The sequence below is a fragment of the Medicago sativa genome, chromosome 4 (genome assembly GCF_051527215.1).
Source record: "Medicago sativa cultivar Bolivia chromosome 4, Bolivia_mono, whole genome shotgun sequence".
Taxonomy (NCBI): domain Eukaryota; kingdom Viridiplantae; phylum Streptophyta; class Magnoliopsida; order Fabales; family Fabaceae; genus Medicago; species Medicago sativa.
Window position 1 is genome coordinate 62,752,253 of NC_140752.1, and position 72,089 is coordinate 62,824,341.

Below are 72,089 nucleotides of genomic sequence, written 5' to 3' on the forward strand. Positions count from 1 at the left end.
TGTAACATAACTGGTTTTGATGTTATATAACATTGGCAAATAAGGGTGTGCCACGTGGCACACCCTTTTTAAAAATAAAAAAATCAAATACACGTGAGAGAGAGAAGAAAGAACGCTTAACCATTTTCTTCTTCTTCCTTTCACTTCAAAACAAAGCTCACCACTACCTTCATCAATTTTTCTGAGATTTTTTCACAACAGATTTTTTCAGTTTCTTTCATTATAGCAGATTAATAACAACAATTCTCTGCAGATTTTTTTTCACTATTGCAGATTTTTCACTGACTAATAACAACAATTTCATTATAACAATTTTTTCATTAGTTTGTCACAATTCAAAAAATCCAAATCAACCTACTGATCTCAAGAGATATGTGAAAGAGGAAGAATATTTGTTGTTGTTATAGTCCACTGATCTCTACAATAACAACCTTCAATGAATCCCAAAATTCATTCCAAATACATATAACAGGTTGCAGCACTTTTGTTTTTTGTGTATTAAATCATAGTTTTATTCTTTAATTATCTCATACACACTCCTTCTTTATCTCAAAATCTCCACATTTGTTAATTGTTATACATAGCAGCAATTTCATAGATTTTCAGCATTCTAATAGCAGCAAAATAACTCAGTTTTCATAAGATGCTCAGTTTTCATAACAGATGCTCAATTGTTAATAGTAGCAATTTCACAGATTTTCAATTTCTCTGCAACATCATTGTAACCCTTTTTCACTATTTTAGTCACAATTCAAAAAATCCTAAATCAACCCATCACTCAAGAGACAACTGAAAGTGTTGTTATTACTTATTAGTCTACTGATCTCAACAATAAAAACCCTCAATGAATCAGCTTTAATTGATTTTCCTCAATGAATCTCAAAATCCATTCCAAATCAAATTCATCAAATTTGAAACAGAGATTGTCGCAAGGGAGAAAAAGAAGGGGAAAGGTGGTCGATGGCGGAGAGGAGGACGGCGGCGGAGGGAAGTGTCGGCGGTGGAGGAGGATAGTTGAAGGTGGGTGGTGAGTTCTGATTTCGCAGAGGAGAAGGAGAAGAGGAGCGCATTTTTGCGTTTTCTCAGTTTCTACTCTCTCACGTGTTTCTTTCCAATCAGCTTTAACTGATTTTTTTATTTTTTAAAAAAAGGTGTGCCACGTGGCACACTCTGATTGGCCAATGTTATATAACATAAAATACCCAATGTTACACAAGTGGAACCCCTCTAAAGAGAGGGACGAGGAGAAGAGAGAGAAAGGTAGGGAAAGAGAGAAAAGAGATGTGTAAGGTGGTGACGTAAAAGATATATCTTTTCAAAAATTTGTGTTCGAAATTCCAATAGCATTTCTAAGGCTAAGACGATATAGAAGATGGTATATGCAACAAATAAATTTGGGATTAGTGAGTTGCATGATCTTCCTATTATAACGTGTATTTTTGTGGGTCCCACAATTCAATTTCCCTCTAAAATCTTGCATGGATAAAAATCTTCAGTTGTGAAAAGTTGAAAATTGTTTTCTCCCGATTCTATTTTAAGATGCCTACTTACTGCAGTTGGTTAAACTAAGAATAGTAAAATGCAAATAGTTGAAGCATAGTAAAAAAAGATGATTTGAAGAATAAAAAACCCTCAAATTCTTGCTTCCTAAATTTGTCCAAAACTCTCTCTCTCTCTCTCTCTCTCTCTCTCTCTCTCTCTCTCTCTCTCTCTCAATACTTTTGAGTTACTATCTAAATTCTTCCAAAACTTAATGCCAAATACTTGTAAGCAGAGCAAATTTTATTTGAGATGTTTAATTGTGAAATTGATATTTTTTACGAAAATCATTTGAAGGAAACCGAAGAGTTTTTCTTTTTTCAGCACATCCACTTCTCTTGTGCCAACTGCATACCGTACGTTTGTTTTTTTTTTCCTTTCTAAAATAAACAGTAATTTGAATATAAAAGACACTCACATAGTCTTTAAATGTTCAAAATTGTAAATACATTCTAGTGCCTTTTATTTAGTAACTCTATAGATTAAATTGACCAAAACAAATACATTCGAGTGTAAATTGACTAACTAAAAACATATGAAAGAACCAAAACTTGTCAAAAAAAAAAAATGAAAGAACCAAAATGATTATTAAAAGAATATATGTGTATGTGTTTGTAATATTTTTTTTGTTAGAAAAAAACAATATTTTTCTTTTGGTTAATAATACAAGTACTTGTAACTAGAAGAATATTATACCACTACCAAAAAAGAAGAATATTATAAATAATTTCTCAAAAAAGAAAATGATAAATAATGTACTAGTAATTGAATAAAAAAAAAACTAGTAATATTTCAAAATTCTTGCGTTTCATGTGTTCGATTCTAAACAACAACAGTCCTCAAAATATACACCCTCCGGTCACTATTATAAGCAAAAAATTACATTTTAGATTTATTCATTAAATGATGTATGTGGTTCATAATAAAGACCACATACATCATTTAATGAATGAATCTAAAATGTAGTTTTTTGCTTATAATAATGACCGGAGGGTAAATACTTCAAGCAATTTGTTTCCACTTAGGTTGCCTTTGAGTTGGTGTTTTTTGTGACTTTGTTATAATTTCACTCCTATTAATCATTCTCTCTCATCAAAATAGTTTATCTATCAAAATAATTCATCTATCAACTAAATAGACTAAGTCATCAAAATCAAAGACACTCAAATATTTTCCAAATTTTTTCGGTGAAATCCAAGCAAACTTTTACCATCCATTAAAAGAGAGTAGGCGAAATCAAACGTAAGATTTAGCATGAATGAGATCTTATTACCTTTCTCTAATACGGTTCAAATAATATATTCACATTTATTTATACTTTGTAATAGGGTGAACAAAAAGGTTGAGATATGACTCAGACATAGCTTGGATATTCAAGAATCAAGAAAAGATAATCTTATTGCATGTTATAATTTTTTAACAAATAGGTGTCACTCTACGATTGATTTTTTTTTTTTTTGATATATATACTCCTATTGCAGTGCTCACCCTGCGATTGTGAGCATCTTCTCCTCACGGCACCCCACAGCTTTACTTCCTAAACCGTCCACACCAATTCCTCCCGCCGCCAATTTCAAATTTCTGATAGCCGCATGTTCCAATTTCAATTCCTTTCCGTCCTTAAGCTCTCGTGGCTTCTCTCTTTCGTTATTGCATCCGTTTTTTTTTAATAAAAAATACATTACATAGTGGCTTGCCGCTGAGACGGTGGGAACTTGTTAAGTACTCATCCATTCTCCTTGTATACATATTTTTATTTTATTTTGTGTTAATATTATTCTGATTTTATTATAAAATTATATATGCCTCTAATAAATTTCAATTATAACATTTTAGTTAGTATTTACGGCTCCCCATAACATTTTGAGCAAAAGATCCAGCACTGGCCATGAAAACTGGCCATGAACACGTTTGGGATAGGCCCATACATAAAAGTGCACCATTTATTTTTACTAATATTGACATAGAGTAGATATTTAGAGGGACACTAAATGATTATAAAAAAAGAAGGACGTTAATTTGTTTTTTTTAATAACAGTGTATATTAATAGTTAGAGGGGTGATGATTTTTGGTGTTCATTCATTTGCAAAAGTGTATTTTTCTATGCATTTGTGCAAAAAAGAAGAATTTAAAAAAGAATAGATGAAAACAAATGAGAGACCAAATACATAAGGATCATGCTAACTTGTGTCATAAGGGCACATAAATAGAAGTTTTTTTTTTTTATAAAATTTGTGTATTCAATTAATGAAAAGTAAAAAAATAAATTCAAATGCATTAATTACAACCAACTATTTCTATTTTTACTCATTAACTTGTGCCTTAAGGCACAAGTTAACATTTTCCAATACATAATTAAGGTTGATGTTACTCAAAAATTCAAAGCAATAAATGTTACAAAATTTAATCCAATTATTTATATAAAAAATCAATTATTTGATAGATAATAGATACTACCTCCGTCCCTAAATATAAGACCCTTTTAACAAAATCACGGGAATTAAGAAAGTTGGAAATATTATTAAATTTGTTTATAATTACTATTGTTTTTACAATTTTATCCTTAAGGGAGAGAGTAGTGTATGTTTTCAACTAAATATTTATTGTTGATTGAAGAAAAAGATGCAAAATAAATAGGGTTATGGAGGTAAAGAAATAATTAATATAATTGGAAATAGCAAAGGAGTCTTATAAAAAGGGACAAACAAATTTCTCAAAAGGGTCTTATAATTAGGAACGGAGGTAGTACATAATACTATCTCCATCCCTAATTATAAGACCCTTTTGAGAAAAATTTTTGTCCCTTTTTATAAGACTCTTTTGGTATTTCCAAGTACATTAATTATTTCTTTACCAATATACCCTTATTTATTTTGCATCTTTTTCTTCAATCAACAATAAATATTATGTTGAAAACATAAATTAACTCTCTCTCTTAAGGATAAAATTGCAAAAACAATAGTAATTATATACAAATTTAATACTACAACCAACTTTCTTAGTCTCCGTAATTTTTGCAAAAGACTCCTATATTTAGGGACGAAAGTAGTACATGAATGCGATAAATTTTACAATCACCATTTATTTTTAACATATATAATATTTATTATCACAAGACATGCATGACTTAATGAATCATATTTAATATATGAAGAATAATGGAAAAATCAATTCTTTACAAGTCATATTTAATACATGAAGAATGTGAGAGATATGTCTTTTTGGTGAGATGTATTAGTGGTTTGTGCATGTGATTAATAGTGTTTTTTGTGAATGAAATGCATGACTTTAAGGGTTGTGTTTAATGCATGAGAATCACAAAAGATCAATTGTATATTATTTATTTAGTATTCAAAATTGTTTTTTTAATTTAAAGTTGATGATATATTTATCCTTTTTTTTTCCCTCAAAAAAAAATATTTATCCTTTTTTTGATTAATAAAGCAATGATTCATCAAAGTTCGGTAGATTTCTAATATGCATATCTTTTTAAATTTATTCAAGCATATTATGAATCAATTCGCAATAAAACTAAATGTTGTAATGACTAGTTTTTAAGCGGAGTTTAAGTTGTTTACTTTTCAGATGATTGTTGACGAAATACTATCTTGTATTGTTTCTTTTGATATTTTATTTGTAGGGTTAAATATGTTTTTAGTCCCTATAAATATACCAATTTTTTGCTTTAGTCCCTCTAAAATTTTTCTTCGACTTTTAGTCTCTCAAAAGTTTTGCATTTTCACTTTTGCCTCCTCCTTTAAAGCATACTCATGTAAAATTCATATTTTTGAATAAAATTTAGCAGAAAAATTTATAAAATACTATAAGAATATCTAAAAAAAAAGATTTTTTTAACACAATATGAATTAAATATGAATTTTTATATTTTTGGAGGTTAAAAATTCATATTTAATTGATGTTTTGTTAAAAAAAATCTATTTTTTTGAGAGATTTTTACAATATTCTACATATTTTTGCACAATTTTATTAAAAAATACATGAGTTTACTTAAGAATAGGGACCAAAAGTGGTGATTGAAAATTTTATAGGGACTAAAAATCAAACGAAAATTTTAGAGGGACTAAAATGAAAATATGATATATTTATAAGGATAAAAAACATATTTAACCCTTATTTTATTTGTATTGTATTTGATAAGGTGAGAGTGAGATGTGTTTCTTTATGATTAACTTGAGTTCGATATTCAATTGTACTGAAAAATATTTGTTAACTTATTAGCTACAACTAATTAACTGACCAACACAACAATGATTTAGGATTAAGTATTGTTAAAAGAAAGTGTCAAGCCATGCAAATACTGCAACTGGGTTAAATATGTTTTTTGTCCCTATAAAATTGTGACCTTTTAAGTTTAGTCCTTACTTAATTTTAATAGTTCTTTTAGTCCCTAAACAAAATATCTGCATTCAGTATTAGTCCCTCCTCAATTCAAATTTGTTTAATTTATGCTTAAACTCTTGAGTTTTTGAACAATTTTTTGCAGACGTGTTAAGAACATCACTAAAAGTTCCTCTGCAAAAAATTGTCGCAAAATTTGATTTCTACGTCAAGATTTTGTTAATTTTATCTGTAACTTTTGCCGTTTTAAAAAATTCATATTTAATTCGTTTCATATTAAACAATTCTAAATTTTAGTAAATGAACCTATCATAGTGTGATAAACTTGTCTCAAAAAAATGGTTAAAAATTTAAGAGTTTAAGGATAATTAAACAAACTTTGCTCTAACAAGGACTAAAATTAGAATTAATATTTTTTGTAGTGACTAAAAAACCTATTAAAATTAAGTAATGACTAAACTTAGAAATTTCCAATTTTATAGGGAACAAAAACATATTTAACCCTATTTAAAATCATAAGAATGTATAAATTGTCCAAATGTAACTTCTTAAGGTACGAAGAAAATCATTAAAATTAATTAATCAAGTGCTTTTGATATAAAGTTTCTACCGCGATAGAATCAAGGATCGAACCTATTTGTGGGTTTATATTTATTGAAGCAGAGAGAAAAAGGAAATTTGGAAACTCATTATTACATTCATATTGAAAGGTTACAGTGATCTGAAGCCTTTATATAGGTAGCTTTCCATCTTACAAAATAACCAAAATGAGCTTAACAAACTCAAATTCTAACAACTTCTAACAACCTATCTAAATGAAAATTATCAAGGTCTTTAACAAATGAAAATTATCAAGGTCTTTAACAAGTGTGATAATCTTTCGGGAACTTCTTCGGTACACCTCATAAATTGAGGTGTACCGGTACTCTTGCTCTATAAATTTGTAGACTAATGATTATTTTATGAAATAAAAAGCTATTTGTCAATATTTATATTTTAGAAAACATCATTTCAAAAGAAAAAACATCATTTTATTGTTTATAAGAAACATATAAAATTTTTAACATTTTTTCATAAAAAATAAATAATATTCTTTATTATGTGTAATAAAAATTCAAAAAAAGTAAATTTTATTTCATTGAAGCTTTTGGTAAATAAGATTTTATTATTATAATTGTCAATGACAGAAAATAATTCTTTTTCTTTAAAAAAACAACTCATTTAATCATTAATTTAACGATTTGGTGTACCGGTACACTCAAATTTTCAAGTGTACTATAGAATTTGCCTAATCTTAATAGTAACTCCAATAATTAAGCTCTGATACATGTGATATTTTTTTCTTACAAATTTTGTATTGACTTAGTTACATGTGAAATTTATTTTGGTTAAGCATCGAATTTGAACATTGTTGTAGTGATTCGAAGCATATGGAAAAAAGTGTAGAAGACATGGTTTTAATAAAATAAAGTCACTCGAAAGGCGTAAATTCAAAGCTCAAGAGAAAAATGTGCTTGAGAATCATCATCAAAAGCAGTGTTCGAGGAGGGAATCATGAAACTTGCAATACAAGTTTTAAGTTAGTTAGTTATTTCAATGATTGGGAGGGACACTTGGCCCTCGTGCTTCGTAAAAGGTTGTCGATTTTCATTTCTAAAATTGGTCATATAGATTCACATCCGACCATATAGGATAAATCATCATACTAGCTATAGAGGATTTGATTTATAACTTTTTAAATCTTTCTTCTTTGAGTGATTAAACTTTCTTATTTCCTTTTTTTGCTGTTGCAAGAATCACATTGAATATTCAGTATTCACACATTCGAAGTGCTTTGAGCATACACTTTGCATTTTCTTAAATATGTAAAATTAAAGTCTACACAGTAAACATCTTAACTCAGAACCCTTAGGACCTAATCTAATTCTGAGATTGATCTTTAGACTAATTTGTTTGAAGTGATAAATTTACTGTCATAAGTCACTTGTACCACTTGCCTAACACAAAATCTATGAAATGTGATAAATAAATTTTAACCAAAATCTCTTGCTTTGCCTTCAGAACCGAGTAGATGCAATTCACAATGGCCGCTAACATATAAGAAATATGCAACATTGAGGCAAACGATAACCAATACATCAAAAGCGTTCTTTCCGTTTCGGACCCGTGTACTTGGTATCTAGAGGAACAACATTTTTTCCTCTTCTCCGCTATTCCTTCTTCCTTTTTATCCATTCCATTCCCTTTCCGCTCTTTTTATACTTCTGTTTTAACACCTCACCAATCATGTAACTCAGAAGTGATGCTTTTCTCAACAAGATGATATTGTGTATGCATGTAACTCCTAGCTTTCTCAGAACCGGGCTGCTCGAGCCACTTGTCATATAACCCTTTAATAATGGGATTGTCGAATGGTTCTATTGCCAAAACCTATCATATACAGAAACATAATCATTTCTGGTTTAAGATTATAAACCTCTGAAAAGAGGAAAAAAAAAACAACTTGCAATATTAGCTTACAATAAAACTCACGTTTTCCATGTAAACTGATTCTAATAACCGACTCAGATCTTTAGCAGATTGACCTGAAATTGGTTTTATTTGACCTCCCCCATTTAAGCAACCTGCTTCAATGAACATTGTAAAAAAGATAATATCGAAAACACTAAAAAACACCAATGAATTAATGCAACTCCAGAGAATTGAGAAATATGGTACCTGAAGGGCATGCCATGATTTCCAGGAAATGATAATCAGATTTCCCTGTTTTCATTTTTGGCATAATTTTTTGCAAGTTCGAGAAACCATAACAGAGAGCAAATTTCAACACTGTTTCTCCATCAACCTGCACAGACAATGATTTAGAACAGTATCCAAGAAGAGTAATACTCGACTCCCTGAAATAGGGAGTAAAACACTCTTTGAAGAAAATAAAATATGTACACACACATACGCGTGTGTGTGTGTGTGTGTGTGTGTGTAAACAAGGTGTCTCGACTATTTATTATGACCCAACATAGCCAAACAAACCAATAAGGTGTAATATTCTAAGCTGGAATAGGATAATCCATAATAGGACGAACTCTCAAATCTCAATAATAAATAATAAGAATTAACCCCAGTGTAAAAACCCTGATTTTGGAATCAAAATCCTAAATAAAATACCAAACTAATAGAGCAATCTGAACAATAATATGGCATGACATAGTTGAAATATAATAGAACATATATCCTTATATTTATCTTCATTACGACAAGCACAGATTGTAGGTGAGAGGAATAATCATGGACTAGTACTTGGGTCAGAATAATAAATCAAAAGAAATATACTTTAAAACAGATTTCCCCAGTAAAATGTGCCGAAATTTTAAGTCATTATGAAATGTTTTTTCATAGGTTGATAAAACCTTTATATAGTTAGATACACCCTTACTAAAGTGGATAGCAACCTTAATAACATGCATGGTTCTTCAAATGGCCCTTGAATTTATTATTATGCATAGCATAAATACAACATCTTTATATAATTTCAAATGTCCTAGGATCTGGTCGATCTGATAACAACCTTCCTCACAAGAATTTTTATATATATATATATATATATATATATATATATATATATATATATATATATATATATATATATATATATGGGTTATGATAGAAGACACCTTTTGTGAAGGTGTCTTTTATCAAGTTACTCTATGAGCATTTGCGAAAAGACACCAACTTACTTTTATGAAGGTGTCTTTTAGCAAAGTTATAACTAAAAAGTGAAAATCACACCTTAAGGTGTGACTTGATAAAAGACACCACCAAAGGGTGGCTTGTAACTTGCCTCCAGGGTAACTTCTTGAAAATCTGAATTTTTAATGTTTCTAAAGTTCAAAGGCCCGTCAATATGTCTTCCAAACAGTGTTTTAGCAGCATATCGGAATATTGTTTCTGCGTAACCTCCAGAACTTCCACGGACCCCATAGAGGTGTCCTTCTTCATTAATATTAGATAGTCTGCAAGCACCTCAGTTCATGAGCACATCGTTGTTTGACTTTGACAATCACAAGAACTTAAGCACAGGAAGCAATTGAAAGTTTCTTACAGTTTATCCAAAGGAGCCTCTTCTAAGCTTTTAAAATCAACTTCTTTTGACTGAAAGATTGAACCCAAACATGACTTAATATACACATCAGCAAGTAAAAGAGTATGATAAAAATGAAGGTATGCATACAAATTTCTGACCTGAATCAATTCCAAAATCTCTCCAGTTGTCAATACAGAATCTACCTCCGAAATCATGTTAGCTTCACCTTCACGCCCTTCGTCAAAATGGGACTCTAGTTGGAAAACAAAGTCGTCCCTAGAAGCTTCCAGCTTTTTATCATAACAAGGCATCACAGTGACATGGTATACTTCTTCTGGCCTGTTGAAGCAATTACTCAAGCACATCACTCTAGGAATTGCAGCATGCCAAATCTAACATAGGTTATAAGATATCATCAAAAGATTACGTTACACCCACAACTTCAGGGTAAATGCATGTGATTTCCGTTTCCCCCCCTCTCAAGTTATTAAATCCAAACCTGAGCTCCATATCTTGGCATAGATAGCGCTTTATGATAGTTCCAATTGTTTGTTGAGGACTCTTCACTGATGAAATGTAAGGTAGAAGAACGGATCCATGACTCTTTTCAGCATAGCAGATCAAACCTGCATATAGATTTTCACACCAATAACCTACAGGTTAGTATATTTCCTCATCTTCTCAGGACTCATCACTAAAGCCTATATTTTTGCGTATTTAAAAGTAATCATCCTCCTTCATCCCATATTTCTAACTCAAAAATGAAATTGCACAAATGAATCACAATAGAAAGGAGGAGCCATGTCTGTGAAAAGCATAGATCACAGTAAATACAATGTCCTGAATTCTAGTTTGATTTCCTAGTTCTAAATTCAGAATAATATATGTACGATCAGTGATCACCCAATATATCTTTATACCTTCACTCACGTTCAAACACATGTCAAATATAACCCTTAGACATGTATTTGCTGATAAGCTAATACCTTACGTAATTAGTAATACACTACAGTGTTTTGTTCTTACATTTTTTATATTGCTGACTCATAATGCATGTGCCAAGTCATGTTTTGCATTCAAAGACACAATTTTTCAAAACTGTGATAAGTTGAATTTCCATACCTGGACATGCTGATGCAACCATTGGCAGGCTTGACTTACTCCTCTCATCATCTACCAATTGATTTTGTCTATACCTTGCGATGAATTCCACACAAGATTCAACAAGGGTCAAGTCTCTACTGCAACTTGTATCAAAAACAGCCCTCACACCCAAGGATTTGAAAAATCTTGTCAGCTTTTTGAAAACCTGAAATTCTTAGAAGTTTGAAAACCTTGCGTTCAAAATTTGTTTCAACGAAGAAGCTTATATGAAAAAGTGCAAAAGAAATTTATGAGCGAGCAAGAGAAAAGTGTAACCTGAAGAGGAGAAATGCGAAAATGGGCTGCAATAGAAGCCCTTGACTGTGGAGAAACAGACACAATCACTATCTTTCCTTCATTAATATTGGACAGAAACTCATCCAAACCTTGCTTATTCAGCAATACTGTCTCTGCTGATGTCACACATCCACTGCATTACAAAATAAACTTAGAAACTACGGTTTTTACATTATCAACTACATCATAGACTAATTTTTTTATTTTTTTTTAAACTCAGTATCTAACTGAAGACCTACTAATCTAGGGAACCAATCCGACCGTCCACTAACAGGGGCCTAATTGATGGCAGAACAAAGCTCTGTATGGATTAGCCCCACCGAACATATTTAGTTGTTAACGGAAAAAAAGAACTAACTCGACCGAAGGATAACAAAATAAAAGTGGAAGGGGGGTAACCTGCATGCCAAGCAATCCTTGAGCGAAACTTTAACAGGTTCTGATTTCACTTGTCTGTCAGCGACTGTGACCTTCAAATAACAAACAAGTTTCTCTGGGATTCACAAAGCATGGAGTAAAGTAAATTGATTTTGTTAAGTAACTATATACAAATACCTCGACTTTATCGGGCTTTTTCGACTTTCCCTTGAGGGATACTATGCATGCTTGTGAAGGCGCAATGAAATCGTTGACATCTCCAATTCGAATAGCTGGAGAGAATTTCTCAGACATCTCTGAAAAGTGGTAAACAATTTTTTTTTTACTTAATTTAACAATTAACAACACTGGAAAAGTAACTAGAAGAGTTCATGGTATGGTGTGACAATTTTGTCAATGTTAATATCATTTTATGAACTAAAGAAATCTACATTCAAAATTCAGCAATATAATTAAAAATCAACATTTACCTAATAACAGAGAAAGAAAATAGAGGATCAAATTGAGAGAGAGAGAGAGAGGTGGAAAGAACAAAAATCAATGCTTACCTAAAAAAGAGAGAAGGGAAGGGACAGAGAATATCTTCGGAGAACCAGAGGGAAGGTCGGCGTTGGTGCTGGCACGGTGCTCGGAGACGGATAGGAGAGAAGCGTCGATCGTTAGAGAGGAGGGTTTAAGAGGGCTTCCAGTAAATATTATCTATAAGCATGGGTAGTTACACAATTTCACCTATACAATTGTTTTTAATTGTTTTTGGGTGGAACCGTGGCCTAACAAAGATCTGCGTTGGCAAGGACAAATGCATAATATATGTAAGATCCAGGTTCAAACGTCTGCCACCATAAAAATAAAATAAAAAATCCGCGTTGGCTAGAGCCGTTAGTAGGATGTTCAAATTCAAATCGATCTCATCTAAATTCACTTATGAACTCGTAAAATCGAAAATCGTAAAAAAAAAAATCAAATATTAATGAAATGTTTAGATGTTGTTTGTATCTATTTGGATTTCGATTCACTTTTTCAAAATCAAAATAAGCTGAACCAAATTGTTAAAGTAAATTTTAATACTAATTTATTCTTTTATTAGGATTATATATTGTATTAATTTATTTCTTTTTGGTTTTTAACCTTAGATATTGTATTGATTTAATCTATATTGTTACTGCATCATATGTTTCATTTTGTAATGTTAAATTTTTAACATATTTTATGTTAAATTTTACATCAAATCTATTATTTTACATGTTGCATTTTGAATTTCCAAAAACTTGTCTAAATTAAAACGCATATATTTGGATCAGATTAGAACATAATTTTTTAGAATAATCATCGACACTAAACAAAACTACATGTGATTTTTATGTTGGATCATATGACTTTTTGCATTAATATCAATCCAAACCACATCATGAACACTCTTAAGGGTCAAGACGAGTCTTAAGGCTCAAAGAAAGATTAATGAAAGATCATCCATCAAAGAGATCATTTCGAATGAGTAAAACTTCTTACAAACTGAGTCAATTCTCGCTGATTTATAATAATACCTTACAAACTGAGTCAATTCTCGCTGATTTATAATAATACCTTTTATGTAACTTATAAAATTGAGCTATTAATAAAAAAAGTAAATTAATCATTCATATATTATGCATAATTGAACAAGTTAGAAAAACCAATCTATTGCTTACAGTAACAACTTTATTATTTGTACAAAAAAAAAAACTACTTTATTATTTTGCTAGCTCCCAATCATTTTTAATGTTTTCAATTTCAACTTTGTAATGGAAATGTTTCAATTAAATCCTCTAAATTTATTTTGTTTCAACTGTTTTTATATGAACTACACTTTTTTTTTTAGAACTATATAAACTACACTTGGCAATTGTTAATTATTTAATAAGTGACAACAACTCATTGGTTTATCATTTGAAATGGACTGAACATTGAATGTGTAAATAAAAGTTGAAATAAATTGTATAGTGCACATTACAACATAAAACTCCAAGTCTCTAGCTATTCTTTTGGCAAAGAACTGAAGAAGTCTCTAACAATCTAGGTATATGGGAAGAAAAATAAAAGAAATGTGGCATGAGGCTATGTTCTTTGCCTTGTCCACGGCTCCGGTCAAAACTATTAGGGTCATATTATTTATATTTACGCACACAAGTCAATAGTGTTGAGTGTGAGAGGTGTGTTAAGAGTCTCAAATCAAAATGTGTTTATAAGTAATTGACATCCCTCATATTTGTTGGGAGCGAATTTCATTTGCTAAAACAAATGGATTCAATGATCAAATGTAGGACTTGAATCAGATCCTTTGGGTTCTTAGTTTGATAGCTTTACCGAGTAATTTGTTTAAAAGGTTCTGAGAATCGTTTATCACTCAAGTAGTAATCCACCAAATAATGGCTTCTTAATATACTCAAGAACAAACGTTTGAAAAGATGCAACTTGCAAAGAAATTAGACGAAGAAAACGTTAAAACAAAAGGGAAAAGAATGTAAAATTAAAAATGATTTGAAAGGGAAATTGACAAGTAAAAGTAAAATGTACAAAAGGTAAGAGCTCTATCCTAATTGTGTGTATGGATATGTTGTCTAGTAGACATATATGTGAACATGAATGAACTTCCTAAAAAAATATTCCAAGTTCCCTATTTATAGAAAAACTATGGAAAGTTTGGCTACGTTGCATGTGTGACATGTGTCCTTCAAACGTAAGTAACTGCCAAAACTACTGTTTAAAATCTCTAATGAGAAATTCTAATATGGTCACCTGACCAAATAAAAAGTGTTTAGTCACACACACATAAAGAAATATTTTTTTAATAGTAAAGAAGAAATTGATAAAAAAAATGATTGAATATTTTAAGGACCATCTTTTTATGTGTGTCCAAACACTATTGATTTGGTCTTGTGACCATGGAAGAATACCTCATCTCTAATACAGTTCGAATCTTACGTCATCGAGTGGGTCATTTCGAATTCAAAGGTCTTTTGTTGGTTCTTTAGAAAACTTCTTCGAAATCCAGCTAATGAATTGAATGATGTTACATTCAAAACTCTAGTTTCTAATGTTCTTTATTTTTTTTTTTCTACTTCAACACTATATTTGATAAAAAAAAATTCCAAATACAGTATCAAGATTATCCGAATTGGCTAAAAGTTAATCAAAACCATGTAATTAAATCTTGCATATAACAAATGCCCCAAAAATATCAATTTGTGGGAGGAATCTTAGCAATTGGCTTTTTTTGAACAAATGTAAAATTCTGGATGTTTCGAATCAAACATTTAACTTTCACGCCAAAATTATGAGATTTTGTGAGTATTCAAGAAAGAGCTTAGTATTCAAATGATGACTAGATATTTAACAATGAGTGCGCACATTTCCTTAAAGCAAGTATTGGCAACTGCATAGTTATCCATTACATACTACTCTCCTGTCTCGTTTTTATTGTCTCTTAGGCTTGTGTCCGATTTTTAAAGAAACAATTAGCTGAAATGATTTTAATGGTAAAATTAGTATCATTTACTAAATCTCCTTTTATTAATTGTAGTTAGTCAAGTGAAATTCAATAAATAAGGGTAGAAACTCTCCCTAAGTATGATTTTACGGTCGAAGCAAACCTTTTTGTTTGATTTTCCAATAGTAAAGAAATCTATATTTTTTTTTGTTACAAGTAAAGAAATCTATTTGAGAACATGTCAATGCACTCTTGTATGTGATAAAATGCTCTTCTCTTTTCCTAAAACATGTATTAGCTATAGTAAGATAAAAAAAATGGACGAAAAATCTAGAAAGAATTTACCCTCAAACATTTACCTCCGGCAACTTATAGCCACATGCAAGCCCTCAAAAACAGAAGTTTGATCCTCTCAAGACCTTCCTAATTCCATATTACAATGAAGGGATTTGGTTGAGACCTTCCCATATGAAATCTCTGCGGTTACGGTCAATATCATCACAAATAAAAAAGGGGAGATATAACATTTTGCAACGGTTTGAACCACACCGATTTAGCCATAGTTAACCTGCACGCTTGGGATAAATTAGAAGCTTTCCAATTACTCAAACGACTGTTTAGCCTCAACCACACGTGTTTATATTTCAACAGAACTTATAAAAAAGACCAATGGTGCAAACGTAACAAATTAAAGGACATGAAAAAAACCTTAATATTAATCCAATACAAACACATAACTAAAAAGGACGATACATGCAATTTTGCCTTGTTGTTACTATTATAAACTCAACCGACAGATGCAATTTTGCTTTATTTTATAAACTCAACATTCTGTTGGCAAAAATTCAAATTTTTAAAAAATCCTGATAATTTATTGCTAATTTGACAATTTTGGTTAAAAGACAAATTTAATGGAGCGAAAAATAAATAAAAAAACTTTTTTTTTTCAGCGTAATGTATAGTTTATACAAGTTGTATACTAAACTAACATAAAATTCGTCCATGCTAGCAAAATACAACAGAGCATCATTCAGGCCGTAGATTTGACTTGAAAAATATTTAGGACTGCGAGGTAGTCAAAACCAAGCTTTTGAGAGCCGGCATTTTGCTCTCCAGAAGCTCTCTTGTACTCAGAACTCTGTCAGATGCACAACTGTCTTCCTGCACAACGGAAAAAGAGGAATAGTTTACAATCTATGCCTACCCAATTATTTGAAATAATCTTCTAACTATTGAATTGAACGAATTATCACACCCCATTAACCTCAAATATATCATATATCACGTTATTTTTTTTTTTTTTATTTCTTTTTAAAAAGCTAATGCAAAAGAGTTCACATGAAATTGGAATTTTTTTATCTAGCTATTCAATGAAGACATTGGAAAAATTGCTCGAGAAATTTCAATATTATATGAATGCATTTGCCAATTGATGTACGAAATGGTAGAAAAGAATCCCAGTCATTTTTTTATAGTTGCACATCTAGAACTTAACAGAAAACAATTTAAAACATAGCTTGCGTTACTTTAATATTTCAGAGAGGAGTGATCAAACTTCTGCTGGATCAAAATTGATGACATGTACATATGAATAATGCATGAATAAAAATTACTCACATCATCAGGAGCAGCTGATAATAATGCCAATAGAGTCACAGTAGCAGTTTGATAATCAGCTAAAGTCTTGCATGCTGACTCGTCTAGCTTATCCTGACAAATAAAATGTGAAATCAAAATACGAAAAAAGTTAACAAAAATGTTTTTGTACAATATTTTATGGAAATAAGACTTGGGCTTCGTTAACCCCTTTAGATGCCCAAAGATATTCAGCTAAAAGTTAAATATATTATTGCTAGTTTTTCAGTCCTAATTATTCATTGTTCTTGCTGGAATCCCAGAGAATTAAATTTTCTTGGTTTTCATGTCACATGAATGTTAGTGCATAAATGGGTCTAAAATATTCATATTGCACGTGATGTATAGCAGTATAGGTGTTACAAGTTAAGAAAGACGTTAGTGTTTACCACTAAAACATAAAAATGTGTTGAATTTGAAAATGTGAAATCCTAGATGGTTAAATGCAACATAGAAGAGTCGTGAATACTAGCTTTACATTATCCAACCATTCAAGTGTAATATGGGAAAGATTGAGCTCAGATAAAGGATCTATGCTCTGTCTGTGAGATATTTGAACACCAACCACCTCATATCTTAGTCAGATATCAACAGCAGATCATATTTCAATTACAATGGATATATACTTGGCATCACTGTTTATTTCTTGCTTCAACATAATTTTTTAAAACTTACTGTCAACAGGAAAAATTAATAGACAATGGATAACCTATGTATTTGGTGACCATGTCAGTAGTAATACTTGGTTTGGTTTGTGTAATTACTATTATTTCAGTTATATTATATCATGATGCATAACTGAACCATTGGACATATAGAACATACCTGCAAGTGAGAAATAGCAACAGAAATGGCCCTTCCAGGAGCTTGGAGAGCTTTATGGTAAACCTATTAATACAAATATCACTTTTTAAAATGAGGATAAAAGTTTTTTTTTTTTTGTTTTTGTTTGATGGGGGTGGAGTAGCACTCAAGTTACCTGGACATAGAGTAAAGACACAACTTTTGGTAGAAGTGATACAGGGTCAGTCTCAGCGGATACTTGAGACGTCAATTCCTGATAATAACAATGATAGAAGACAAAAAGTTTAAGATCATCCGAATTGCAGAGTAACATTGCAAAAACAACCAAAAGTTTCGTGTGGAGTTGGCTTGCTGCTAATATTCAGGAGAATTACAATTTAAGAAATCTTGACAAATATCTGATATTAGAACTAAATGAAACTGAAAAGAATACCAAATAAATGTTTAAATATGTTTAACGGTAAAGCAAACACTAGCTTGATTATTTTACCATAAACTCCCACTTAGTAGTTTCCCGTGTTAGATTGTTCTTATAACTAACTGGTCAGATTGTTAACTGATAGCTAACCAATCAGAACGTGTAATTAATAACTTACCGATCAGATTGTTCTTATAACTCTTTAAGTTAGTATAGAAGTGGGGAAAAGGTTATAGACGAGCAGCAAGATTAGAGGAATACTAGAAAAGTCATTGGCTGGGGAAAAGGGCTGACAGTGTGTCTGGTATCAAGCCAATTGTTCATTTGTATTGTTGCGGTATGGTCTTTTGTGTCTATTTTATTAGCATTGCTTTTTCGCAGAACAGATTCGGTGAAAGGAGCTGGGCTCCATCACTATTTGAGTTGAGTGGAAATGGTTCTATCTTACAATTGTTGTAAAAGAACAAATTCAGTCACATATCTTACTGTTATTTTATAGTTTTACCAAACAGATAATCTCAGTGCCAGAACCAGCATCATCTAACAATGTCTCTGTGAATCTAACCTCAAATAAGTTCTTGTAAATTTTAACAGAAATTCAAGCATAAATACCTTCCGATATGAATGTAAAATTGTTCTTTCTAGTTTCTTGTCAAGCTTTTTCAAAGGCAACCCACTGGAAAAATTAATCACATGAGGTTTCACGTCAGGGCTATGTCAAAAGCAACGCTATCAAGTTATACTAACAAAAGAAAACACATTATTACCTCTCTTCTGTCACGCTTCTGAATGCAGACATGAATGTTTCCACACTCTATAAAATATTGAATATTCAAATATTAGTTTACAGCATTCAAGAGTCAAACGGAAATATTAAATTTCGAGCTACAACAAGATATTTCAACTCAACCAGTTGGAATGGTGAATTGAGTAAAACCTATACAATAAGCCTTAACCATAATCTGAGCAACCCTTATCAAAGAATTGTTTCAGAAATAAAAATGCTAACCTTTCCTTCCAATGCTTCTACAACAGCAAGAGCCTTATTTGCAAGAGCTCTGGGAAAACTCTTGGACTGCAAAAAAAAGTATTTTAAGTCATTTTATGTGCTCCTCACAAAAGAAGATAGACTGCAAATATGAGACTGGTCTATGGTTTGATACACTAAAAACATAAGAACATAAAGCATAACTTTCCAAATAATGCACTATTCTTACTGTTGGAAACATAATGTAATTATTGTTCCACATTCTAAGTAGCATTAAACTTCGTTGCATCATAGGATTCATTGCATCTTACTAAATTATGTTAGTTTTAATTACACTTCTGTAAATTGTAATTATTTTGATTATAAATATCACACTGCTGAGTATTCTCGTTTCATATTTTCCTCTCAAGTCTTACAATTGCAGCTCTTTCTCCAGGACCAAACGAAATAGACTCGGACTTTGGAGATTCCTGCACGTCAACTCCGTTCTTTAATTTGTTGTGCTCATCCTGCAAAGGTTGAATCCATATCGTTTTTAGACCTTTACTAAACCTCGAGAAACATCAACAGAAAACTCGCTGTATATAATACCAAGTCATGAAGAAGCATATCAACCATAGGAGCTGCTACTGTCCTTAGTAAATGCCTATGCAAAACAACCTGGGCATCAAAAACACATTAATTTACTCATATTTCATCAATGAAAATAACATCTTCAAATTTCAATTAACTTGACTTACAGAAGTTGATTGATCATCTTCAAACAATTCTAAGGCTTTTTCATACAGCTGCATGTTTAAGAAAGACTGCCAAAAAAACAAATCAACACAAGGACATGTTCAGATGAGTATCTTTTAAGGAAAGAATAAGAGTTATATACATGGACACAACGGATGTAGAAAATACAGAAGATACTACATAGCAGTCAAACCTCATCAAGTTTCTTTTGCAAACTATCAAGCAATTGTTTCATTCTTTCTGCATTGTCTTTAAACAATGCCTTCTTTTTCTCCATCCAAGTACCGATTATTGTAGGCCTTAATTTGTTAGCCAAAGGCCTAAGAATCGTTTCGGGATCATCAATACCTGTCAATTTATAGCACACAGTTCAAGAACTTAGATAAAATCATATGCAGGAAGAATAGACCCAAAGTCATTCATAGCAGACCTTGTTCTTCAAAATCAGGAATCAATGCTGTAATCTTCTCCATGATCCATTCTTCTGAGGGATTACTGAGATTATCCTCTTTCATTTTAAGTGATTCTTTCCTAGAACCTGGCTTTGAATCTGATGTTTGTGAAGATGTATCCTTACCCCTTCTCTGGCCTTTCTTAGATTTTGTGGAAGTATGTTCTTGGTTATCAGGACCACTTTCAGATGGATTTGCTAATGTATTTCCAGTGGCTTTCCCTTTTTTCTTCTTTGGCCCTTTATCAGCATGCTTGTTTGAACCACCATCACTCGCCATATCACTGGACTCACTCAACCTGCTTGAATCATACCCTGCTTTTACTTCATTGGCAATTGGTAAATCACCAGGTTTTGCAGTGCCTAAAGACCTTGAAACAGCTAATGTCTCTAATTCTTTCACCATGCGATCACAAATGTCCTGGTAGAAGGGGGGCAGAGAACCATACATGCATTAGGAAACCAATGGTAAAAAGAATAGTTGCAGGTAGACATTTTTTACCCAACGGTAACTTAATTCTTGGCAGTTGGATCTTAAGTAATAAAGAAAAGAAGATAAAGAAACCAAAAGCTGGATGTAGTGAGGAAATAAATAATAGGAAAGGAAGATAAACCCCAGCAGGATGCATGCATATTAATGAAGGATCTAATACAACAGTTCTGCATATTACATGACACTGCAGTCAATTTATATCATCACTTTTCTTTTGAGTTGTCAATGTAGCTATGGAATGCTTAGTTGATGACCATGGCAGTAATTTGATGTACTATTGATTTAGCACTTCTGAATCTATTATGAGCAAAACTCATAATATAAATAGCATAATTTTTTTGTTCACGATGACTACACTACCGTACAAATCATGTTTATTAACTGAATCTTCTAAACAAATATTCAAACCGAGCCTTAGTAGCACCATTTGCACCACAAAATCAGTAATATGGCTTGTAGAATTAATTCATTTATCTTGAGGTCTATATGGCTACAATAAATTCAACAACAAACCTTCATAAAGCTGCTGCTCAGCACATAAAAGTCCCCAAATATGTGTGCTTTGTTAGACTGCAAAAAATGGGAAGTTTATCAACATGTGAATCAACTGTGCGAAGCATAAATTAATGAGGTGATTAGTTTCACCTTAAGTGCCAATTGTACAGATTGACAGAGGGACAACATTTTAGATGCATCTTGAGGTGTAAAAGATGAGGGCAATAAGGAAAGAGAATCACTCCTGCAACATTATTAAATTATATCAGCAAGGATATGATGCATTGAAAAACATCCAACATATAACTAACAACAACTTCTGTAAATAATGTCAAGAGATCCCTTGCACAGCATTAGGGGGTGGGGGTTATGCTAATGCCCTTACCAGCTTCCACGTTCTAGAGCATCCTCAGTAGCAGCATCTAGCATCTCAATCATTGATGGGTGAACAAATGTTGTAACAAGAGGTTTGCCTTCAGGATATCTGGACTAAATTGGATTGTGCAAACTTAGGCTTCATTATGAAAACTAGTACAAAATATTTATTTCACATATATCTACATATGATCCAAATGGTTATCATTTGGAAATAGAATCAACATAAGAACAACTTAGTTACCTGCAAGAATTGAATGGGCTGGGGAATTCCAAGTTTTTGCAGAACGTCGTAGCTGATAAAAGAATTCTAAAGCACACAAACACAGCAGTTTAGTATGCATGTCCTTTTAAACTTATAATGGCAGTTACCGAGCTCAAAGCAGTTGATCATAAGCTAGAACTAGGCGAAATGTTTGGCATCTTAAGCAAAAGTGAAATGAATCCACGAAATGGAAGAGAGAGTTCATACTTGTGAAAAGAATGAATCCACGGATTCCTTTTGAGCAACAGCAAATACCTATCATGTGACATAAAAAACACAATAAACAACTTCTGACAATTGCTATGAAGTAAGCCACTCCAGAGGCCTAACTCAAATATGAAAACCATAAAATTTAGGCATCAATTTAACAATATCAAATCTATGCCGTATCATGTCACTCACAGCTGGTGTCCAATGTACTCCAGCGCGAACGGACCCTAAAATCTCGCCTCCCTTCACAAGTCCATTAAACAAAGACTGGAAGAAAGATCCATCAACAGCCACACCACTAGCTCCATCCATTTCTTGTAGTAAATTCTGCAATGAGCTCCATAACACTGTCAAGTTCGTCGGAACCGTAATACCCCTTGCAGCACCTCGAACCATGGCACTAACACGAGCAACATAAGCAGGAGTATACAATTGTCCACCTTCCAGCCTTCCTTTCACCTATTTTCAAAACCATCACATATGAAATCACAGTTTTCATTTATCATTCCAAAAACACATCCAAACCAACACAAAAAAAAAAAAAACTCACTATAGTTCCAAGGCGCGGCTCCAAAATAGATGCAATCAAATCCAAACCAACATTCAACTGCGCCGCAAGTTCCGTCAAAGCAATCTGACTACATTCTTGAAGCCTCTCATTAATCTCTTCAGCAATGGAATCCCAGTAAGACTCCGTAATAATTTCCCCTTGATTCAACATCAATTCTGCGTGATCCGTTACAATACTCTGAGCCAACTTCTCAACATAGTACAAGTCAACTCCAGTAACATCAGCAAGATCGATCACAGAAATTCGCCCTAACTTCTTCACCTCAGCAACCATCTCATTTCTCAGTTGATCCTAACAGCACAATCAATCACATATACAAACACTTAATTAAGATCACTTATAACACAGTAATTAAGCAAAAAGAAACAAAACAAAATCGATTATCAATTATCAAATCTGTTAAAAACTCAAGCGACTAAACAAACACTTGATTAAGATCAATTATAACACAGTGAATTAAGTAAAAAGCAAGAGAATATAACTGATTGTCAATTATAAGTTTATAACACAGTGAATGAAGTAAAAAGCACAAAAACATAATTGATTATCCAATCTTTTAATTACATCCTAATTTCTTCACCTCGGCAACATCTCAGTTGATCCTAACAGTATAATCCATCGTGTAAACAAGCACTTACTTAAAATCAATGAAGACACAGTAAATTACGTCAAACGTAAGAAAATATAATCGATCATCCATTAAATTCGGCCTAATTTCTTCACCTCAGTCACAAATTAATAATCATGATCGCGTAAACAAAACAAAATTAAGATAAATTATAACACAGTGAATCAACTAAAAAAAGCAACCAAACAAAACCGATTATCAACAATCAATTATCAAATTGGTTAAAACTTCAAACTACAAAACCTAATAAAAAAAAAGACGAAAATGAAGCATAGAGCGTTACGAGAGTGATGTATTCTTTGCCAGAAGCAGTATGAAGAAGCTCAAAATCAATGAATTGAAGTTGTTGCAATTTTTGAACTAATTCAACGACGTTTCGATCGGATAATCGAATACTGGATTTTGCTTGTTGAGCGAACTCGAATTGTCGCTGCAATTCGAGCAATTCGTCGTCCATGTTGAGATCGATTGATCTTCACGAACGCAAAGAAATTTGCAATGCGTTGAGATTTTGAAATACGGTTAAGGGTTTTGATGATCGATGAAAATGAAATGTTGATCTTCCGTTTTTCTTAGCGGTGCGTTTTTCAGCAGTTTCTGTACTCTTTGATTGTTTGTTGTTGGACGAAATTGGATATTCTAACAAATGATGTACATTTTCATAAATTAAAGGGATTAAATTGATATATTTTTATATCAAGGGATAAAACTGAATTTTAAAATAAATTAAACGATCAAATTGATGGATTTTAAAGTTAAAAAGGAACTAAACTTTTAAAATAAATTAAAAGAATAAAATAGTTATTTAAGACTTTTTTCTCTTCTTTTGTTGGTAACTTTACGAACTAAATTGACTAATAAAAATACATTTAAAAACTTAAATAATTATCAAAACTTCAAAAGACATATTTGAGAACCAAAATAACTAATTAAAAAAAAGATTTGATTACGTCTTTACAAATATTTAACACATTCAAGTATCAAAATGGTTGTTTATCTCATTTAAAAAGAAAACGGAACATGTTTTATATTTATTTGCGAGAACGAAGATAATTTTATAGAAAAACTATTAAAAATAATTTTTCATTTCAAAGAATTTTAATTTTCTTTTCTTCAAATTTCTACTTTTTAAAAATTTAGACAAATATAATAAAAACTTCTAAAAGTGATTATTTTATTTTTAAAAAATAATTTGTTTTCACATCATTATTTATTATGACATGTCGTAAAAAATAATCCTAAAATAAAATTGTGGAAACTAAAAGTACAATTAAACTATTTTTAATATATTATATTTTTCTTTTTGCAATCACTTAATTATTTTCTATTACGTTTCACCCAAAAAAAAATTATATTATAACATTAAAATTTATTTTTATCCATCGCTTAATTATCCTATCAAAATCAATCACTTCAATATTTTCTATTACGTTATAACAAAAAAATTGCAACGTATTATGTTATTGTTTTCAAATTAAAAAGGTATTTTGAAATAACTACCTCATCTACTTTTCTTTTTCTTCCTCAAGCTAACTTCCTCGAGCTAAATTTTAAACTAAAGACAACTAGATCAAAGATAATCTTTCAACTAAGTGGTTTGTCTGAGAACACGCAACATACTGGAATCGTACTTAACTATAAACGTGAGCCTTTCATCTCATATGTTAACTACAATTATATATTCGAAGATCTTCGATTGTATATAGATTATATTATTTTTTTTCTATGTGAATAAATTGCACAATGGAAAAGAGTGGAAGTGAAAGATTTATTATAATAATTTCTAAATTTCTAAATAGCATACATTTTATTACGCTCATTGTTTAATATCTCAGAATCAGACATAACAACTGAAACTGAAAAAGACCTTGACCTACTTCCCATTGAAGATTTTCTTATACTCCTCAAATTGATTCTATGCCTAATAACCCAATAACTCATAGTACCCAATGTTGTAGCCATTATGGTAGTCCCAATAATAGTTACCCCAATTGCAAGCCACCTTTGTTTTTTCCCCACAACTAAAAAAGACAAAGCCAAAAATGACACAGAAATAAGCACACAAGCTAACCACATTAGTTTGTTAATAATAGCCATCATTTGCTTCTTTGCTTTGCTTTCAACAACAACTATTGATGTTTGAACCACCACAACCGCGAGGGAGATGAAAAGCGCGACCGAATCAAACACGATGAATACTAGAAACGCGGGTTCTGAAGCTATTTTTGCTTCGCCAAGGGATTTTCCTGGAGGTATGTGTTTTGGATCGTCCACGAATTGGCCTGGGACGGTGAAGATGGCTGCGAAAGCAACCGTTGCTATGAGGACCGCGACGACTGTTGTGGAGTTTATCGCATTGTTGAGTCCTTCTGTGTGCATTTTGTTGAGACGTTTTGCTATTCCTTGAACGCTTCTTCGTGTTTGACGAGTGTGTTCTAGTTGGTGATGGACTTCATGCTTTATGTCACTGACTGTTTGTTTTAATTCTCTTGTTGCAGCTGTTTTCGGTTGAGATTTTATGGATTTGCTGCTTTGAACACCGTGTTCTGTAAGAATGCTTTTTACTTCAGAGTTTCCTGTTTTCTCCGCTGTGTCTAATGCTGTTTCGCCACTTTTGTTTACTGCCATGCCATTTGTTTCACTTTGTCCAAGTATCAACTTGATAATCTGCATTTCCAAAAGTTGATAGAGGTTAATTATTTAGTCTCTATCCTGAATAATCCAGCACTTAATCCAAATAGGTAGATACAATTCAATTATGCATAAGGAATATCATATCATGCTCTATGCTCTATGTTATTACTTATTAGAATTATATTCATGTTCTTCATCCCCAAGAATTAGCAGCTATGAAGTACAAACACTTACGGAATTAGGTGTGTCTTCGTGTTTGACACGTGTCTGTCTGAACTCGTATGATACCTATTGGTGCCGGTGTCCTATGTTCTTTACATTAACAGTGTCGACAAGTTTGTGTCTGTGTCAATGTCGTATATGTGTCGGAGTCAGTGCTTTGTAGGATAATAGCGGGGAAAAACTAAGTCTTGCATTGAAAAGAGATAAAATCTGAACAGAGTTTATAAAGGATACTCATCACGTTATAAACCAATTTTTTAGGATTGAATTAAGCACAACCCAAGTTCTAGGATAGTACCAAGCCTGTTCATCAAGCCATCTAACACATTATTCACATACCAAGCCCAATTTTGGTATGTGTAAGGGGTATATAGGGACCCAAGTCACACTTTGAACAAAGATAAAGAAGGGCACCTCTCACATCTCACAAACTGTGTTTGTAGGATTGAGTTAAGCTCATCCGAAATTTTAAGTGACGACATGTTTATCAACAAAGATGGTGATCTAAATGACAAACCACTTCTTGTGAACACTATCTTATATATGAAGTAATTGTTTGAGTAAATGTTAGCAGAATTATGTTAGCCATAGTCAAATTTACCTGAGTTCTTCCCTTCCTGGTTGCTATATGCAACGCTGTATTACCCTTACTATCAACCATGTTTATTGTTGATGGATCTGCTTTTATCAACTCCTCTACTACCACAAGACTCTGCCCCTTCACAGCCATGTGAAGCGCCGTCTGTCCCTTTTTATCAGTCCGCGTTACAACACCTGGCTCCTTCTCAAGAATCGCTTTCACAACCTCCAAATGTCCATTTCTTGCAGCAGAATGCAAAGCTGTTTTACCATTACTTCTAGCAATTGTTGCCAAGCTACTACCTGCTTCTAATAGATATTTCACTATCTCAGTATGTCCTTGTGTTGCAGCAGTGTGCAAGGCTGTTGTGTTGGACGGATCCACAGTCATTGACAATTCAGAATGAGCTTCCATTAAGATCTTTACAATATCTACAACAAAGAAACTGTTAGAACAAAACCCTGGTTCAAAATAAAATAGATACGAAGATGCAAAAAAAAGAAAAAACCAAACAAGATTTGATCAATGTTCGGCTAATTGTGCCTTGCAACACATTTCTATTATTCAAGTTTAGGATTACAAATTGCAACTTGTGTTTATTTACTACGGTTTAGTTTACAAGGCGAGAGCAACCTATTCACTTATCAGTAAGGCATATCCAATAACAACAGAACTGAGATTTCATTTGAAAATCACACACATAAAAAAAGCACAAAATGAGCAACTTGGTGTCATAAAAATCCACTCAAGGTTTTCTTTTAAAAAATTCTATGACTGCAATTTGGATTGCAACATCAAGATTTTCGATGTCTTCGCAATCATAATTGAGGCTGTATCAGCAACTTTTGACTATGATTCTCTACAATATCAAAGACCGCAACATGACTTCAACCGCAATTTAAAATATCAAGATTCCACTCATTACTCCTTTCACAAAACACAAAAGAACAAGCAATTGAAAAACTACGTACATAAAAGCCATAATACCTAAATCCCCTTGTTTAGCAGCAATATGAAGTGCATCAAAACCATTTCTTGCTTTAATTCCAGCATCAGCAAGATCATAATACTGAATCATCTCCCTAACCATATCAACATAACCATACTCAGCAGCAACATAAAGTGCTGTTTCTCCACCTTGATTCTGCTTTGCAAATATTTCGCGCAGTTTACCCTCTTCAGCACCATCAACTGTATCCTTCAAAGAAGCCATGTTCCCTGCTCTTGCTGCCGAATGTAAAGGCGTATCATCGCGTTTCCCCGTCAATTGTTTCGTCATTTTCTTCCTTTGAGCCCTTACTGGTGCAGCCTGAGGCTGCACAGTTTCAGTTTCCGTGTCCATTGAATACAATTCACCAAACTAATGAACTCCTTTTGTTCTTATTACTTCAATTAGCTTATCAGAATCAGAATCTTCTTTTTCTTCATTCCAACAAAAACAAAAATACAAAATCAACATCAGCATCTTTCATCACAAATAATTGTCATCTCCTTGAAACAAATCAAAGAAGATAATCATCAAAATAAAATAAAAAAATAAAAATATTACATATTAGTTCTCCTTGTGATAACTCTGCCTTTCTCCAAAATCATTGCTCTGATAAAAAATAAAAAAAATAAAAACTGGATTAAAATTATTGCATTTTCTTCATCTTTAAGTTAAGAGAAAAAAACCAATGATGGATTCAAAACCTTTGAGCATTCATCATAATAATTCAGTGAAAAAATAAATAAAAGGTAGAAAGAAGAATCTCACCTTACTTGTGTGTTCCACTAAAAAAGCATTGAGATTTAAGGATAGCTTTTAGGGAACTAATATGTGATGTTGGTGTAGGACACCCTGTAACAAAAAAAAAAAATAATATTAATATATTAAATATACTCCTATATGGTGCAAAAAGAAAGTGATATAAGAAAGAAAGAAAACCAATATAGTAAAAATATTTAGAAGAAAGGAAAATGACAAGAAGAAAAAGAACAAAAGAGGCTAGTGATAAAGAGTTAAGACATTAAACTCACATGTCAATAACAACTTTATGTATGTTATGTGAATCTAAATCAGAATCAGAACACTATAGTAGTATAGTAGAATTATACAACATAGTTCAATGCTCAGATATACATGCACCAACAGGAAACAAAAGGTAGTGATGATGAAATCAGAAAGTGTTGCAAAAAAGTATTTTACAGAATGAAAGAGAAAATGAACAGAACAAAAGAAGAAGCAAGTGTTGTGAAGTAGTGGGGGCTAATGCAATGGATTAATTATGAAAAAACACGATGAGAGGGTCCCATGTAAGACATGGAAACTGAATTAACAGAACCACACGCGGTTGTGAGAGAGTGTTTTTGGTTTAAGGAATAGTTTTCATAAGTTGACTATTCCTCTATCGTTGGTTTCAGTCCACGTTATCCACACTTTTTTATCACCTCATGTTGATAATATCATTTGCTAATAGAACTTTTTTTTGACAAATTTGCTAATATAATTACATTTTTTTGGTCAAGTGCTAATAGAATTATTTTTCACTTTGAGTAAAGAAATTCTAGTTATTGTATCAAAAAATAAAGAAAAAGAAATTCTAATTAATATTTTTTTTAATGAAGAAAAGGAGACTAAGCCCAAAAAAAAAATATATCAGAAAAGGAAAGGAAAATATAAAAACTAAAAGTCCTTTAGAAAAGGAGAAATAAACTTTATATCTACTATCTACTCCCTCCGTCCCGGAATAACTGACCCATTTTCTAAAAAAAAGTGTCCCAAAATAACTGACCCATTTCAATTTTCAATACAACTTTCATCATTCCCAATACAATATAACACTAAATAATACTACTTTTATCATTCCCAATACAATATATTCCACTTTCCCCTTTATTTATACATTTTTCTTAATCTGTGTGAAATGAGCCAAGAGGTCAAATAAATTGGGACGGAGGGAGTATCTATTATATACAGTTTTTTGTTTTCATTTTGAAAACTTACCTTTATACAAAGATTTCTTAGAGGTACCTATATGCTGTAACATTATTTCAATTTCATCTTTTACTTCAATTATTTTATTAATTATAATTTCATCATTTTCTAAAAATCATATAAATTTTCATAAAGTTGTTCTACTTAATCTAATATTTAATAAAATTTAATACAGAATTGTTTTTTTTTTTTTACGTTTAATACAAAATCAATAGTATATATATCAAGTAAGGTTTTTTATGCCACATGTCATTTCCACATTCATTCTCAATATTTTTATTATTTTTTCTATTTTTAAATACCAATATTTTATTTAACATAAATATCTCAACAAACTTTTGATCTTATGCACTCATATTTTTTTTTAATTTTATTGAATTTCTAATATTTTATGTAGTAGAAATATCTCAACAAATTACACATCAATCAATCAATCAATCAATAGTATATATATAAGTAAGGTTTTTTATGCCACATGTCACTTCCACATTCATTCTCAATATTTTTATTATTTTTTCTATTTTTAAATAACAATATTTTATTTAACATAGATATCTCAACAAACTTTTGATCTTATGCACTCAGTATTTTTTTTAATTTTTATTGAATTTCTAATATTTTATGTTGTAGAAATATCTCAACAAACTACACATCAATCAATCAATCAATAGTCTATCTATTCTATTCTCTAATTATAAAACTTAATGTCTACCAAAAATACAATCTTACCATTTCTTAATTTTTTGACACGTCATCAAAATTATATCCTTTTGTGTCTTTTGCTTCAACCTCCCTCCATTTTTTCTCTTTTAAAAACAAATTAAAACAAACTCATTCGATAAAACACACTAACTTAATCTTTTTTTTAAATAACAAACAAACTTAATCTTTTATTTTCTAATTATCAATTATCTAATTATGAAACTTAATGTGTACCAAAAATACAATCTTACCCCTTCTTAATTTTTTGAGTCGTCATCAAAATTATATCCTTTTGTGTCTTTTGCTTCAACCTCCCCCTATATTTTCTCTCTTAAAAACAAATTTAAACAAACACACTTGATAAAACACTCTAACTTATTTTCTTCAAAAAAAAACACTCTAACTTAATCTTTTTCTACAGAACAAACAAACTTAATCTTAATCCCAATCAAAATAAATTTTTCTATAATTCAACTTCTAAATATCTAAAGAGTTAAAAACAATTTAGGATCTATTATCTTTATCTAATTATTAGAGTTAATCTTTCTCTAATTATTAAAGTTGATTTAATTTTGTAACAAAAAATCCAATTTTTTTTTATAGTTGTATCCAAGCAAATTAAGTTATTTAAAACATGTGATTTTAATTACAGTAACCAAACAAAATAAATCGTGATTTGTTTTATAAATTCTCTTAATTAAAAGATATCAAAATCTATAAATTCTTTTATTTTAATTTGTAACAAAATGGGTCCTGATTTTTTTTTAAAGAGGTGGTTTTTATCATGATAAAAAAATCTATAAATTATTGAATGTCGATTTTTTAATTCGTAACAAATTTTTCATATATTTAATTTACATTTACTAAAAATAAACTTTATGACGTACATGCGATTTCATCTCATCGTGTGTTTCTAATAAAAAACATTAATAAATACATTTCACTTATGAATAATATAAAAAATATAGAAGAAACATTTTATACCGATACTTTAAAAAACACGGGGAAAAAAGAGTAAATAAAAAAGAAAAAAACATAGGACTTTTTTGACAAAAAAAGCATAGGACTATTTCTCATTGATACATATTTTTTACATCTAAATTTATTCAATTATATCCAATTGAGTGATCACAAATAACATAAATAGAGTTACAGAATCTTTCTCATTTATAAATTATACACGGGATCATATTTATTATGAGAAATACAACTACTTTACATAAAATTACACATCTTCACGATTACTTCTTTTGTATAAATGATTTTCATACGTTTTTTTGTTTATCTTAATGTCATATTATAAAATTATTATTTTTAATCGTTATTCATTATTAATCATTATATCCATTCAAAGAATGACTATAAAAAAAAAACACAAGACAAATGTTACTCTATAATTAATTAGACACTAACTAATATTGTTGTACAAATCATACATGAGACAACAATCAGTTACATATTAATTAGTTAAATTTTTTTTTTTTTATGTATTGTATCTAGGTATGACAACAAAACTCATACCCGCGAGTACCCATCTGAATCAAACTCAATTTAACGGGTTTTTCTCCGCTTTGACTCGGTTTGGGTTTTATCCGATTTCAAAACACGAGTACGGGATGAGTAACAGTGATATAAGAATACCCTCCCCGAACCTATACCCAAACTTATCCCAAATGTAGAAAATTATTTTATTGCCCCCTTTTATATAAACAGAAACTCAAATCATAAATCATTTCAGTCACACAATCAGAGTCTCGGTCTATCAGATGACACTCACTTCTCAGAGTTCTCTCTATTCTCCATCACCATAGCTATGATCTATCGTCGTCATTTCTTTGCAGGATAATGCATTGCAACATTGCATTATGCGGCAGAAAAATACTTTTATTTTATTAAAAAAAAATATCCATTGCAGGGATGAGGCGGTGATACCCGAATCCGTCGGAGACATGGATGAGATTCAATTTCTTATCCCCGTTGAGTATGCGTAAGGCAGCGTGTAAGTATATGGTAGTAGGGTATGGGGACGGGGAAGGTAAAACATGTCCCCACCCGCCCGATTGCCATGCCTAATTGTATATTCTAAACAATAGTGGGAGAAATTATAATATACTAATTATAATTTGATATAAGAATCTTGCACGAGATACATATTTATTGTTTATAAATTCATATAAAAATATCAAAGATATATAAAAATCACGGGGTTTGTTAACGTTCCCGTTGTCATTATTGTGATTTTATTATTTATAATATTTTCACATATATTTAGTCTACCACTTTATAATATTTAATAACAACTATTTCAATGTTTTTATTTTTATCTTCATTTTTATCATTAATTTTTTTCTTCTTATTTCTCAATGTAAATAATATTGTAAATGTGTTTGACGCATAAATCACGATTTAAGGATCAGCCCGTGCGGAGCACGGGCCCCGTGCTTAGCACGGGTCTGTTGCTAGTATATATATAAAGTAAAGGTTTTTTTATGCCACATGTCACTTCCACATTCATTCTCAATATTTTTATTATTTTTTCTATTTTTAAATACCAATATTTTATTGGGTTAATTAAGTAAATCGTCCCTGTAAATATTCATAATTTTGTTTTTAATCCCTATAAAATAAAATCACACTTTTTACTCCTTATAAAATTTTCCATCAGCATTTTTAATCCCTATATAATTTTTCCATTAGCATTTTTAGTCCTTATAAAAAATTTCCATTAACATTTTTGGTCCCTAAAATGCTTAAGGAAAATGTCACATGGACTAAAAAATGTGATTTTATTTTATAGGGACTAAAAACAAAACCGTGAATATTTATAGGGACTAAAAACTTAATTAACCCTATTTTATTTAACATAAATATCTCAACAACATTTTGATCTTACCCACTCAATATTTTCTTTAACACATAATAATTTCTAATATTTTATATAGCAGAAATATCTCAACAAACTACACATAATACTTTCAACAAAGTTTACATATACGATCTTATTTTATGATTAAAAGACTCCAATTTATTTATTTGTTTTTAGGAAAAGAAGCTTCAATTAGTTATTAGTAGTCTTTTAGCACTATATCTTTCAATTAGTTTTTATGTTTGGGGAAAAAAAGGTTCGATTAGTTTTTTTTTTTTTTGATAAAAAAGGTTTGATTAGTTATTATGTTATCTTTTAGCAGCATATTCTAATGCAAATGTTAACTATAAATAAATAAATTTTCATTAATCACGTATTTACATATTTTGAGCACAAGCAGAAACCTCAAACCTTCTTTTCATCTAACATTTTTCCTTCTGCAGGTTTTTCAAACACCAATTTTATTATTTCTCATACATATACTTTGATATATATATACGCATGAGCCACGAAACAAACCCATGACCACATGTTTAAAGGGACCCAAAACTCTTACCACTTAGACTAATTCATTATTGATTTTGTTACACTTTTTATTCTTGCATTGGACATTCATCTCATCATTTATATTTGTTTTTATGATATTATTATAATTATGAATTTAAATAAATTCAATCTAATATACTGACACGTATATTCGTGCACGCAAACTTATAAAACTTATTTAATATCTAACCCGGACAACGCCGGGTGTCTAAACTAGTTGTTAATAAAACTAATTTTGTAAAGTTTTTTTGAAGGAGCTAATTTTGTAAAGTTGTAACACACATTCACTTTTTTACTTAATATGCGTGAACAACATTAAATAACTTAGAATTTTGGATTAGTAAAAAAAAACTTAGTATTTTGGAATGAGTGGTAGTAATATTTAATATTAATATTAAATACATGGTCTTTTGGTTTTTGTGTATATTTTTAAAATAAAGGTAGTTGCAGTAGATAAGTAAAATTACGCATAAGTAATATACTTTTCCGTTATTATTATAAACAAAAATCTATATTTTAAATTCATTTAATTAATGATGTACATAATATTTATTATAGACCACACGCATCTTTTAATAAATGAATTTAAAATGTTGATTTTTGGTTATAATAATGACCGGAGGGTGTATGTTGTTTTAAGTTTAGCCTTTGTTACAAATTTTCCTTTTTTTTTCTCTTGAATTGGTCTTTTATGTTACATATTGTTTGCATCTTTAACCTCAAAATTATGACTCCCTTGCATTGTTGCTCTATATGTGATATTTTATGCTTGTATGAACTACAACTAGAGATGAACCAGATTAGGTGTTCATTCATTAGGCCACACACTATCGATGAATTATTCGTTGATTTGGGTTTGTGAATTCGAACCATTGCTTTATGAATGGAGACATTTCTATGAAAAAAATTAGGTACTTCTGTCATAAGATTTTTAGATTTGGGAATTTAGATTTAAAGTAGAAAAAGTGACAGAAGAAAAGAAATAGATGAATTTAACACAATTATGAGTTTTCTGAATATTAAAATGTCACACATGCATTTTATTAACAAAATTTGCTTAAAAGACAAACAATGCAAACGTAAAGGAGCAATCTAGAAAAATTGTCAAACTTAAAGGAGCTCAAGTATAATTTTGCCTAAATGATAAAAAATAAGAAAGAGATAGAGATAAACATAAATGATGTTACGTGTAAACATCTGCATTTTGATGTTCATAGAGCACAACTCTTTGACCTAAAACATACATACATTGTTTATAAACAAAACTACATCAAGTGTCATTTAACTTAATTTAAAATTTCAAGCGTCTTTTTATCTTTTTTCCATGTCAAATTAGTTTTTCATATTCTATGAAAATATGTACACCATCAACCCAACGTTTATTTTTCAGTCAACTTTTGTCTACATATAAAGAATGTTTCACTATTCAACACAAAAATTAGGCTCTTTTGATAATAACGAGATCACAATCTTAGATAAAAACTAAAAAAAATCATGTTCATTTTGTTGAAATAAATATTGTAAGGGTGGTTATGATGCAATCTAGATATTTTTTATGAATTGAACATGTAATTGAACTTTTTAAATGATTAAGTAAGACTTTTGGTAAAATACATAAATAAATTTATTAAATGAAACTGCAAAAAAGTGAAAATAGAAAATATGCTTCCCTAACTACTGTTTTTTACTTCCTCCAGTCCTATTTATAAGAGAAATTTGGGTCAACAAAAGTGGATGTATTTGGTCCATTTTTTTAACCAGATACATTAACTTTTGTTGACCAAAATTTCTCTTATAAATAGGACCGGAGTGAGTATTATTTTATACTCCCTCCGGTCCTATTTTACAAGAAACATTTTACTTTTTAGATACATTAAATAATTTATGTATTTCGTTTAGGTTCTTGACTAGATACTTACATTATTCAATGTATCTAAAAAGTCAACTTTCTCTTGTAAATAGGACTCGAGGGAGTATAAACGTCAAAAATTTTCACCATTTGTAAATAAGTGAATCACTTACTTGCTCTATAACAGGACAAATCTATCATAAATTTCATTAAATTTGTACTACAAATTTCATTAAATACTATGTTTGAAAATTGGGTCAATAATGGCCCTCTCAATTTGTCCTTTTTAAATTAAAAGTGCTTCCTTCAAAAAAGATTAAGGGCTCAAAAACACATGATCGAATTTGTTTTGTGCATGTGGTGCAGGCGAATTTTAGTCACTGCAACAACGTTGATAATATTATGTTCCATTTGGGGACCTAACCCGACAAACTCTGAAATTATCATGTGAGTTTATCCATGCCATGAGTGTAGATAGATTTCACCAAATGTTTAATACTAGCAATTTGTTTTTTATGATCAATAATTGATAGCTGATTGATTCTTCATTTGTTTGAAGTTTCTTACGAATTTCAGTCAAAAAAAGGTTTCTTAATAAATTCCATTTAGAATCTTTTTTTCATTATGAACTAATATAGTAATTTTTAAGTTTTATGATTTTTTTTTTAAGGAAGTTCTATGAATTTTTTTTTTTTAAATACCAAGGATATAGACCAAGTTCAAAAGGAAACACATATTTTTGCTAGCTCTTCTTTCTTCTTCTTCTACTTGTGTATTCTTATGTGTGTCTTCCTGTACTTCTCCTTCTTGACGTCTTTCTCCTCAGTGTCTCTTGTAGGTCTGTTGTGTCTTTTCTTTTAATGGATGTTGTGTTGCACGTGTTTTTGTGCGTCTTCATCTTCAACACCGACTTTAGACAAAAGTTTTGGAAATGTGTTAGGGTTGTAATGTTCGGCTTTTTTAATATTAATTGTTATAGTCTGATTTTCAATTTTATTTTTCTAGTTCTAATTTTTGTTATGGAAATACCTAGCTTTTATTTTGAAAATGTGTTAGTACTTCCAATCTATTGAAAGTTCATATTTGATTTTGCGCAGACGTACGAAATATATAGGTGTAAGTTATTTGTGTGAGCTAAAAATCGAACAGAAAATAACTACCTTTTCTTTAAAAATAAATTAAACAATTACCTTTAAGAACAAAATAAATAAATAATTACCTTTAAGAACCTATTAACATAAGTATATACCTTTGGCACCGTATGATGTGTACAAATTGCATCACAATGAGTTTATTTAACACTGGGATTATTAATCAGCTGTTTGACACCCTAAAAGAAGTAGGTAAGGTAACTGATGCTTTAAAAACCTAATCAACTGTTAATGAAGATTGCCTCGGTTGAAAATAAGTTGAATCACATTTAAAATTGTGGTTAAATTTTCGTTGTTCATGTGAGAATCTTTAGATGTGTGATTTATAAGTACCTCTATAAGCGCTTTATGAATATTGAAGTTTGTCTTGACTCTGGTGAGCCTTTAGAGTCCAACTCACTTAAACTTTTTATCATAAGAAGTTTGAACCTTAACAGCTGGTTCCAACAAAATTGTTAGATCACTATTGAACAATTTTAATTACTTGAGTTAGGACGAAATTATAGTTGCACCATTCAAACAATCGAATGTAGACAATGTTAGTTCACAGTTCAATCGATTGAACCATCCAATATAAATATTTTTGAATATTTCAATGATAATCCAAACTAAGATAAATCATATACTACATTATTTTAACCTTCGAATAAGATATTATTGTGTGGCTCTACAAAATGGAACCAAACCAATCACCAAACAAATCATGTGATAATCAAATAGTACTCACATGGACATGACATGACATGGGGTGCAAGCAAGCAAGCAGCCATTCCAAAACCGCCGATAAACTGTTTTTCAACAGCATCTGACCAAAGGGCAACAGCAAGACAAAATAGATAGATAAATGAAAATCAGTAACATTCATTCATTCATTCATTCATTCCAAATTGATGCACGTGGGACTTAGTTTGCGCGTGAACATCATCAAATTTTTCATCTCATCTCATAAAAACAAAATCATCAATGTTTTCATATTAAGTCTACTCGTTTGGTCGTTGGAGATATGTCATCAGCCATAAACTAACAACGTTGCTGTCACTCTCAAGTCATAGTGGCACGAAGCATATACTTATTATTATAATTAATGCAAAGACCATATTATAAATTTTGGGTTGACATTGAAATTAAAATTGACTTGCTAGGCATATGAATTTTATGGTTCTAGTTGTTGATCATTGACTATAACAATAATAAAGTAGTTCCTGATCACATTAACATATCGGTTTAATGCCGCTATATATGGTCATGATTACTTCCATTAATCCATATTGGTATACACAATCTCTTCAACTATAGGACTTTATTTGTTATGCAATTATGAAGTACTAATTTGTGTAAGCGTAAGCAAACGAAAGAAGTTTAGGGTTTTGCTGTGACAATAATGGGCTACTTTTTCCACTGCAATCCATATGTATTAATTTGGAAAAAAATCACTAAATTAGTTAATGGAAAATGGTAACCGGTGACTCTCAGTTAATTTATGTTATTTGGATGTATATATCCTTTAAAAATGTTATTTAGATGTATGCTTTTCATTGACAAAAAAAAAGTTTATCATCCTTATAATTACCCTAAATTTAAATGAGTTAGGGTGCCGTCATGCTCTTAGAGCCACACATGAGTCGGAGCAAAGAGGGAAACCGTTCATGATCTAAAAAAATAAGCCGAAAATTAAGGCCACAAAATAAAAAAAAAAATTAGGGTTTCATTAAGCAGAAAAAACCCAAATTCTATTTTTTTTTACTATTTCATCATCACTACCACCAACGTTGGAGTTTTCTAAACTCGAATAGTTAACAACCATAAGTATCACCAGGACACCACACCACCTTTCGCGTTTTCTTCTTCGCTCATAACTACCAATTTGAAGGTATCACCATCGTTCCTTCTAATTACCATTTTGAATAATTCATGGATATGATAAGATATTGTAACCCATTAATCATTCATTGCACATAATTGTCTAAGACCTTGAACAGTGGCGGAGCCAACAATTTTAGATTGTGGGGGCAATATTCATATGCTTGAAAGTTAAACATACTTTTCCAAAAAAAAAATACATATAATTTAAGATTCTTCAAGTTAAAAGTAAAATAAACCCCTAATAAAAAGAGAAATAATAATACTTTTATAAAATTACTCTTATCAAATACTAATGCATTTTTATAGATACAAAGTGAAAGTTATTGACTTGAGAACAATGCCTAAAAAAATGCAAATATTAGTGTACAATTAGAAAAAGTAATTAAAATTGCATTGAAAATTAATATGATAATTTAATTTGAAACAAAAGAAATGCAATGCATGTCATGCAAGTTCATCACATCTAAGGAACGTGAAAGGGTCTTAGTGGAGGCTTACAAAAACCATAGGATATTCAAGGTTATTGAGAAGCTAGAAACTAGAAAGTGCATCCATTATATGCATAGTCTTGCTAAGGCTAGCCATCAAACCAAGGTGTTCATTCTATTGGTTGACAATGTTCGCAATAACATAACCTCATCAACAAGACTTGCAATGGGGGCATGTAGTTGACACATATATACCATTGTATACTAAAGTGAATTAGTAGTGTTAGTGTAGGCACATGCCCACACAAGGTTACAAGTGGCTCCGCCACTGTCTTTGAATATGATTGACCATGATTTTTCAAATGTTAAAATATACATGATATCAAACTATCAAAGTTGTGTTCAAATACGTCAAGAGCGCTTAGATGAGATGATACATGTTTCTTTCAACTTTGGCATGTAGCAGACAACGTTAAAACTCTTGTGAAGAGAGAAAGAGAGATAGTTTGAGACACATTTGGATCTCACAAGTCTTGAAAGATTAGTCTTCGCAATTGCTTGCGAAGAATACTTAATTCACACAAAAAAACTGTGTTTAAATATACTTTTTGTGATAAAATAAACATAATATACACTAACAATGATCTGTTTAAATTTATATACCCATGAAATTAATAGTGGGTAATTATGTTTAGGGTTAAATAATGTTTGCCCCCTCTGCCATTTGAGGGAGTTTTGATTTACCTTTTGTAAAACATTTATTTTTTGAGATTTCTCCTTGTCATTAGAAGATTATTTGATTTTAGATCATAATGACATTTGACTGTGCAAAAGTGATGACGTGACACGCTGATTGAAATTTGACTGTGTATAATTGATGACATTGCACAATGAGTTAGCTTTTTTTATTCTTTTCCATTTATTTGTTTGGGTTTGTGAAAAAAATGAATTTTTAATGAAATTTGATTTATATTTTTTTTAATAACGGCCTCTAAATTCATTATACACATGTAAACAAAACAATTGAATTTTTTTTTTTTTACATAGTTAGCATATCACGTCATCACTTATGCACAATTAGATGTTATTAGAGTCTAAAATTAAAGAATCTTTTAATAGTAAGGAAATCTTAAATTTTTTTACACGGAGTAAATCAAAACTCGCTCAAATGACAGAAAAAAACATTATTTAACCCTTACATTTAATAAATGTTAAATGATTTGTGTCACCTTATTATATTCACTAACCATCCCACACCCTTATTATGAGTGTAATAAGTCACAAATTTGAAGTGCATAAAACAATCTAAATTATTGTCAAGTTTGTGTCTGAAAATAACATAACTCCGAAAAATAATGCCAAGAATCTGGTTTGGTCCTTATCATCCACATACAATTCATACAGCATAGTCTACTCACGCAGTCAGTAACTGTGTTCATACCTTGTTAGAGACAAAATTTACCCATTAGGCAAACATAATTACAAAATATTAGGTGAGAATAAGAGCATTATGTAAAATAATTTAAAAGGGGAAGCCTATCAAAGAATTAAATTTAATTAAAGATACAGTACAATTTCCAGGATGAATGTTTTGGCTTTAAAGCCATCGCCTTCCTAGTCTAGCCTTACGGTCACGGGTAAGATTGCACCAGGTGGAAAGCTTCTTGTATGTATACGAATTATCTTGAATTAATAATATTTCATCCGATCTTATTTATAAGAAACAATTGACTTTTTAGATTTATAGAATAATCGATGTATCATAGACTGGATACATCAATTATTCAATGAATTTTAAAAAATCAATTGTTTTTTATTAATATGACCGGAAGAATTATTAGGGATGTAATTTGGCATGGCTATGAAGCAAAATTTTCCACCCCTTGAACTGGATACATCAATTATTCAATGAATTTTAAAAAATCAATTGTTTTTTATTAATATGACCGGAAGAATTATTAGGGATGTAATTTGGCATGGCTATGAAGCAAAATTTGCCACCCCTTGAGTATGTTGCGGCTTTCGGTCTTAAATATAAGAAAAATATCAATGTATTAAGTTTAAATTTTTATCAAATACATTTTGCTATTGTCTCGAGAATTAGTTTCAAGAAGCTCTCCAAAAACAAAACATAATTTCTACTATTACTCAATCTCTTCCCAAAAACAAGAGATTCAATCATTTCATTTACTCAAGGTGTTTACAAATGTTTCCCAATCTAAGAGAACCTCTCACCAAAGATCTTCAACCCTAAAGTTACCTCTTTTGATTTCTCAAGTTTCTCTCTCTTGAAGCCCCCACTCAAAACATGAAGAATGACGCTTTATATCGAGTCTAGATCTCGAAGCATTGTGCCACGATTTGTACCAGTTGCGCCACGATTTCACGTTAGTACACAATAAACTACTAACATTATCCTCAAATCGTGCCACGATGCCTCTCCTTCGTGCCACAATATTTTTCAACGACAACCTCCAAACTCAAGAACAAAAATCGTGCCACAAACGCCAAAACACATGCCTGATTTCTCTCAAACTCCAACATCATTTTTGGGACAAATTTCAACACCTTATAAGCCGATTTTGTAAGATTGAACTAAATCCAACCTAAATTCTAACAAATCTCAAATGTAATTTTTTTTTCCTTTTTTGAGGGGAAGTCTCAAATGTATTATTCAACTCAATTTTACATAATATATCTTAAGACAAATAATCACTTTACATTCAACTCTCTTTTGGTCATAATCAATTTATTCAAAAGCAAATTTTATCACTTTATAATCAAACACACACCAAACTTAAAAATCAATCAACATTGCTACAATTTTGAATAATCAGTCATAAGATCATAAGTTAGTAGATGGTTACACATGAAAAAAGTTAGGGTTTGAAAAGAAACCTTCAAAATGGAAAAAAGTTGCAAGACCATGAAATGGTAAATACACACTAAAACAAGCAGGGTTTAGCTGTTTACTCGTACTCTTTTAATCTCAACAAAGAATTAGCAGTTGTAGAAATTCTGCATCTAGATATAGCTACATAGTACTCTTTTTTTTTTGAAGGAAGTACATATTACTTTTGATAACTTTTGCAATAGTATTTATGAAGAAAATATAAATTAAAAGAATCTTATATTACTATGGATTTTTTAAATATTTTCTTGTTCGTATAAACTGAAACAATTATTCTATTGGAAAACGTTGATTAATCTTCCTCATGAAGACTTTATAACTTTTTCAAAGTAAACAACCATAATTATATTGAAATCACGAATCCACAGACTAAACTAATCCAAACTAGACAATCCATTAGCTTAAAGGTGGGCAAAAGAAAAGAAAAAGTTATAACCTTTGACAAAGGTCGTGTCTAAAGTGTGTCAAATGCATTAAAAATATGTTACTAGTATTTTTCTATGTCTAATCATTCATAGACTTTATCACAGGCTCTTATTCTTGCAAAAAGTCTCATTTCCTAAACCAATGAAAAACTATATTTATTCAAAATTATCATTGTTGAACTAGATGACGATGACAAAATATTTGCAAATCCCTTCAAATGAAATAAAATATTTGCAAATATCATGAAATCGTGATTTGGTACCAGATGCAGTTCAACGAGCACAGTAACTTTCAATATGATCCAATGAATTAGATTTAGTATCGATCTCATTGTTGACAACAGAAAAGATCAAATTGCAGCTAAAGCAAATATTAATAGCAAAACCAAGTGGTTAATGAATTTCTCTTTGGATGAACTTTTCGAGAGAACCGAGTTCGATTTCTGGTGAAAATAATTCGTGGTCGGACTTTAATCACCTTATTAAAATTAAACTCTGAATTACTATTATCCTTTTCCACTAGGAACCAAAGGATTTTTTTTTAAAAAAAAAAATACTAATATAAAAACTAGACAGTATTCCTATGGTTAGAACCTGGAAAAAAAAAATTAAATACTAGAAAACATCGTTGAATAGACCAAATTTTTTTGGTCAAATTATAGACCAAGTAATCATGACATTGATTCCCCTTTGGAGTAGTATATAAGAATGTCTGATATGGGAGGGAGAATAGTTTCGAGGGAGTTGGAAGATTTTGACAAATTTTCTAAATATTTTTTTATTTTTTATTTTCAAACAGTATGAGAAATTTTTCTTCATTTCCCTCCTTGCACCTCCCTCCAAGTCCAAAGTTCGTTCCTCTCCAAATCAGAGAAACACTTTGTCGTCACAAGATTTTGTACATAAGATTTGAAGAAACACACAAAAAAGAAAAAGGATAAAAAGAGAAAAGAATTAAATAATATGTATTTTTTTAGATATTTAAATTAGAGTTATATGTATTTCTATGTGTATCCAAATCTTAGGACCCAAAATCTTGTGTCCACTCAAGTATTTTCATCCAAATTGATATGCAAAACAAGAATACCAATTAGAAAGGGCCCTGCTCTAGAAAATGTTAACGAATAAGTGCAAATTATTGATCAATTAAATACCAGCATTATCTCTGAAAAAGAAGGTAGGAGGTAGAGAAATCAAGAACACTACTTTCCCCTCACTCCTTCTTCCTTAGCTAGTTAGTAGGTGACAAAGACAGTATGGCATGGTTCCCTACTTCCATTTATCAGCCATATTTAACAATAACAATATTGTGGAAACCAAAAGATAGTATGATGGTATCCACCAGCACACAAGCATCAATACATCATTATCACGGCTTTAGTTCAAGCGCGATCTAGTGAAAATTTCGGTAAAATTACAGAAATACATATACCAGCCCCACCATTACAGAAGCATCAATACATCATTACAGAAATTTCATCATTATCGGTGAGATGGTGAGTTGATAGCTGGTTTAATAAACTAAAAAACAAGTAGAACATATATGTTTGTGTTGCAAACTAATGAAATTCGAGATAGGGTTGGCTTGGTTGGAGAAGAGGCCTTAAATCAGGTCTTAGTAACCAGCCCCACCATCACAGAATATGGGAGCTCAGCTGCTCTAACGAACTTGCCACACTCTCATGACAGTTATAAAAAATTGTTCAGTTTAGTTATGCAGTTAGTTGTGTTAAATTGCATGTTTTCACGCCTTGGATATAGAATTGATCGTTGATCATGTAAATACCAATAAGAGCACAAATCCATTTTTCTCATTCTCAAATGATACGTGGTATTATAATATTCCAAACTGAAAACAGACAATGCATAGAATATTTCTTTTCAAGAAACAACGCATACAAAATTAATGTTAAGTATTTACCAGGTGTGGCATATAATACATACACAGCATTAGATTGACTTGTGTATTTTATCTTGGGCATGAATTGATAACAAGCATCAATAATCTATTAAACAAATCATGACGCTTGTTTCTGTGAAAGATTTCAGCCTGGTTAAATTCTGTCCCATTGGATAGATTCAATCACCTCAGCAATGTTGGCATCAAACTTAATTACACCGGAAAGAGACTCACTTAATAATTAATATAACACAATGCGTGAAAATTGAGAGCATTACAAACTTCTATCAAGTTATCTTCCTGGTGTCAACCATCAACTTATAGAGAGCAAATCCGCCTCGGTGACAGCCAGGCATCCTAGAGGCCATATTTTCTAATTCAATCTGAAAAATTCAAAATTAATGAGCAAAGGTTTAAATGCAGAAGGTAGCTGGTTGTCAATAGAGGCATTAAAATGATCAATTTGAGCAACAATTGAACTAGCTTTAAAGCTTTGAAATAACAAGCTTATGAGTCCAAACAGATCTCACTATGACCTAGAGAAAAAAATGACACTGAGCATTCAGTGCTAGAGAAGTGGCTATTCCTGATCATCACTTCATCATGATATGGCACACCCAACTAGGGGACTCCTCTAACCATAATCATTTTATTGGTACTCTGTCACATGGAAAGTTAAATAAAATAAAATAACACAAAGTACTATATCATGATGAAGTGACGATCAAGAATAGTTACTTATCTAGTACTACAAAGATAAATTGCCATGTTCATATCTGCCTCTCATAAATGCCACTACCAAAATAATGCAAATAATCAAACGAAAACAGCCAAAAGATAAAAATAATCACATCTTTATCGTAAGTGGACTTCATGCTAGTGCATAAAAAATAAGCTTTAGATTTACCATTGGAACAGTATAGAGCTTGGTTGATTCATAGCCATCTAGTGCACTAGAATAAAACTGCTGAACTTCCTTTGAGTCAAGATTGCATTTGATAAAGAAAAACGCAGTTGGTCTTACATTCAAATCCCTACGAGATATACCAATAAAAGCCGGAATACTCTGCGTGACAAACGAAGAAAATTAGATATACATTCTTTGAACCCACCCAACTTAAAAATAAAATGTGAGGGCAGACTAGTAACAGAAACAGAAAATTTATCAGCAATTAATGGACTCGAAGAAGAGGTATATATCAAAAATCAAAACATAAAACTGGCACTCCAATTTCTAACAGAGCAGACACAACTAGGTGACTCAGAAATTCAGACATAAATGGAAAAACCTTGTATATGGTTATCCCTCAGCAATATTAAAGTAAAAATGAAACTTACAAGGGAAGAAGCTGGCACTCCAATTTCTTCAACTACTTCACGAACTATGCTGTCAAACATCTCCTGTGAAACCTTGATGTTGATTGACTCTGTTAACTCTTTTGCATATTGATGGGACGTTATACCAACTTCTTGAGGCTGTCAATCATTTGAAAAAAGAGTTCAATGCATAGCCAAGTCTATACGGAAATTTTAAGTCTGAATATATACATAAACAGGAAAAACAAATATATAATCCACCCGAAAAACAAGTCAAAGACTAATTTTAGAACTAAATTGCCCATTTCATGTTAGAATAATTCAACAGTTGCACTACTAGATAGTAGCAGTAAAAAGACTCAGAACACTCGGTGCACTATCGAATACCTCAGGATGGCCTCCGGGGAAAACAAAATATCCAGGAAATTCACCAACGTTATTACTTCGCTGTAATACAAGTATCTTGTTGTCAATTGTCTCCACCACTGCACCATTTCCTAGTGGACTGGAGGTATGCTGACAAAGAACGGAATCATCTGAAGAAACATAAAGATACAGTCAAAAGATTAAGACAGGTATAATAATAATAATAATAATAATAATAATAATAATAATAATAATAATAATAATAATAATAATAATAATAATAGTAATAATAATATCAATAAAAATGAAAAAAAACGGAAGAAGGCAAGCGAGGAAGAAGGAATATATAGACTTTGCTATATTGTTCTGTATGATTCCATCAGGTATTGTTCTGAAGGGATCAAATAATCAATGCATTTAACCCTGAACTAAGTTAACATGTTTAAGCAATAAATGATGAAAGAAACTGCTACCAAACAGGTCCTTTTTAGTCAAATGGGCTTATCACAAACTGCTATAAACTCATAAAAATAAGCTATAAGCTCGTGAGAAAGAAACCGTTACCAAACAGGTCCTTTTTAGTCAAATGGGCTTATAAGACATAAGCTATAAGCTCAAAAACAGGCCTTACCAAACAGACCTATATGGAAAAGTCAAATTAAAACAAGACACAACGGTGATAGGTAGAACCTAAACAATTATGACTTGGATGAATGTAGTTTCTACAATCAGATATCTGTGGAAGCAATACGAGTTTAGGCCAAGATGACTGACAGGGAGGTTACATAAATGTTATTCGGTCATCACAGTAATGATTATCGATTTGGACAACATTACAGTAATGATTATCAATTTCAAGATCCAGCTAAGCCTCTTATACTTTAGGGACAGAGAAGAGGGAGATAGATACCCCACTGCTGCTTCAAGATTTTCATTAACAGGACCCTCCGCTTATTACCTTCATGATCATTTACTATGGAAATCATTTCACACAACTCCAGTTTTGGATAAGTTGCCACACTACCATAAGTTCAGGTGGTAACAATATAAGATCAATGAGTAACCACAACAGTAGTACTTGCGTTAAAAAGGAAGCAAAAGTTAAATGTATTACCTTCTGATGAAACAAGGAACCTTTCCCATAAAGGACTTAAATTTGTCCCCACAAAGGTCCTGGAGCAAGTTTATCAAATAATTATTAATTATAAAATTGAGGGACTGTAGAACAGGTAAGTAAAAAATAGTAATAAGATTAAACTATGCTTCAAGACAGAATAGAAAAGAACCTTCTCTTGGTTTTAAACGAACACTAGAGATAATAACTATGTGGCATAAATGACATTTTGCTGCATATAACTTCTAGAATCGGTCGGTTATATCATTGCACTATATTACTAAAAAAATATTGTAACATGTCATACAAGTCTTTTCAGCAAAGGACAGCCTTTAAGTTCGAGATCTAATATGAAAGTACAAAATGTTTCCAACAAATTTATGACTTTCAATTCTTATTAATCTATCATTATCAATAATGAACGCACATTAGAAGTCATGAACACGAACGTTGAAAGGCATCTAGATTAAGATTGCCAAAGCATCCATATAAAAATTGAAACCATAAATTATCATCCAAAATTTGAGAATCAATGCAATCCTATCAATATTACTAACCATGATAAATAAGAATGAAACAATTACAAGAAGGGCACTAAGAAGCAACCTGTAATCTGTCAAACCTAGGTGGAGGCATACATGTGGTTCACTGCCAGATTCACCTACAGTGTGCAAAACATGCCCTCCATACTGTGTTATTTTCAACAGAAAAATAGACACACTATTAAGGATAGTCCTTGGTAAAGTATCTAGTCAAAGCACCAAACTTCTATCTTGCAAGAATAAATCATCCCAGACACATGATATTACAGGGAGAGAAAAAGACCAAAACAAAAAAGACAAAAAGAAAGATTGAAAGTCACTGCATTACAATTAGTAAAAACAAAACATGTCATGACATCAAGGGACATATGGTCCGCGCATTCTGCATATAACATTATGCATCAATAAATCCCTATTGCTCATCCGATCCACAAGACCACGAACAGTATTGTAGAGATAATCAAAATAAAGAGCTATGCTATCAATGTAGCAAACACACAGAAATAAGGAAAATTACTTTTAAACTCGGTGTTATCGATTGCAAATGGGGGATCATGGCAGAAAGCTAAAAATTTGCCATTTTAAGCCACCACAAAATGCCATGGCACCACCATTCTTTTCAAATTGCCCATAGTGGTTGTTGTAAAAAAAATCCATAATCGCAGCCCGCCATGGCCGGTATTTGACAACACTGCTTACACATTATGACATTAATACTCACTAATTCAAAATCCGGAGAAATCTAACTTAACATAACATTTTTTTTTTCTTTTCAAATAGACATATCTATTTTACATCAATTATAGTATCACAAGTTATAAACATAGTTTAATTAGTATATTCTGTGGGTGTACAGTTATTTTACCAATATGTGCTGCCACATCAATTAATAAATATGACAATTTATGTGTTTACATATTCATTAATTGACGTGACAACACATATGTGTAAAATAATTGTACACTGACATAGTATACTAATTAAATTCCTAAAACATTAAAAATTTAAAACATACATAACTAGATTTAAAAAAAAAAAATTAATAAATTAACTTAACATGAAACTAGAAATTACAATTAATAATCAACAGAACAATTTTTCCTTTGAAATGTCATTGCATGTAAGAAAACCTCATTAACAAGCAAGACATACCCTGAATTTATTTCCATTGAACAACGATTTGTTATGCAAACTCCTCTGCTCCCATATCTGCACAACAGAAATAATTAATCATCACAAATCATCAAAGTAACTAAAAATGTAGAAATGGAATATGAATCAGAGCGAAAGGAATGCCAAGAACCTACCTCAGAGATGGTGTTTTCTAAGGTGATATCAGAGTGAGGGATCCGATCGTAGGCGTCAGAAAATGCGACAGAAACCTTGAAAAGCGAGAGATGAATTTGGTAGATTATTACTACAGAAAAAGCGATTGATATGAATTGGAAGTTGAATGAACCTGTGAAGGAGAGAGACCAGAAGGAAATGATGCAAGAAGCTTGAAGGAGGAAGGTTCTGTATTACTCGAATCACCAGCTTCTTTCTTCTTCTCCATCGTTACGTTCATGATTTTTTCTAGTTTGAATCTAATTCTAAGTATTCTTTAAACATTGTAATTTATGTAAATTTTTTTATTAATAAAATCAAACATTTTAAATCTCGATTCCCTACATACACAAACTTTCATAAAAACTGAAAAATTGTACAACTTTTTAGATACATTCAATTAAATGATGTACATCATTTAATTGAATGTATCTAAAAAATTGATTTTTACTTATATTAGTGACCGGAGGGTGTAAGTTATAAACTTGGTAATCTCGTTACCATTTTCTTATATTTAATTTTATTAAAATTACAAGGTAAAGTTGGAATAAATAGTTCCAAACTACTCCCTCCGTTTCAAAATGAGTGTCGCTTTAGCAAAAAAAATTGTTTCAAAATGAATGTCACTTTCAGTTTCCAATGCAATAATAACTTTTTCTTTTCAATTGTACACTCCAATTAATACTCTGCACACTACTTCCAAAATATTACTTTTAAAACTAACCAATAGTTAATAAGGATAATTTGGTAAAATAATTATTCTCTTTCTTTTAATCATTGCATTTCTTAATATGTGTGTAAACACCTAAAACGACACTCATTTTGAAACGGTGGGAGTATAAGTTTAAGTTATAAGTTATTTGAATTAGTTTATCGACAAATGTTATATGGTTTGTTTTCTATAACGTCTTTATGTGTTAACAATCTCACGGTTTAATGAAAAAGGTAAGATTGCTTTTTAAAAGGGTTTAATTGAAGTGCTATGACAGTGTAAAGTGCACTTTACACTGTCAACCAATAGAATTCGGCCACATCATATCTCTTTATTTGAATTAAAAATTAATTTTAGAAACAAGTAATTCTGCATATAATGCGAAGTGCAAACCACCCTTTTTCACCACAACCGCCCAGACATTGCAATCATGGCATCTTTCAGAGATGCAAGATTTCGAATTTGGAGATGGTTTAGTATTAGCATGAACATACTTGTATTATAAATTGGGGGAAATCACCCACCAAGAGATTTCAAAGTTTTTTTTTTTGTGGTGTCCGGGATTCAAACCCCGGACCTTACATATAATATGCATTGTCCTTACCAGCTGAACTAAGCTTACAGGGACAGAGATTTCAAAATTTGATGTGTGGGAAGAAAGGCGGTGGATCTTCTAATTTTATGTTCCAATGAGATCAATATCAACCACCATCTTATTTTCTATGTTTCAAGCCATCAACTACTCCTTCAATTACTTGGCTCTTTGTTCCTCAATTGCTTACAGTGCGTTTAATCAAAGCCGATGTTCCTCAAGCGTCGAGAATAATCATGAAGATTGGATAATGTGATTGAAGAGATGGAGAACGATACAACAGAGAAGCATAATGGGTTGTGGTGAAGGCGCAAGGGCCTAGAACAATGGTGCAAGAGAACTGAGAAGTGAGAAAGATGGTTTTCAGCAAAATGGAATTAATTCAATTAATTAACATATTTTGAAAGAGGGTATGATGTGGTGGAATTCTATTGGATGATTGTATAAAGTGCTTTTATACTGTCAGAGTTTAAACTCATAAAAAAATGAGAGTAGTTCAATGATGAAATTGTTAACAAACTCGAACTTGGTTGTGTAATAAATGCACAAAGTTTATGAAGTCGACCGTTCATCTAAGATTGAACAGTTAAGATAGAAAACTATGCCTTTTTAACTAAAACAATCTCGGCCATACAATTTTGATCTAACAACTAACATTGATTACAACATCCTGGTATAATTACAGGAAAATTTAACATGAACCAGTGAAAGTATTTGTTACCTCTTGAAGCGCAGAAAAGATTTTAATTACATTAAGGTAATGTCGCAGTACCTCTACGCGTCCACACAAACATGTAAATATCTCATATGGTTCCTTATGTTAGCCAAACAATCAGAGGTTCAAAGAGAACTAGGGTTTGCAGTTTTCAGTTTAGAGTTTGTTTTTAAGTGTACATGAATTCTGCACAAGTGAGTTCTATTTATAGACTCACTTGTGCACACCATAGTCTATGATGTACTACATTCCACTTAAAATGCGTTGTACATTACGATGTACTGCATTTTGTAATTTAATTAAGAAGTCTTATTTATTCATTAATTACAGATAAGTTCGTACTTATTAATTTATAAATAAGTATTACTTATTTATTTCTAATTTTCTCTTATCTATCTGTCATATTGTGTGACCTTATAGGTTCCCGTCATGTTAGTAATAATATTAAATCATATATTAATATTACAAACCACAAAAAGTATCTAACAATATGTTGTTGACACCCAAGTAACGAGAATGTCATATGATCTGGCGAAACCTTTTCTATGATACTGTTCATGTTTATAATCACCCCTTTGCATTTATGTCTATATTGAAGACAAGACATAAATTGTGTCATCCTTATATGCTCAATATTTATATTTCTTGATCCCGAAATATACTGCGTAGTGAATAAGTCAAATATCCCATATTTACTTAATTCGGCACGGCCATGCAATTTTATAGTCATATTTCATCAAGAGGCCTAAAGATATATTTCCTATTATGCAGGAGGGTCAAATCACATCTAGGACACTCATGTCCCTCAACATGATTCGTCAAATGACCATTAACCAACTTTATAGTTATCTTGTTACATATAATGTTTGAATGTCAATAAAACACTTGAGTCCACATCTAGGAATCATGGTGGTTTTAGGTCTAAGAGTTGTATACAATATTATCACTATGAGAATTTTTTAAGACACCTTCATACCATACTATGTAGTATTCTCGTCCTGGGTCAATCAAGTATAAATATCACTCCTAATATTTATACATATGTATAGACTCAATATCTCATATCTAACCCGTGAGACACGGTTATTAGTCTGCATACATAATAGTTTTTACGTTTCATTATTATAATCCCAATTTATAATAAAGTTCGACTATCTATACCTTTAGAATAATATTCTTTATGTGAATGTAATCTCACGATTAAGTCTCACTTAATGTCTCATTACTTGAACTATCTATTCTAGAGACTTTATTAATCTTATAAAAATCGAATAAAGAATGCCTTATTTTATTTAACAATAAAAGTCATGATACAATCATAAGTTTAACATAAAACTATTGACCTCTAGGGTTTACACCAACATGACATTTTAGTAATTTCATTATCGCTGCAAGTTTCTCTTTCTCACCATCTTTTCTTTCTATTCGTTCTCTCATAAGTGAGGAACTCGTCGTCGCCATCGCGGCTCTCCTTGCTGTCGCCGCCGTCATGGCTCTAACTTCCACATTTATCTATCCCTCTCTGTCTTTTTTTCACATATATATATATATATATTTCAGACCTACCATAAAACAAGATGAAGGAAGAGGGAGATCTGGCGGCGGCGACGACAACGTGGTTCACGGGATCTAGATGGGGTGGGTGGCGACGGAGGTTGGTGTGACCGGAGAAGAAAGGAGGAATGGTGGTGATGGTGGGTGAGTTGGTCATAGGAGAAGATAAGGTGGTGGTGACCGGAGAAGAAAAGGATGTATGGTGGTCGGAGAAGATGAGGTGGGGGTGGTGAGGATGGAAGAATTTGAGTAGATCCGGTGGTGGGGTGAACGACAGTGGTGAGGAGGAGGATGAGCGATGATGGTGTTTGATTCGGTGGTGGTGTGACCAGAGAAGAGGAGGCATGGTGGTCGGAGAAGAGGACGATGATGGAGGTGGGGAGATTTGAGGGTGAGGCCGGTGGTGGGTGTGGTGGTCAGTGATGTAACGCCCTCCTTTTATTTAATTATTTTAATTAGTTTTAGAATATATTTATATGATTGGTATGATTTACATGATTTATGTGATATTTTGTTATGTTATATGTTGGTATTTACTAGCATAATATAATTGTTATTTGGTGTAGAAATATATTTGTTATTTGTTATAGATATATTTGTTATTTGGTGTAGAAATATATTTGTTATTTGTTAGAGATATATTTGTTATTGGTGTATTATTATTATTAAGTGGGGGAGAGATATATTTAATTTAGAAATAAATAAGATTATGAGGAATAGAGTAGTTTTGAGGTGTAAGAGAAATAAGAAGGGGGTTAGAATAGAAAGAAGAATAAGTTGTTGGGCCAAAATAGATTTAGGAAGAGCGTTTAGTATTATAAATAGAGAAGCTTAGGTTAGAAAGAGTTTACCGAAAACCGCTTTTTGGAAAAGAGGAGAACAAGAAAGAAGAGAAGAGGAGAAGACCTCAGGAAAGAAGAACGCTGCCGCTGATTCAGGAATTAATCTAAGGTGAGGGTGAGACTATCTTGCATTAATATTAAGTTGTTAAATCATTAGATTGCATCTAACAAGTTGGGGAAAGTTTGTGAGAATTTGAGAATTAGGGTTTTGAGAGAGATTTGATGATTAGATGATGAAAACTTGTTGAATTGATGTAGAAATTGTGTACAGACCTTAGATAATCCATAGGATGATTATTGGAAGTAGTTTTGAGGTTAGAACAATGAGATTAGGTGAAACTTGGAGAAAATCTGCATTCTACCCGAATTTTGATATTAAAACCTGTATTGATCGGTGAGGAATTGGCCTTAGGTGTAAACACGAAAGTTGTAGGTATGAATGTTAACTTTCTAATGTCGTTGGTCTCACGTCAAAACGATATATAGAACTTGAGTTATGGTCAAATTACTGCACGTAGGTCATAGTGAATTTTTATGGACTTTCAGCACAACCTTTCCGAATTTAAAATGAAAACTGGTATTGATCGGTACAGAATTGGTCTTAGGCGTAAAAATGAAAGTTTTAGATAATTTTGTTAGCTTTCTAGTGGCTTTGGTTTGACGTGAAAATGATGTTTGGTCTTTAAGTTATGATGAAAATACTACAGGGAGGTCTTTGCAAAATTGTACGGTGACAGCATTCTCTGTTTCATGTTTTTGCGTTTTGTTCATATGTTTCTATTTTGAATTGATCTTTGTTATAAACACGAAAGTTGTTGATATTTGTGATATCTTTCCAGTAGCTTTTGTTTGACATGAAAATATGTTGTGCATAATTTATTATGTTTTTACAAAGATACATAGTGAATTATTGTTGATGTTTAAATACGATGTTATATGAAGTTGTTTATGATTGATGAATATGATGTTTTAAGATGTTGTTTATTATCATTTGATATTGTTATATTATGATATGACATGAATTATTTATGTGATCCATATGTTGTCAAGATGCTAAGATGTTAAGACGTTAAGATGATAAGAGTTGTTAAGTAGTCGAGTCGTTATGAAGTCATCAAGTTGTTAAGATGTTATATTGTCAAGATGTCAAGATGTTAGGATGTCATAGATGTTCATGAAGTTGCCTAAGTTGTACGAAAGTTATGTCGTTGCATTAAAGTTGTGTCGTTGCATAGTCAGAGATAGGGGCTTAATGCCCGACAGGTTCTTTATGGCCTTAGCGAGGGGGGCTTAATGCCCGACAGGTTCTTTATGGCCTTAGCGATGGGGGCTTAATGCCCGGCAGGTTCTTTATGACCTTAGCGATGGGGGCTTAATGCCCGACAGGTCCAAATATGACCTTAGCGAAGGGGGCTTAATGCCCTGGTGGTACCACATGCATGTTGAAGTTGTCTAAGTTGTTGTTGAAGTTGTCTAAGTTGTTGTTGAAGTTGTTGTTGCATTGTAGAGTCGTCATAACTTATATTTAATTATGATTTAATGATGATGATGTTTGACGATGATGTTGTTCATGTTTGATGATGATGTTTGATTTTGATGATGATGTTTGACGATGATGTTGTTCATGTTTGACGATGATGTTGTTTAGGATTGATGATGATGTTGATTATGATTTGTTTATGATGGTTGAATATGAAGTTGTTATGATAAGATGCTATGTGATTTATGATATGCTGATATGTGAATATGATGAGATGTTATACGTTTACTAATGATGATGTATGATGATTCCTCGTGATTATATTTAAGATGGATTGTTTGTGATTATGTTTATGGTTGATATATAATGTTATGAGATGGTTATGATTAATACTTGATGTTATATGATGTTGTTTATGTCTATGATTAAGATGCTATGATTAAAAGGATATATGATAATGCTTATGACTAATATTTGTAGATATGTGATGATATTTATATGATGATATAATATGAAGTATATGACTAATGTAGGAAGAATAATGATACTAGTTAAGGAAGTTTAAGTTGCTAGATATGATTAATGAATTATAGGATGTTTAAGTTGTTGAATGTACTTTACATGATTTATATGCTTTATATTATTGTTTGAGAAATCTCACCCCTCTGCTTGGAAATGTTGCTCTTCGTATGGGTAACTTGCAGGTAATCAAGATTAGAGGCGTCGTGAGTGGACTCCTCACATGTGTGTCTAGGTGCTCTGATACGTAACAGGATGGGATTATGTCTTCTATTTCTATTCCTTACGTATTACTTATGAGATTTTATCTTGAGGCCCATGTGCCAAAGATTTATTTAAGTTGCTGAAATTATTCCGCTGCGAAGTTTAAAATAATATGATATTGGATTTTGAAGGATAAATATTTATTTATTCAGTTTATGTTTTTAGAAAAAGAATGTGACATTCCGTTTAAGTTGAATTACTCTGATTTTTATTATGAAATTCTTATGTTGGGAAAACGGGGTGTTACAAGTGAGGGTGAAGGAAAAGGGGGAAAAGACGAGAGAAGAGAGGATAAAGACAAAAGAGAGATATAAGAGAGGGTAAGAGACAAAGTTGTTGAGTGTTTGTGTCAGTGAAAGATTTTGAAATTTCAATTTGAGGGGGCAAGATCATTTTCACACAAACTCTATGAAGATAAAATTATGATATCATTATCTTTGACAAAAAATTGAAGATTACAAAATTTATAGTACTATGTATTTTAAAATTGAAGACACCTTAGCACCTAAGAAATATAATATTTTTGCGTATCTTTATATTTTAAAAGTGTTGGATGTAAATACAACATTAGATAAACAATATACTATCTAGTTTCTACCAATATTTTAGAAAGACCACCAATTTAATCTAAATTAGATTTTTTTTTTGTGCTATCTAAACTAGAAAATTGTTCACTAGAATGAATGAATATTCATTTGTATAATTTTTAAGTTGATCGTCGAGTCTCATAAACTCCACATAAGAGAATTCTAACGGACAAAATCTAGCCAAATAAATCAATTTTTCAATGTCAATGTCGATGAATCACTTTTGAATTTTGATTACATCTTTCGATGGTATTTTAGAAACAATATAATGATATAAAAGAGAATAGAAAGTTAGTCCTGATTAGACATACCGATTATTTTTTGCCTTTGTATTGTATGGAGAAATCAAATTTACTTATTTTTATTTCATTTGATGCACCTAGAAACCACCTTGTTTTTCATCTGAAGCACCACCATTCCCCCAATTATTTTATTGAAAAACAATAAATTATTTTGAAAATTTAAAATACTTTAGTTCTCATATGGCAAAGGTCATTACCGTAGCGATGCTTTAATGTCGTAAATATAATATATTAGTTTCTATAAATTTCCATTAGTGAAGCTATGTGGGGCAAGACAATATTTCAAGTGGAGGCAAACACATCAAAATGGTTAGTTGTTAGTTAACAAGCAATTAAAGGAATGGGGTCAGCTGCCCTCAATTTGCATGTTGTAGATCTGTGACTAGTTTGTGTGTTGGGTCTACGTGGCCACATGTCACATATGTGTGTGGGATTAAAATGGTGTATATCAATTAAGGGTGTGCATATACGAGGACTCAACTAGAAAATAAAATGAACAAATACAATTTTTTTTTCAAAAAAATTGATCAAGTACAATGAACACCCAAGACAATGAATGCTGAGAACCTAGATGACAAATATAGTAGTCATGCATTCTCAATACAACGGCACATTTTTGTAGAAACATAGATGACCAAGATAGTAAATTGATTGTACTTTTACAACAAAATTAAACCTATATTTGAACTGGTTTGATAAATATTGCAATAATAGGTCACTCCTCTTGTCGATGCTAAAAGGGACTAACATCATGACATTGGCCGTGAAATGCTGCAACATATACATTTGACAAAAAATGAAACCGAATTCTTAAATACACATAGAAGCAAGCAATCTCCAGTGTACAATGTCAAATGGATCCTTGTGCCAAAAAAAGAGGTAGTATAAAGTGAATGTATTTGTTAAAAACCTTGAAGAGCAAACCATTATACAAATTGACATCGGTTCGAGACTTGTCAAGGTTCATCAGTATAGAAATACAAGTTGGTTTTGCAAACTATTCCTATTAGCCAAACAACAAGGCCTACAACGTTTAGTCTAACTCAGATATTTGCACATGTAGTGCCCTTAAGTTTTCCCTCACCAAGGGTGTGTGTGGCACCTCATGTTCGGGTGACAACTTTCTATTTTGCGGCGTTATTTGTTCACAAGTCTAATGTGCGTAACTTTCCTTAAAACTTGCGCCATAGCTTATTGCTTGCCGTTAGTGGTGCTATAGACATGGAACAATAGTTGATTTTTTCATTGTCTACTTTTATTACGCTTTAACTAAGTCTAATGTCTGCAACACCCACATATTCTTTAGTAGACTCGAAAAAAAATTGTTGACCCTTGTTCGAGTGCAATATTGCTCATCTAACCTTCCATTGACTAAAAGAAAACATGTCTATCCTTAGGTGTAAACATGTTCATTTATTATGACAGCTTCTTCATCGTTTTAGTAACACAACTGTATTTGAAAGACCACGTTTCCTCTCATTATCTCGAGTAATGAAGATGTGTGCATATGCTCTACCTGTATTATGAATCATAAAAAATATCTTATATTAGAGAGGTCTATTTCTTTACATTTTTGTTAGTCATAGGTTCTAAGTAAAATTCACACGAGATATACCCCATTAATTAATTCACGCCTACTTTTCCAGCACCATATTAATTTTTTTTGATGCCCCAAACTAGAAGATGCTACGAATTTTTATATATTTTTTTGACAAAAACAAACTCAACTCATTTCACTAATAACAACAATTGTATTATAAAATGAAATATAATCATGAACTTAGAAACTAACATATATACAATATTATTTGCATGTCTTCTAATGAAATTTATCTTAAAGTTTTTATATTAGAATCTATAAAATATATTGATTGTATAATATACGACCACGTTAATTCCCTCTCAAAAAAATGATAACGTTACCTCTATTTTTTTCTTCTTATAATATCCTTATTTTTAAGAAGTCAAAATAAATTTTTCTTATAATATTCTTGATTATTTTGTTATCATAATTTACTTATTATTTTAAGGGTAAAAAAGTAAATATTTTATCTCTTATGTATTAAAGAGTTTGAGAAATATTTTATAACACAATAGTGTTTTTTAGAGGGTAATACAATAGTTAATGTCACTTTAAACTTTGGAACTGATAGATAAATAACATAGAAAAGTTTCTAGAAAGCCATAAAAAGAAAAGAAGGGACTCTAGAATTATAAATGAATAAAATTCAAAATATAGATGTTGTACAAACATTTAACTTATATCTTATACAGATATGGATTCAAATTCTGAATTCTGCTCTTCTCCCATAAAAAAACTGCTCGCTCACAACTAAACTTTCGGAAATACCCCTGCGTGACTTAAGTCACGCAACGCAACCTACGTGAATTAACTTACGCATGATTTGTAACTAGTGTGAGTTAACTCATGCAGGGGTAATTTTGTCTTTTCAGTTGTAAGCGAGCAATTTCTGTTGGATAAAGAGCAGAATTCTCAAATTCTGTAGCAGAATGTCAATAACTCATTTTCTGACCCATACCTAACTTTTGTTTTTTGATGCAACACACCCTCAACTCTCTAAGGCTTTGTTTGCGAGTTTGGAGGGGAAGGGAGGGGAAGGCTTGGGAAAAATGGAATGAGCAAGTGGAAAAAATAGAGGAAAATGGGAGAGGAGGGCTTTGGGGGGTTAATTTTTCTTCATTATACAATTCATTTGGAGGAACTAAAAAATTGTATTGGAGGAGGGTTTTGGGGGGTTTTGGGGGTTAATAAGAATTCTTTAAATTTAATTTATGTTGTTATAATATTTTTAAAATTAAAAATAAAGTAATCATATGCATTAATTTATCATTATCTAAAAAACTATTCTTTTAAAAAATTTGTAAGATTTCTCTATTTTTCTTCATATTTTGCACCCCTCAAAGCCTTTCATTTCCTTCCCCTCTAAACTCGCAAACAAAACCTTAGAAAGTTTGTGTAAAATTAAATTTACACAATAACTCCTATTTGGATAAAATGCGGTAAATTGTTTTTTTACTTGGTGTCAAAATAGTTTTCACTTAAATCTCCAAACTACCAAAATATAATTTATGGTTCTTATTTTTGTTTTAACGTTTAGCAAAATCTCTTTGACTACCATTCACACCATCTTCGTCCACTACTCCGACCATTGTCAACAACCACTGTCGCTGTCTCTAACCGTCACTTTGGCATCCATCGGTCACACTATAATTGCAGTGGTCGCCTCTGATTGATACGACCACCATCACCACCCCAATAATAATCAGCACGTAACCACCACTTTTATTAAATTTATTATATGTAAACAAATTATAAATATAACATTTAAATAATTTTTTAATATTTTGTGTTTCAAATTGAAATAATTTTTTAATATTTTGTGTTTCAGATTGAGGAAGTACAATTAAAATGCCACAAAACCATAAGTATGACACAAATAGTTCCTTCCTTTAATAGGAGTTGTTTGACGGTAATTTTTTTGGTAGTGTTTAATATATACTTTTTTTGGTAGTGGTTTGACGGTAATTCATACAACGCTTACAATTATGTGGTGTCGAAATTGATTTTTATTATTTATTTTTGACAAAATATTGATATTTTTATGTTTTCTAGATTTAATTATTATCATTTTTCATTAATATTATTTGTCAAAGTTTTTATACTTTTTTTGAGAGGATTTTTTTTATACTTTTGAATTCGTAGTGAAACGAAGTAAATTTGAGTATATTAGATAAAAATAATTGAAACTAAACGTGGAAATGAAACTTAAAACTAAATTGAATTTAGTTTTTGAAAATTTCAAAATATATTTTTTTAACAAATCAAAATGGGATATATTAATAACCAAAGACGTATCTCTCCAGCACAAGATGTGCCAAGGAGAGAAGACAATATTCACAGCAGCGTATCAAAAAGTTGTAATAATTAAAATTTCAAGAAATATTTCAAAACATATAATTAAAACTGTACTCCCCTATCATATTATGTGTCTCATAACCTTTAATTTAGTTCAAGTGGTTAATGAACTTTACTAAAGAACAAATCGTTTTGAAAAACTGAGTTTGATTTTTGGATGACAATTTTTTGTTTGATTATACCCATCTCAGAAGCGGATAATTAACATGAATAAAAAAAATATACTTCCTCTGACCACTATTATAAACAAAAACAATTTTTTACATTCATCGAATAAATGATGTCTATAGTCTATATTATACGCCAAATACATTACTTATTCAATGAATGTAAAAATTATTTTTTTATTTATAATAATGATCGGAGGGAATACCTTCTAGCTTTTGGTGGAACCACGTTACCAACCTAAGACCATGTACAATGGTTAAAACCATTCAACACCCTTCAACACCCACTTTTTCAATTCCCAACACTCCACATCATTTTCTCTCTCTTAATTCAACACTCATTCAATTTTTACCTCTCCAATGGTTTTTCATTCAACACCCTACCCCACCACTTTTTATTTATTTCTTATTCTTATTTAATTTTTGTTTTTATAATTACATAAAATTATAATTATCGATTATAATTAAATTTAAATAACACAATTAACAATTTATTTTTAAGTTTTTTTGAAAAAAAATTTTTTTGTAAAATAATTTATTTTTATTTTCTTAACTTAAAATGCAATACAACAAACTAAGCACGCGACACACAAGAAAAACTAATAATAAGATTAAGAGAGTGAAAAACTTGGTTTTTTTTTTTCTGTGTCCAAATCAAATGATCCAAGTCTCTATTTGTAGAGGAAAAAAAATCACGAATTTTAGTAAAAAAATAATTTAAAAAAAATTATTTTCAATGAAATAATTGAGTCCAAATTATTAAGAAAATAAAAATCTAAGCAGCCAATCGTGTTGCACCACGTGTCACAGCTTTATTCAAAAGTCATTCTCTCTCCGCGTCTACTGGTACTCACGCGCCCTGTCGGCGCATGTATCACACGCGCTCGTCTTAACCAACAGAAACGCGCCGCGTGGCATGCCCGGTACAGGATTCAACTTATTGAATGCATTCATCACCTCTTTCCTCCACCTCATCTTCAATACCCTTCCTCCAATGGTTCAATATGTTTAATCTCCCTTTCAATAAGACCATTGCACTTGGTTATAGGTAAGTGCCCCCACTTTCATTTTGATTTTCTCCATACCACAATACAACACGTGTGTGTGTGTGTGTGTATATATATATATATATATATATATATATATATATATATATATATATATATATATATATATATATATATATATATAATATACTCTTTCATAACAAAAGTATAATACAATATATGTAACCTATGAAAGCTATTCATTTCATTCACCAACAGAAAAACACCATTTATTTCTCACCTTTTTTTTTATTTTAATTTTAGAGAAAACATACCACAAACAATATATATATATATATAGAAGCACTTATTTTATTTTCTTATAAACTCGGTCTAAAAGTGGATCTTACTGTTTTTAATAAATTTAAATAAAATATTGTTTACTTTCTCTGCTTTTTATTATTATAATTTTTACTTTCCATTGAGAATCAATGTTAGACACATCTCTTAATTATTGGAATAAAAAACTCCCACAAAATAACTATAACATTTATATTTGATAAAAATGTTTTTTGCTAAGTGTTTTTTTATGTTGTAATGTGTATTTATATAATGATGTTGTTTTGGCCTCAAGTATCTCTAACTCGGGCCTCAATTATCTCTAATTAATATACTATATACTAATAATTTATACAATGAATATTTTATATTCTAATACGCTCCCGTCGTCGAAACAGAAGGTTGATGAATGTTGAGATTATCTCTGAAATCATCAAATAATTACAGCGGAAGACCCTTGCTAAAAATGTCAGCTATTTGATAACGAGATGTGACATGTTGAACACATACTTGACCTTTAGCAACCTTTTCACACACAAAATTGATATTCATTTCAAATTGTTTTGTGCATTGATGTTGGATAAGATTACTTGAAAAGTAAACAACACTAACATTGTCATACTAGACAAGACTGACTTTGATGATCGGACACTAGAGTTCTAACTTGGACTAGCTATCTTAATAATTATATCAAAGTTCATCAGGTGCACAACTAGATGTTATTTATCTTTAGATTTCAACTTTACAATTTGGTCCACCTCATACATTAATAATGGGACCACCGCGGCTAACGTCACTGACGTATAACGTGACAGAACCCCGACGACCACCATATAAATGCAGTTGATGACATAGATCGATATGGATGAGTGACATGAAAATTTCATGTAATGTGATATCTAAATCATGCTTATTTCCAACTGGTCCAACTGAAAACTTTAGGAAAATCAAACCGAAGTTTGCAAATTCAAAATTTACAAAAGGATACTGTTAGCTGGTATTTTCACCCACCTCATTTAATGTGGTCAACATTAGTTGACTTTTACTCTTGCAGGAATTAAAGTGTTTTTCCTCAATAAAAGGAGTTTCGACGAAATGTTGGATTTAGCGTGAAGAGTCTCGAAGCACTGAAGTTAGACAAGACACGGAGCAAGAGGCGAGGCCGTCGAAGTCAAGCAACTGCCTTTGGAGCGGGAAAGATTCAAATTTCAAAGGAGAAGCGGTCTACTCAAAGGAGAACGTGGGAGACATGCGGTTGTCTACATGGAGGGAGGGCTGATTGTGGGATTAGTTTCAAATTGTTTTGTGCGTTGATGTTGGATAAGATTACTTGAAAAGTAAACAACACTAACATTGTCATACTATACAAGACTGACTTTGATGATAGGACACTAGAGTTCTAACTTGGACTAGCTATCTTAATAATTATATCAAAGTTCATCAGGTGCGCAACTAGATGCTATTTATCTTTAGATTTCAACTTTACAATTTGGTCCACCTCATACATTAATAATGGGACCACCGCGGCTAACGTCACTGACGTATAACGTGACAGAACCCCGACGACCACCATATAAATGTAGTTGAAGACATAGATCTATATGGATGAGTGACATGAAAATTTCATGTAATGTGATATCTAAATCATGTTTTTTTCCAACTGGTCCAACTGAAAACTTTAGGAAAATCAAACTGAAGTTAGCAAATTCAAAATTTACAAAAGGATACTGCTAGCTGGTATTTTCACCCACCTCATTTAATGTGGTCAACATTAGTTGACTTTTACTCTTGCAGGAATCAAAGTGTTTTTCCTCAATCAAAGGAGTTTCGACGAAATGTTGGATTTAGCGTGAAGAGTCTGGAAGCACTGAAGTTCGACAAGACACGGAGCAAGAGGCGAGGCCGTCGAAGTCAAGCAACTGCCTTTGGAGCGGGAAAGATTCAAATTTCAAAGGAGAAGCGGTCTCCTCAAAGGAGAACGTGGGAGACAAGCAGTTGTCTGCTTGGAGGGAGTGCTAATCGTGGGATTAGTTTCTTTCCACTTATTTCCTATGTATAAATAATAGTTTTCCATAGGGAAAATGGGTCGCAAATCGCCTATACAGAATTCTAAAAACACTCGAAGTACTGGTGCAAGAGAAAAGAGTCACAAAGAATATATGTAAAGGATTTGTCGAACCACCTTTATTTTTAATGCACTTGCGTTTGCACTTTTTCTTTTCTTTAAGTTTAAGTAATTTAAATTTAATGTTTTAAAAACCTGTCGAAAGACGCCGCACGGTCTCGTTCCGTTGGTTAAGCAACCTACGGACTCAATGAACGCACAACAACAAAATGCACAACATGTCCTAGGATCTCTGGTTTGGTCCTTCTTCTTATAATCAAAATTAGTCGGTATTTATTTACAAAAAACACCGGTAATCAGATACATAAATGGTTATAACAATAATAACTTTATGAACTTTATTTCTGCAGAAAATCATAACTTAAAGTTTGTATCGATGCCGAAAACAAAATATATAACATAAAAGAAAATAGACTCCCACTGATCCAAGACATCCTTAGTGACAACAATCATATGAAAGACCTTGAAAATTGCTCTTCTCCCATCAAGATTTGCTCACTCCCATACAAACTGAAGAAAATACCCCAGTGTGATTAAGTCACGCAAGAGTTATACCCAACGTGAGTTAAGTCACTATGGATTACAACCTGAGTGAGTTAAGTCACGCTGAGATTACATTACAACCTGAGTGAGTTAAGTCACTATGGGATACAACCTGCGTGAGTTAAGTCACTCTAAGTTAACTCACGATGAAAGTATCGAGCGTGACTTAACTCACGCAGGTTGTATCCTATAGTGACTTAACTCACTTAGATTGTAATCCCAGAGTGACTCAACTCACTCAGGTTATAAATCAGAGTGGCTTAACTCATGTTGGGTATAACACCTGCATGACTTAAGTCACGCTGAAAGTATTTTTGTCAGTTTGTATGAGAGTGAGCAAATCTTAATGAAAGAAGAGCAATTTTCAAAAACCTTAGGTACCAAGTAATACACTATTTTACAAGTCCGACCATAAACGTAGCCCAAAAGTAAATAACTCCATACACCCAACAAGCATGCCAAACCTAGAAAGCAAAATTGATAAGTACAATAAACACCCAAGACAATGAATGCTGAGAACCTAGATGACAACTATAGTAGTCATGCCTTCCCATTACAACGGCACATTTTTGTGGAAACATAGATGACCAAGATAGTAAACTGATCGTTCTTTTACAACAAAATTAAACCTATATTTGAATTGGTTGATAAATATTGCAACCTCTTGTCGATGGTAAAAAGATAAATATTGCAATCATCAATAGCCCACGCCTCTTGTCGATGCTAATAGGGAGTAACATCATGACATTGTATTAAGCACATTGGCCGTAAAATGCTGCAATATATACATTTGGCCAAAAATGAAACCGAATTCTTAAATACACATAGAAGCAAGCAATCTCCACTGTACAATGTCAAATGAATCCTTGTGCCAAAAAAGATAGTATAAAGTGAATGTAGTTGTTAAAAACCTTGAAGAGCAAACCATTATACACATTGACGCCAGTTCAAGTCTTATCAAGGTCCATTATTTTATAAGATCTCATATTGGTCTTTCTCACAGAAAAGATTGAGGACTATCGAAATGGATTATGCAAAACAAAAATGTGCGTTTAATGTTGTTTAACCGTTGATTGCAAAGGGCGTGGGAAAGAAATAACAAGCGGTATAGCTCTATTGTACAATGAACAACGACATATATCCACATCCTCTTACCTGTTGATATTGGTTGAAAAATACATGTTCAAGAAGTTCCACATCGCTTAGAATTATAATGATGAATTTCGGCAAAGTTAATTATTTTTTTGAATGGTAAAACTAACGATTGAATAATATATACTAGTAATAATTTATTTTCTTTTGTATCCTAGGAAAAATATATAGTAGTAATAGTTTTCACATACACCATTGTGTATTGATTTTATGTGTATATGCGCACATAGAACACAATTCTGCCAATTCTCCTCCAATCCATTTTCATGAAAGAAAATTTAGGTGTGTTGAGCTTTGAGGGTCCATTAACATCATGATAAACCTCAAGACTCAAAGAGATGACATAGATATTTATTGATTACTCATCAATGAGATCTTTACATTGACAGCGAGAGTTGAATTTAAACCATTATAGAAAACTCCCCTTGGTCTCATATATAAACAACTATTTTTTTTTCCAGGTTAATCGAATAACTGATGTATTTGGTCTATATTATAAACTAGATACATTAATTATTTAATGAATCTAAAAAAATAATCTTTGCTTATACATAAGACTGAAAGAAGTATGATCTTACTCCTTACCGGTTGTTCAAATTTGTGTTGGCTTGCTCAATCCATATTGTTAACAAAAGTTAACATTGTTATAATTAAAAAGCAAAGGGAGAAGAAACCCATTTTGTTAAGTTGTCAAACTATAGATTTAGCCGAGGTATCGACATATAGTCCTTAACCGTCACTCTCTTTTGTCAAATGATTAAGCTGATGAATGAACATTATCCCTCGTATATGAGTTCCCTAACTACTCTAGTGGAACATTAAGTACAACACCTTTTTTAACTAAGAAATACTGAATCTAAAATAAAGAAAGTAAGAAAGGTAAATTGATGAAATTGCGTAAATAGTTTGAGTTTGATTGATTGTGTGCAATGCATTGTACAAATGAGTATTTATGTGCAAGACTAATTAGCCAAACGACAAGACCTATAATGTTTATCCGGACTCAACTATTTGCGAAGGTAGTGCGCTTTAGTTTTCCTTCACTAAAGGGGTATGTGGCATCTCATGTTTGGGTGACAACTTTCCATTTTGCGGTGTGATCCGTTGATAAATTCCAATGTGCACAACATCTCTTGAAACTTATGTCATAGCTTATCGCTTCTTGTGAATAGTGGTGCTATAAACATGAAACAATGGTTGAGTGTCTCATTCTCTCGTTTTATTTTATTAAGCTTTAACTAGGTCTGCTGTCTTCAGAAACAACATATTCTTCAGTAGACTCGAAAAAGAAATAGACTAACCCTTGTTTGACATCAATATTGCTCACCTAATCTTCCATTGGCTGAGAAAAAAACTTGTCTATCCTTAGGTCTAAACATGTTCATTTATTTTGAAAGCTTGTTCATCGTTTTAGTAGCACGACTTTATTTGATAGACCACGTTTCTCTCATTATCTCGAGTTATGAATACCTGTATTGATGCATATGCTCCTACCTGTATTATGAATCATAGGAAAAAAAAAAATCTTATATAGGAGATGTTATCTCTTTGTATTTTTGTTAGTCATAGGTTCTAGTTGAAATCCACACGAGATAGTACCCCTGTAATTAATTTATGCCTACTTTTCCAGCCCAAAATTAGTTTTTTTTTTTGGTGATGCTCCAAATTATACTACTAATTTTTATAGTAATTTAATAGATTCATTTTTCACTTTCGATTATACCCTTAAATAAATTTGACTATAAAAATACTATTTTGTTGATGTCATTCGAAAACATAAAATTTAACTTATATTTGTTATTTGTTGGTATCATTGAAAAATATAAATATAACTTGTTATAATACGAAAGCACATACACAATAATTTTTAAAATTTAAGATACGATACGTCTAAGATACGTTAACAAAATTTGTATACTAAAACTTATATGCATGTAAAATACTTGAAAAAAATAAACATTGATTACTCTTCATTGAATCATATAAATTAATCCAATTTTTTTTATTTGTGCATATCTAAAATTGAATCATATACTTCTCCATTAAATTTTCCTTTAAGTATCCGATAAAATATTTTTTAAAAATTAAAATAATTAATTCCAATACTTCGTGGGTACGTATCCGTAAGTAACCGTGAAGTATTGATATCCAATACGTATTTGATACGAGTACGTCTCCGTATTTGAAGTATCCAAGCTTTATAGGAAGGGACTCTAAAATTATGAATGAATAAAATATAAAATATAGATGCTGTACAAACATTCGACTAACATCTTAAAAGGATATATATTCAAATTTTGCAGCAATGTCAATAACTCATTTGCTGACCCATACCCAACTCTTGTTTTTTGATGCAACACACCCAACTATCTTCAGGTGGTTCTAATTAAGGAAAATGGGGTAAATTGTTTTTTACTTAGTGTTAAAATAGTTTTCACCTTTTTTTTAAGGAAAAATAGTTTTCACTTAAATCTCCAAAGTACAAAATTATGATTCATCAAAAAAGAAAAATCTGATTTTTGTTTTAACGTTCACTTTAGCAAAATCACTTTGACCACCATTCCCGCCATCCCCATCCATTATTCCGACTATTTCCAACCACCACTCTTGCCATCTCTAACTGCCACTATTCCGACAATTGTCCACTGATGCGACCATCATTGCCACCCCAACAATTACCTGCCGGACCCTCATGCAACCACCACTTTTTTAAAATTATTATTAAGTAAACAAAGAAAAAATTTATAACATTAAAAAATTTATAACATTAAAATCATTTTTTAAATTGATATAATTTTTTAATATTACGTGGTGTCAAAATTGATATTTTTATTGTGTTTATAAATTTAAATCTTTATTATTTTGTCAGAGTTTTTTTTTTTTTTTATACTTTTTTGAATTCTTAGTGAAACTAAGTAAATTTGAGTATTTTAACTAAAAATAATTGAAACTCAACGCAGAAATGAAACTTAAAATTTAGTTTTTGAAAATTGTAAAACACATAATTAAAATTATTGGGGCCTAAACTATAATGATATTGAAGTTGTACTCCCATATATCATATTATATGTCTCATGACAATCAAGTAATTTGGTTGAACTTTGCATTTTAGATTAATTCAATTAATGATTTATATAAATACATACATTATTTAATAAATGAATATAAAATATTAATTTTTACTTGTCATAGTAACCGAAGAGTGTACTCATTTCACGATTGAACCCTAGAAGATCAGTTCCATTCCAGAGCCACATGATTAACACCAAAGAGAACCGTACCTTCTTGTCTTTATTTCTACAACAACTAAACATTCGGCGAATAAATCAGAATGATAATGAGAAAAGAGTTGGAGAAGAGCATTCAACATTGTATTTGATTTGATTTCCATAAGTCACCCGATTGGATGGGTCTTTAATTAGCATCACATTTTGTTCTTTGGCCAAATTGGGTTCCCTTTGTCTGCATTTATTAGCGTTGGGTAGCTTCTACAAATGCTGAATTGATTATTCACAACCCTACTATTATTGTTCTCTTGCTCACTTTAATACTAATTTTATATTATGCTATCTAACCTTTTTCTCTATTAATTATGTCACATAGCTGTACAAACCCTATCTTAACTTATACACCATCCGGTCACTATTATAAACAAAAGTTTGATTTTTAGATTCATTCATTAAATGATGTATGTAGTCTATAATAAAGACTACATACATCATTTAATGAATGAATCTAAAAATCAAACTTTTGCTTATATTAGTGACCGGAGGTGTACTAGCTATGTCCCTATATATAAGACCCTTTTGCCAAAATCACGGGAATTAAGATAGTGAATATTTGTATTAAGGTTGTTTGTAATTACTATTGTTTTTACAATTTTATCCTTTAAGAAAGAGAGAGTTAGTTTATGTTTTCAACTTGTAATTTATCGCTGATTGAAGAAAGAGATGTATAATAAATAGGGGCATGAATGTAAAGAAATCATTAATATAGTTGGAAATAGCAAATGAGTCTTATAAAAAGGAACAATTTTTTTCTTCAAAAGAATCTTATAATTAGAGACGGAGGTAGTAAAAATATCCAAATAGCTATGTCGCGCGTTGATATATCATAATCGAAGATTAAAACCCGACTCTTTCACTTTTCAGTGTGAATTTCAGATGGTTATTACCATTTCTTCTATGTAAAAACAAAACGAGAATGTTAGGTCAAACAACTAAAACAAGTAGTAATTATAACTTTTACATGTATTTGACTTATGTTTTCAAAATAAAATTTCTTATATGAATTCTTTACATAATGCCCTGAGGGTATTTGTTAGTATAACACAAATTTTTAATAAAAAACAATATAATGATTATTTGGTCAAATATAACTTCTTATATTTTCAAGATAAAACTTTTATTTATGAATTTCTTAACCAATGCTCGTAAGATACTGATTAGCAAGACCTAAATGTTAGGGCACACACAGCCGTTTCCATTATTATCAGTACTATTTGAAACTGTTACTAATGTTTATAGCTTTAAATTATGTTACTGTATGTTAGATCTGTATCACCTGAAACAAGTAAAATTTTAATAAAAGGTAATGTAATTATTACTACCTCCGTTCCTTTTTAATTGTCACATTTTAACATTTTACACAAACCAAGACAATCAATAAATGTTGCTACTTTTGATACAATAATTTCTATTTTTACTATAATAACCTTATTTATTTAATATCTTATTACATACTCCCTCCGATCACTATTATAAACAAAATTTCATTTTTTTAGATACATTGAATAATTAATGTATCTAGTTTATAATAAATACTAGATACATTAATCATTCAATGTATCTAAAAAGTCAAGTTTTGCTTATAAAAGTGACCGGAGGGAGTATATTTCTCTCTCCACAATAATAAATAAGGGTAATATTAGTAAAATAACATTTAATGTTGCATTGAACTATGTAAAGTGACACTTAAATAGGAACAAAAAAATTCTTCAAAAGTGACACTTAAAAAGGAACGGAGGGAGTACTTGATTAAATATAATAGCATATATTTTTAAGATAAAAATTTTTATTTTTGAATTCCTTAACCAATACTAAGGTATAGGTTAGCAAGACCTAAATACTAGAGCACACACAGCCGTTTTCATTATTATTTGAAACTATTTGAAACTGTTACTAATGCTTATAGCTTTAAATTATCTATCTATATATCTTTGAATTGGAAGCTTGAGCTATTCTTATGCAAGAGTTTTGATGATGTGGCATGTCTAAATGAGCTCTAATTTTTCATTCTCTATTGATACTTTGCCACTAACTTCTCATTTATTCTCATTTTATTGGTGTCTTTTTAGCTACATAACCATTATAAAACACTACTCTATTTTACTCTTTAATTAATTGCTTGGTTATTATGCTGTTATAGCCCATTTTGAATGCAGAGGCTCTAAGAATTCCAACTCAAACCGTTTCAACATGCTCCATATGTCTTTATTCAGTTTTGTTTAGTGTATTGAAGATTGGCAATATGTTTGAGTTTACTTTCTCCTTTCTAGAATCTGAGGAATAAAATGCATAAATTTTGAGAATTTTAATTTTGAGTCTTTCTTTCTATTCCTCATTTTAATTATATCACATAGATAATTTGAATAATCATAAATTTCTTATTTCTAAACTTTTCAGATTAGAATCACATATTTTATCAATGAAAGGTTGAATCACATTTGATTATAAGTTTTTGAATCGACAAAGTTTCACATTGGATTAGGTGTGTGAGAATATCTTGGTGGTTATGAGGTTATCGTCTATCGAACAAGTACTTATTATATGAAATTTCCTACTTTTTCTTTTTTTATTTTAGAAATAACTTCCTGCATTCTATAACCCTTTTTATTTAATTTTTTTACGCTATTGATTTTATATGTGTAAATAATTGTTTGAAACTTATGTTTTGGTACTTTGTCACAAATAGATGTACACGTAATAAGGAACCAATATCAATTAATATAGCATGTGCTTTTGTTTTGTGTTTGGTCATTGTTAAAACTTTTCTCGCAACAATCATGGCCAAACTCAAATTAAGATAGAGAAGTTTCTTTTGCATTTTTTTATTGGTTAATTAATAAGTTAATTATTTTTCTACTTCACACTACAATTTACAAAGTTCATTATATCTTAAATTATAGTTCATTTTGTTCACTATTTATATCTATCTATC

General features: G+C 31.2%; 4 protein-coding genes and 1 long non-coding RNA gene across 8 annotated transcripts; 1 reads left to right on the forward strand and 4 right to left on the reverse strand.

The window, feature by feature from the left end:
- Window positions 1–7,722: 7,722 nt before the first annotated feature.
- LOC146930534 (protein NAR1-like) lies at window positions 7,723–13,897 on the reverse strand. Of its 2 annotated transcripts, none has more exons than XM_085707986.1 (12): window positions 12,347–13,897; window positions 11,976–12,094; window positions 11,820–11,890; window positions 11,400–11,553; window positions 11,103–11,289; window positions 10,480–10,606; window positions 10,139–10,319; window positions 9,999–10,048; window positions 9,738–9,909; window positions 8,618–8,744; window positions 8,432–8,523; window positions 7,723–8,329 (listed from the first exon to the last, which is right to left on the reverse strand). In XM_085707986.1, exons 2-12 carry the CDS (start codon window positions 12,090–12,092, stop codon window positions 8,177–8,179), a joined length of 1,431 nt encoding a protein of 476 aa, XP_085564112.1. In that variant the 5' UTR covers window positions 12,093–12,094; window positions 12,347–13,897; the 3' UTR covers window positions 7,723–8,176. The 2 variants fall into 2 exon arrangements, with proteins under 2 accessions (XP_085564112.1, XP_085564111.1); XM_085707985.1 differs by having other exon boundaries at window positions 10,408–10,606; window positions 12,347–12,517.
- A 2,217-nt stretch (window positions 13,898–16,114) lies between these two features.
- LOC146930535 (E3 UFM1-protein ligase-like protein) lies at window positions 16,115–23,986 on the reverse strand. The gene is made up of 20 exons (XM_085707988.1): window positions 23,619–23,986; window positions 22,687–22,998; window positions 22,329–22,595; window positions 22,134–22,181; window positions 21,906–21,971; window positions 21,672–21,775; window positions 21,437–21,530; window positions 21,305–21,361; window positions 20,278–20,719; window positions 20,041–20,195; window positions 19,850–19,915; window positions 19,701–19,769; window positions 19,526–19,618; window positions 19,131–19,196; window positions 18,889–18,935; window positions 18,734–18,797; window positions 17,879–17,956; window positions 17,725–17,787; window positions 16,882–16,974; window positions 16,115–16,425 (listed from the first exon to the last, which is right to left on the reverse strand). Exons 1-20 carry the CDS (start codon window positions 23,790–23,792, stop codon window positions 16,324–16,326), a joined length of 2,460 nt encoding a protein of 819 aa, XP_085564114.1. The 5' UTR covers window positions 23,793–23,986; the 3' UTR covers window positions 16,115–16,323.
- Window positions 23,987–25,089: 1,103 nt separating this feature from the next.
- On the reverse strand, window positions 25,090–29,006 carry LOC146930536 (ankyrin repeat-containing protein At5g02620-like). 2 transcript variants are annotated; one of them, XM_085707989.1, is made up of 6 exons: window positions 28,791–29,006; window positions 28,528–28,611; window positions 28,321–28,368; window positions 27,759–28,193; window positions 26,793–27,202; window positions 25,090–26,002 (listed from the first exon to the last, which is right to left on the reverse strand). In XM_085707989.1, exons 4-6 carry the CDS (start codon window positions 28,111–28,113, stop codon window positions 25,127–25,129), a joined length of 1,641 nt encoding a protein of 546 aa, XP_085564115.1. In that variant the 5' UTR covers window positions 28,114–28,193; window positions 28,321–28,368; window positions 28,528–28,611; window positions 28,791–29,006; the 3' UTR covers window positions 25,090–25,126. The 2 variants fall into 2 exon arrangements, with proteins under 2 accessions (XP_085564115.1, XP_085564116.1); XM_085707990.1 differs by lacking the exon at window positions 28,321–28,368.
- Window positions 29,007–44,331: 15,325 nt separating this feature from the next.
- On the reverse strand, window positions 44,332–49,316 carry NUDT9 (nudix hydrolase homolog 9). Of its 2 annotated transcripts, none has more exons than XM_085707992.1 (9): window positions 49,227–49,316; window positions 49,036–49,110; window positions 48,881–48,937; window positions 47,793–47,875; window positions 47,187–47,245; window positions 46,094–46,242; window positions 45,728–45,865; window positions 45,297–45,455; window positions 44,332–44,772 (listed from the first exon to the last, which is right to left on the reverse strand). In XM_085707992.1, exons 1-9 carry the CDS (start codon window positions 49,293–49,295, stop codon window positions 44,677–44,679), a joined length of 885 nt encoding a protein of 294 aa, XP_085564118.1. In that variant the 5' UTR covers window positions 49,296–49,316; the 3' UTR covers window positions 44,332–44,676. The 2 variants fall into 2 exon arrangements, with proteins under 2 accessions (XP_085564118.1, XP_085564117.1); XM_085707991.1 differs by having other exon boundaries at window positions 49,188–49,316.
- Window positions 49,317–52,913: 3,597 nt separating this feature from the next.
- Window positions 52,914–56,219, forward strand: LOC146930538 (uncharacterized). Its single transcript, XR_015008341.1, has 2 exons — window positions 52,914–53,051; window positions 55,987–56,219. It is a non-coding gene; the product is annotated as an uncharacterized LOC146930538 (long non-coding RNA).
- The last annotated feature ends 15,870 nt before the right edge of the window (window positions 56,220–72,089 follow it).

What these genes read in the sequence shown, in the direction of transcription:
- LOC146930535 (XM_085707988.1), bottom strand. Translation starts at nt 23,792, where the DNA reads ATGGACGACGAATTGCTCGAATTGCAGCGACAATTCGAGTTCGCTCAA. An exon ending in CTGGAGAAAGAGCTGCAATT is followed by an intron (nt 19,197 to 19,525) that starts GTAAGACTTGAG and finishes TTTTTTTTGCAG; the next exon opens with TCCAAGAGTTTTCCCAGAGC. An exon ending in TTGCTATTTCTCACTTGCAG is followed by an intron (nt 16,975 to 17,724) that starts GTATGTTCTATA and finishes TTTATTTGTCAG; the next exon opens with GATAAGCTAGACGAGTCAGC.
- LOC146930536 (XM_085707990.1), bottom strand. Translation starts at nt 28,113, where the DNA reads ATGGACACGGAAACTGAAACTGTGCAGCCTCAGGCTGCACCAGTAAGG. An exon ending in TGCTAAACAAGGGGATTTAG is followed by an intron (nt 27,203 to 27,758) that starts GTATTATGGCTT and finishes TCTTTGTTGTAG; the next exon opens with ATATTGTAAAGATCTTAATG. An exon ending in CCAGGAAGGGAAGAACTCAG is followed by an intron (nt 26,003 to 26,792) that starts GTAAATTTGACT and finishes TTGGAAATGCAG; the next exon opens with ATTATCAAGTTGATACTTGG.
- NUDT9 (XM_085707991.1), bottom strand. Translation starts at nt 49,295, where the DNA reads ATGAACGTAACGATGGAGAAGAAGAAAGAAGCTGGTGATTCGAGTAAT. An exon ending in CTGGTCTCTCTCCTTCACAG is followed by an intron (nt 49,111 to 49,187) that starts GTTCATTCAACT and finishes TCGCTTTTCAAG; the next exon opens with GTTTCTGTCGCATTTTCTGA. An exon ending in GAGTGCCAGCTTCTTCCCTT is followed by an intron (nt 45,456 to 45,727) that starts GTAAGTTTCATT and finishes TTTGTCACGCAG; the next exon opens with AGTATTCCGGCTTTTATTGG.
- LOC146930534 (XM_085707985.1), bottom strand. Translation starts at nt 12,092, where the DNA reads ATGTCTGAGAAATTCTCTCCAGCTATTCGAATTGGAGATGTCAACGAT. An exon ending in GAGGCTCCTTTGGATAAACT is followed by an intron (nt 9,910 to 9,998) that starts GTAAGAAACTTT and finishes AGGTGCTTGCAG; the next exon opens with ACTATCTAATATTAATGAAG. An exon ending in AATCATGGCATGCCCTTCAG is followed by an intron (nt 8,524 to 8,617) that starts GTACCATATTTC and finishes TCATTGAAGCAG; the next exon opens with GTTGCTTAAATGGGGGAGGT.